Source organism: Protomyctophum parallelum (assembly GCF_964188405.1).
Source record: "Protomyctophum parallelum genome assembly, chromosome: 19".
Taxonomy (NCBI): Eukaryota; Metazoa; Chordata; class Actinopteri; order Myctophiformes; family Myctophidae; genus Protomyctophum; species Protomyctophum parallelum.
The window spans coordinates 32,772,948-32,844,320 of record NC_139717.1 but is presented as its reverse complement, the minus strand read 5'-3'; the positions used below and the strand labels follow the sequence as shown (position 1 = coordinate 32,844,320).

At 41.3% G+C, this 71,373-nt stretch overlaps 6 protein-coding genes across 9 annotated transcripts; 4 read left to right on the top strand and 2 right to left on the bottom strand.

The window, feature by feature from the left end:
- The first annotated feature begins 21,058 nt into the window (after positions 1-21,058).
- cnr1 (cannabinoid receptor 1) lies at positions 21,059-26,267 on the top strand. Of its 4 annotated transcripts, none has more exons than XM_083790671.1 (3): positions 21,059-21,293; positions 21,714-21,740; positions 22,730-26,267. In XM_083790671.1, the coding sequence occupies exon 3, from the start codon at positions 22,772-22,774 to the stop codon at positions 24,182-24,184; it is 1,413 nt and encodes a 470-aa protein (XP_083646797.1). In that variant the 5' UTR covers positions 21,059-21,293; positions 21,714-21,740; positions 22,730-22,771; the 3' UTR covers positions 24,185-26,267. The 4 variants fall into 4 exon arrangements, with proteins under 4 accessions (XP_083646797.1, XP_083646796.1, XP_083646799.1 ...); XM_083790670.1 differs by having other exon boundaries at positions 21,059-21,298; XM_083790673.1 differs by lacking the exon at positions 21,714-21,740.
- A 1,354-nt stretch (positions 26,268-27,621) lies between these two features.
- On the top strand, positions 27,622-34,763 carry LOC310877292 (serine/threonine-protein phosphatase PP1-beta catalytic subunit-like; the record flags this gene model as incomplete). Its single annotated transcript, XM_083791104.1, has 8 exons — positions 27,622-27,673; positions 28,531-28,662; positions 30,539-30,769; positions 31,256-31,360; positions 31,444-31,515; positions 31,882-32,033; positions 32,965-33,099; positions 33,986-34,763. The coding sequence occupies 8 exons, from the start codon at positions 27,622-27,624 to the stop codon at positions 34,088-34,090; spliced, it is 984 nt and encodes a 327-aa protein (XP_083647230.1). The 3' UTR covers positions 34,091-34,763.
- A 2,100-nt stretch (positions 34,764-36,863) lies between these two features.
- On the top strand, positions 36,864-43,830 carry bpnt1 (bisphosphate nucleotidase 1). Its single transcript, XM_083790049.1, has 9 exons — positions 36,864-36,958; positions 37,650-37,771; positions 38,358-38,462; positions 39,042-39,149; positions 40,501-40,549; positions 41,416-41,507; positions 41,891-42,088; positions 42,259-42,364; positions 42,724-43,830. The coding sequence occupies exons 2-9, from the start codon at positions 37,652-37,654 to the stop codon at positions 42,873-42,875; spliced, it is 930 nt and encodes a 309-aa protein (XP_083646175.1). The 5' UTR covers positions 36,864-36,958; positions 37,650-37,651; the 3' UTR covers positions 42,876-43,830.
- Positions 43,831-43,966: 136 nt separating this feature from the next.
- On the bottom strand, positions 43,967-47,106 carry saysd1 (SAYSVFN motif domain containing 1). The gene is made up of 2 exons (XM_083790050.1): positions 46,655-47,106; positions 43,967-45,425 (listed from the first exon to the last, which is right to left on the bottom strand). The coding sequence occupies exons 1-2, from the start codon at positions 46,871-46,873 to the stop codon at positions 45,102-45,104; spliced, it is 543 nt and encodes a 180-aa protein (XP_083646176.1). The 5' UTR covers positions 46,874-47,106; the 3' UTR covers positions 43,967-45,101.
- A 93-nt stretch (positions 47,107-47,199) lies between these two features.
- Positions 47,200-51,069, top strand: grcc10 (gene rich cluster, C10 gene). The gene is made up of 4 exons (XM_083790894.1): positions 47,200-47,230; positions 47,642-47,695; positions 48,078-48,254; positions 50,528-51,069. Exons 2-4 carry the CDS (start codon positions 47,644-47,646, stop codon positions 50,665-50,667), a joined length of 369 nt encoding a protein of 122 aa, XP_083647020.1. The 5' UTR covers positions 47,200-47,230; positions 47,642-47,643; the 3' UTR covers positions 50,668-51,069.
- Positions 51,070-51,136: 67 nt separating this feature from the next.
- LOC310876920 (uncharacterized protein) lies at positions 51,137-64,443 on the bottom strand. Its single transcript, XM_083790569.1, has 12 exons — positions 63,939-64,443; positions 62,778-62,916; positions 60,659-61,090; positions 59,973-60,067; positions 56,567-57,222; positions 55,307-55,388; positions 55,090-55,162; positions 54,955-54,988; positions 54,586-54,682; positions 53,026-53,142; positions 52,821-52,880; positions 51,137-52,224 (listed from the first exon to the last, which is right to left on the bottom strand). Exons 2-12 carry the CDS (start codon positions 62,815-62,817, stop codon positions 52,135-52,137), a joined length of 1,776 nt encoding a protein of 591 aa, XP_083646695.1. The 5' UTR covers positions 62,818-62,916; positions 63,939-64,443; the 3' UTR covers positions 51,137-52,134.
- Between the last annotated feature and the right edge of the window lie 6,930 nt (positions 64,444-71,373).

Here is a 71,373-nt window from a genome sequence, read left to right as displayed (position 1 = left end):
GTGCAGAGGCTCCATGAAGTGATGCCGAGCTGAATTATGGCTTCATTCTTTAGTAGGGTTTATTTGATGATGTTGGACCCCTCGGCCACATCAAAGAGATGCCCTCGAATTCAATTGAGCCCCCCAAAAAACAAGCTTGCTGCTGTTTCAGTTATCCGTGGCGGATTAATATTGGAAAGCGATGTTGAATATGTCTCCTTGGTTTGATGGCGTCCTGGTATGGCTCATTAAAATAGCACGCTTCTGTTGAAGAACCGTGGAAGACTGACAGTCTCAGTTCTCAGAATTTACTGTGTCCAATCTCATTATAACGGTCTATCTACAGACTGTAAGCATCCCTGTTTAAAGACGGTATCCGTAGGCTTTCTGTGCAGTGATACATTGCATAACATTTACATTGTAACAACATGAACCCCAGGGTCGCTATTCTGGTGGTCGAACATTAGACGGAAATAGCTGACCTATAAGCTCACAATGTTGTGAGCTTGTAGATCGGCAAAGAGATTTACTGTAGACGGGAAAAAGGAGCGGACCACGACAAGTGCAGAGTCACTCCTGGGAGACTCCAGTTATCGAATCATATAGGAGTTAAATGGTTAACTGGATTGACCATGCAATTTTAGGCTATTAAAAGAAAAGACTACTTGGATTCTAATTTAAGGCTTTAATGTTTCTTTGTCTGAAGGCTTTAGCTGAGTGGAAGGAGCAGTGGTAGACCATTAGAGACCTTTCTTCTCTTCGAGGGCAAGGCGCTGTAATCCAGGAGAAGATTCACACAATGAAGGTAAAAATCCATCTTTGAGGACAGCATATCAATGCTGATATTATATTGGATTGGATAAGATGGAAAACATTTCAGAGCTGCTAAAAGCCTCAACCCTTTCTTCAGTCAAGTCATAACTGGAATATGTTGAAATAGTTTTGCCCCGCTGACTAATATAATAATATATATATTTAATATGTATATATATATATTATTATTACCCATTCTCACAGTGATTTACTGCGCAGAAGCAATGAGAAGATAAGAGCTATTAACATGAATAAAATACTTTGTGGTTCCCAAACTTTTCCATGCCAAGGGAATATAGCCATAACCCTGGCTAGTTATTATTAGCTATTATTATTAGTATTATGAGAGGTGGCAAGTACATGTTTCCATTCTAGTGTGTATTTCTAATATTTAATACAAGTCTAAATAATGTTCAGGTTGGGGTTTTGATCTGAGTATGTTTGGAAACTTTGTGATTGTCACAGGGATGAGGAAATGCAGTAGCATTATGTTCTGGTGCCTTTCAGAGTAATATGTTTTAGTGTGTGCTTACCCATTGCAGGAAAGGGCATAGACGTGTGGTTTTATGCTCCAATTTAGACTATGAAGCGCTCCCTTAAGCCACATTTCTGAGGGTACAAAATCTACAAATAAAGTAATCTGCTTAATGGCAAGAAGAAACACAAGCTGTTACTCGCATTGAAATTATTCCAAAATGGGCTTCTCCCACTATTACAGACATCCATTTACTGTGCTGTAGTCCATCCACAGAATAAATGTCAGAACACTGTCCTGGCTTTGTCCTCACCAATGCCACTCTGAACTAATCAATTTAATTGATTATTATTTTGGTGCATGTCATTATAGGTGAAATATAACAAAAATGCACTATGCAAATAATTGTGCAATGAAGTATAAAATACCCCATAAGTGTTCACTCAGTTTGTAGATGAATAATAATAATAATGAATGGATAGTTGCTCGCTGCCCCATCCATCTCAACCAATCAAGGTTCCACTGTAGGGGTGCTCACTGAGCTTGCACGGGGGTACCATTCCTGCCCACGGAGACTAGGCCGGGGCTTGAATCCCCTGTGGTGCGTCTGGCTTGGCCAAGCGCTACAACAAAGTAAACCCGTTTAATGGAGGGAGGCTGGATGGAGAGGGGGGTGATCTTCACAGCGTTCACAGGTTGGTCAAGGGCGCCTGTCAGCAGGGGAGTTGAACTGTGAGGAATACGGTGTTCCTGTCCACACGCTGCCTACATCCTCCTGCCGAAGCTACCCACTGGCAGGCGTAAAGTAGCAGCAGGCAGCCGATGGTGTGATATGGTTTTCAATTCCATCCCTAGGAGCGACCAGTGTAGAGCAAACCGTATGATTTTCAAAATAATAGTCCTCTTCCTGTAGGGGCTAAAGAATCCTATTTGAGCTTAAAAAATGATGGTCATCTCTGGAATAATCTGAAGGGAAAACCAGGGTGTCCACTGTCTGTACACCTATAGTATCAATTATTTCACATTCATCCACATTTACACACCAATGGTGGAGGACACCATGCAACCTGCTCATCGGGAGCAGTATTTAAGAGTCTTCCTCCAGGACACTTGAAACCGTGAACCTTCGGATTACAAGACCTCTATACTTTTAATTCAAATTAACATTTTAGCATTGGCTATTCAGAAATAGCAGATATACAACCTCACAGCATGTCACTTTGTGCACGCTGCTAGCTTGTACATCTGCTATTTTTCTTCTTTTTTTTAGTCTTTTTTTTATCTTGAAGGACTGAGAACTATAGTGATTCAGGAGGCCTTTGTAGAATGGGCCTCAGAGTAGTTGTATTGGCACCACTGCTGATATGCTAATGTGCCAGAGAGAGTGTGGGCTGGTAGCCGGCCAGTAGCAGGGCCAGTGTGATGAGTGAGTTGTCACCAGTGAGCACGCTTCCAGCTGGGACCTGCGTTCCATGTCTGTCCAGAAGTCTGCCATACTAGTGTGATGGAGCAACACCAACACCTCATTTAGATGGATGCAGTTGCCATGACACCAGAGCTCAGCCCTGCTCATGTAGCAGGTGGTTTAAAAAAAAAAGAATATTTCTTCTTTCTCTTCTCGGTCCACCTCCCCATTTTATAGGCCTGTCACAATAACATAATCCCTTCATCGCAAATTATTTTGCGTGATTGTAAGAATCATTTTCCATTATTTCTGCTATTATTGTATAGTATATTGTTGTATGGCCTGTTTTAGTAGGCCTACATTATTTATTTTGACTATTGGAACCGGTCACTGTCAGTGATTTCTGCAAATATTTCAGTCCATTCATTTATCATATCTGACCCTGTGCAATCTTTGTTTGTTTACAAAAGCCTAAAAGGCTTTGTAGAAATGTAATTTCTGTCACCACTTAAATCAGCAATTTCAACTATTTGTACGAGAAATGAATCGTCAACCAAAGTTCCATGAACGGTAGCCCTACTTCCCAGAAAAGCTGAAAAGCAGCAGTTGACCTTTTTACCTTCTTGGTCAACTCTTCACTGTAATAAATGGTCTCTATGAGGTCGCATGTTTTCACCAATGTGATGTTCCTGAGCTAATTGCCACAGAATGTCTTGTTACTGACTTATTTCATCTATTTATTTATCTGGTTCACTGGTCACGAGTGTGAATACTTTGCTTGGGGAATAAAGTGCCAAATAGAATATTATGTTCCCATTCATTGTGTGTTTGCACTCAACCTTGGCTGTGTCATGTGACATAGCCATCTCAATCCTTGGTGGTTGTCATGCCAACAGCAAATCCAAGGCGTTCATGTTAGCTGAGTGGAGGGTTGGTATGTTCACACAATCATATTGGACACACTGAGTTGGGCTGGCTGTTACTACGCTGAAAGATGCTTTGAGTGCAACTGTAACTAAAGGGTGCGTTTAAAGACCTTTTTTTCCAGAATATCGGTGATATATAAAAGGTTTTTACTAATTATAAAAAAAAACATGCTTCAAGATTATTTGATTAATCAACAAAGTAATCGATAGAGTTTTTTATCCCACTATTTTGCAACCAGTTTTTTCCCCCCAGTGTCAATTATCTAATGTAATCCTGGACTTCCTCTGCCACCGGGGGGGGGGGGGAGCGGACTGACCTCATGCTTCCTTCTATGCATGAGGAGTCCAAGCTGCTTCTTTTCACCTGACAGGGGAGAGTTTCCACGGCCGGACGTAGTACGTGGAAGGAACACGTTATTCCGACCAGTTCCTTTCCCCTCCATCAGGTGCCCCGGCTGGCCAGGAGGAGGTAGTTTAGAGACCAGGATTACTGCATGTTTTTGTGAGGGTACCTACCTACCCTAGGGGACACGGGGAGAACATGCAAACTCCACACTTCTAGCTGTGAGGCGACAACACTACCGACTGTGCCACTGTGCCCCCCGCTAGAGTAATTGCTAAATAATTCATAGTTGCGGTCATAATTGTAACAGAGCAAAACATATTTGCTTAATATGTTTTGTAATATAATTTCTATAGAGCACCGAAGTCCTGACGTAACTCGCTCATCCCGACGATTCCCCTGGTTCGCGGAAGTAATTTCTCTATGGAGAATAACATGGGGTGATCTTAATATCGTCTACTATAAGCGTTGTGGTCCAAAAATAAACAAGCTGTCTCGGCGTTATTGTCAGGGAGGTGTCTTTGTATCGTTTGCAACAGTCAGTCACTCATATATGATACAGTCTGCTTCTAGCGAAAATCTAACTAATTCAGCAGCAGTAACATTAGCGTTTTCTCTCAGTCAGTTCATTCTTCATATCCATATGAGTGAAGCGGCCGGGGTGACATGTTTATTTTTCAAACACAGTTATATGAGGCGATCTCAAATCACCTCAATGGGGATTTCAATGCAACGAAACAAATACATGAACCTGGGGACTGACGCCCTCTACTGAAAGTGACGTCAGACTTCGGTGCTCTATTGTTCTCATTCATTTATTTATAGCTGACCTATAAGTATCTCCTTTATTATTCCCTGAACAAGATGGTTTTAGAATATTTGTCATATGATAATCAATATTTTCCAGTTGTTAAAGGAACTACAACATGAATTTTAAAACAGTTTAATTTATTTAATATCATATTGTTTATGTCCCTCAAATATATTTCTAATGGTTTGAGCCTAAATCACCACTCTGATATAACCAGTCCATATCATTTCTGTCTGACGTCTAAAGCAGTTTTAATCACAATGTCCTGATGTGGTGGGGGTGTTGTTTATGCAGATTATTTTCTCCGCCACATCCTCATCCCAACTACTCCCCTCCCACATCTTTGACTTATTATAATAAGGAACCCCCTTATTATATATATATAATATAATAATATTATTATTATCTCTTTATCAGGGTCTATCTGGGGGTAAGGGGGGAGGGTAAACGGGGATATTATCTATTGTGTACACTCGTAGTTACAATATGTATACATTAATTTGACTATCACTGCATGGTTCCCCGGGCATTAATGTGATGTCTGTCCTCCCTTATGCCAATTTTAATATAGCATACAAAACTCAGAGACAATCTTTCCTGGTGCACGAGAAGGAAATTCACTGTGGTTTGAGTACTTCCTGTTTATATATTATAACATTGGCAGGGCAAACAAATGGAAAGGGACCCCATTTCATGTGTATGTGATGTACGTCCTTCTGATGTGCGTGTTCACGTGTATGTGAGAAAAATAATGTGTGAGTGTACTGTGCGTGTAAATGATGTATGTTGTACATAGGATAATGTGTGTGTGCTGGAGAAGAGAATCGATGGATCTATCTGAAACATGAGTAGTGTGATGTGCATGTGTGATGTGTGAAGTGCATGTGGGTGTACAGTATGTGAGTGAAAACGCCTGTGTGTCTGAACTGGAGATCAGAGAGAGAGAGAGAGAGAGAGAGGGCGCGCACTTGAACTGCCACTTATGTTTACACTAACATGTCTGATATATGCTGGCAATTGCTAAATTATGTCTCACCTGCATGTTAAACTTAAGGGACTACTTTATCTGTAGCTCTTTTATTGCTGCAACATATACTGTACTACTGTCTGCTGCTATTTGAACTGCCTCTTTTCCCAAATCCATTTCTTCTAACCGTGTACCATATATCTGACACTCTGATATTATGTGCAGGTGCATGCATGATTGATGTGTATCATACACGTCTTAACTGTCTCTTAATTTCACTGTATTGTCTATTTATTCTTTGTCATTTGAAAGTGTCGCACACTGGAAAAGCAGATTTACAAGCTCACGATGCATGATCGGTGTGACACCCTCATACAATGAAGGGTTAGAAAATCTGGGAAATCAGGGTTATTAAAAGGGAGGACTTGGATATAAAAGTACATCGTTAAACTTTAATAACCTCACACACCACCACCAGTAAGCAGACAATAAGGTTCGGCAGCTTATGGAATGCGTCTGCATTAGTCCACTAACGTAACATCCACTTTTTAGATTGTAAAACTAATGGACCGCTGCAAATGTGATGCGATGCATCCTGTAGAACTATCAGGCACTGTGGAGCCTCGCCTTGCAGCCGTTTGAATATATAGGCAACAAGAATAAAAAACATCTCCCAATATATCGCTGTTGGGAGTATTTTTATTTATTTATTTTAGTTCTTGTTGAATAAGTTGAATTACTTGAATTTTTTGGCATTCATGTCCAAGCCGGTTTTTGAGGGGGTTTGTTTTGGGAATTTTTTTATTTTCTATTTGGGGTATGTCATTTTTTATTCAGATAGTACAGTGAACAAAGAGACGGGTATAGGAGAGAGAAGGGAAATGCTTGACGGCGTGCCGCAGGTTAACTCAACCGTCTGGGCACTAAGCTGCTGAGCCAGCCTGACGGCGTGCCGTCAACCTATCAATAAAAGGCAGAAAAATATATTTTCATGACAATGTTTGCACCGTGTGAACTGAGTGGTGCACCCCCCCCCCCCCCCCTCTCTCTCTCTCTCTCTCATTAGCAGGCAACAGTGCAGCACTATCACTCGATCTCTGTTTCTGGCACAGCAGCACCGCTACTGGTACTAATAGTCATACTGGTGCTCATTAACCAACACATAGGCACCTAGGTGAACACGGACATTGCTGTTCCTTGGAGTGGTTGCACAACTTACAAAACATCATTACACATTCACTCGGGGTGTGGGCCTCATTCATCTTTGAAACCCTGTCCCTGACTTTATTGCACAGCATATGAATTTACAAGGACCTGAGATAAACAAGTGCTGCTGATCTGCAGTTTTCTGGCTTGCAGCACATTTATCTTTGTTTTGTGTTTCTCAGGGGCAGCTGAAAGGTTTTCCACTCATTCCAGTGAGTTTATACACTCACAAAAAATATTGTTTTGTCAGCGGTTTCTTCTGTGGTTCTTTGTGACCTTTCAATATATGCTTTAAGTATAATGCACCAAAAGAGGTTTGTTCCATGTGAGACCATTTTGGTACTATTTAGCTACTATTTAGTACCTGGTACTGTGGTACCGCAGTTCATCACATATTTACTTAAAAAGCAATCTTCTAAGCTAAGGAGTTTATGTTGAGTGATAAGATCAGAGTAAATGGCATGAGTCCTAGAGGGACTGAGGGACAGACAGGCAGGTAGTAATAATAATAATAGAATCATTAGAAGGGCATCAGAGAATGGCAACTACAAGGTAGCAATGAATGCGCAGCACCACTTTGGTCAGTCATCTTATTCAGTAAAAGGGATACACGTGTGGAATGCCCTACCAACTGAAATGAAAAAAACAAACGGTTAGGTTAAATACTGGTTGAAATCAAACCAAAGGTGCGAACACTACTATGTTGTTTAGATTAGAGCTTCAGTGCTTGATCATTTTTTACTAGGTAGATATTTGTATAGAAAGGCCTAAAGGACTCGGGTCGCAAATTAGCCTTGGCTATGAACAATGGTTTCATGTTTATATAACTTGATAAATTGTTTTTTTTTTCGTATTGTCCCTGTCTAATAAACTCACACTTGTGTGAAGTGAGTTGTGATTTTATCATCAGCAAACTTTCTTGTGACCACCGCACTCTGACTAAAGGCTCATACATAATCTGGATTTTCGGTGGTGGGGTGACCACCGAACTACAACATGACGTCACGAGCCGCGGTGAAGAGCAAACCACCGCCACCGCTCCAGCCCTTCTCTCTGTTTTTACTCACCACCGCTCAACGTTATTTCAGCTCCGGTGGTCAGCTCACCACCGGAGCGGTGGTCACCTTACCAACGAAAATCCAGACTATGAATAGGCCTTTATGGTGCGTTACCAGCTAAAATTATCATAGAATAGGTAGAAGAAGGCTGTTAGCCGAAACGTTTGTCCTGATGTAGAGAAATAAACCTGCTGAAATTGGATTATTGGTGTGTGCGACCTTTCAGACACACAAAACTGGGCATAGGAGGGGCTAGTGCCCCTCAAAGAAATGTCAGAAAACAACAGGGTAAATGATCACATAATACAAAGAATAGCAATTTGGTGCTTCAAAGAAACTAGGATACGAAGTAAACAGGACCTGAATAGAAGCACTTTTTTCGGTGATATCCTTTTGGACCAATGTTTGACTGTACTCTGTACTATTTACATTTCTGCCAATAAAGTATTGAATCAATAAAGTATTGAATCAATCAATCAAACATCAATGTGTCTATCTAAAACAGATGGGATCTAAACTTCTTCCAATTAATTGTATGTGTATCTAAACAACAAAGTAAACAAAATAGATCTGCTGCATAAAACTTGCATCTATCCAAAAACATGCAACAGGAAAGCATATAAGCAATGATAGGGGGTAAGGTAGACTCAGACTGCGGCAGGAAATGGGGGAGGGGGTTATTACACAGCTTGGGAAACAGCAGGGAGAAGAGTCTAGGTCAGGAGGACACTTGAAGCATTGACCAGGGTGAAATTTCAAAAGAGTCATCTAAAATGTACAGTCCGACACCTGCACAATTGCACATGTTTGGACGTGTAGCCTTTGCATAGGCCCTTATATTTATTTTTTCCTGTTTTAAAATGTACACTGTGTGTGTATATACTCATTGTCAGTGTATCATTGTTGGGGATTTGTTGTATACTTTGTATAGGTTTACAATTTACAATTTAGGCATTTAGCAGACGCTCTTAATCCAGAGCGACTTACATTTAAGCAAGAACAAAAGCATGGGAATACATCACATAAAAGCATTTATCATGAAACATGCGTAAGCTAAGAAGGTAACAGTGGAATATCTATATGATGAAACTATACATACACTATACATAATAAACTATACATATTCACTACTATGCTATACATATGTACTATGGCGTGCTATGACTATATACAATACAATTATAGTGCTGTCTACATAACATGCTATAAGTCTGTGTCAAATGCTATCTAAGCCAACAGAAATGCTATCTAAGGGGTTAGGGTAAGTGCTATGGGCCATGATGGAGTCTGAAAAGGTGGGTTTTCAGGCTACGGCGGAAGATTGGGAGTGATGCTGCAGTTCTGACTGCAATGGGAAGTGCATTCCACAGTTTTGGAGCCAGAAGGGAGAAGAGTTTGGGACGTGTGGAGCGTTGTCCCGGCGTTTTTAGTGAGGGTACTTCCAGTTTCCCTGCGTTGGCTGATCTGAGTGCGCGGGAGGGTTTGTAGGGTTCAATCATACTTGTAAGATATGGGGGAGCCATACCTTTGGTTGCTTTGAATGCCAGCATCAGAGTTTTGTATTCTGTGCGGGCAGCGACCGGGAGCCAGTGGAGGGAGCGGAGCAGGGGGGAGACATGTGAGAATTTTGGCTGGTTGAAGACCAAGCGAGCTGCTGCATTTTGGATCAGCTGGAGAGGCTTAAGTGCACATGCTGGTAGGCCAGTAAGGAGGGAGTTACAATAGTCGAGTTTTGACAAGACTGTTGTCTGGATTAGGAGCTGGGCTGATTCCTGGGTGAGGAACGGTCTAATACGTCATATGTTATAGAGTGTGAACCTACATGATCGAGTGACAGCTGTGATGTGAGCTTTGAACGAGAGCTGACTGTCCAGGACAACACCAAGATTCCTGGCTGTTGGGACAGACGTTACCAGGGCGTTGTCTACGGTTTCTTGAGGTATGTCATGGATGTATTATTTGGCTGTTGTACATTTGACATGTACTATGTAGCATTGAAGTGTAATTTTGTTTCTGCCTCTTGGCCAGTTCCCACTTGTAAAAGAGACTCCGTCTCAATGTGTTTTTACTGGTTAAATAAAATAATAAAAGATGATGAAAAAGGTGTGTGTGTGTGTGTGTGTGTGTGTGTGTGTGTGTGTGTGTGTGTGTGTGTGTGTGTGTGTGTGTGTGTGTGTGTGTGTGTGTGTGTGTGTGTGTGTGTGTGTGTGTGTGTGTGTGTGTGTGTGTGTGTGTGTGTGTGTGTGTGTGTGTGTGTGTGTGTGTGTGTGTGTGTTCTGTAGGGCACCCATGATAGCCTTCACCAGTGAATGCAATCAAAGTCCATCACAAGTCCATCACCAGTGATTTGAATAACATGAGGACAGCAATCGGAAGGGAACGTAAAGGGGCTGATGTGAAGACTGAAGGAGGTTGAATACCAGCATGCCGCAGCATTCTGTTTGGATTGAAGAAGGCGATTGAGCATGCCAGTGAGGAGGGAGCCTGGGGCTTATCACTTTTAGGTATACACTCTATACTCCTACTATTCTCTTAAAGGTAGTGTTAATTCACATTTTTTTTAATCATGTCGTGGGCCGCATTGGACCTCTCCGCGGGCCACAAAGTGCCCACAGATCACCAGTTTGACACCACTATAGATGGTATGCATTACATAAAGTGAGTGGCAAGTCAACATGGCAAAGTGAGTTTAACGTTGTTTAATGCAATCGGATAGGACTTTTCTGTTTGGATGTATGGGCTGTCAAGGACAAAGTATTTTTTTCCACTCAGTACTAGGCGTTACCTTACCACTTCCAGGTATGAGGACAATGTCACGCACATATCCTCTTTCCACTAAAATAGTTTTTAAATTATGCACAGAAAACAAAAAACTGTTTTAGAACTAGACACTAACAGACATAATTCAATTCTTCTGCATAATTGCATTAAATTTGTGACGGTTTATGTTAATAGATAGTAAAGGTTTGCCAATTTGACTAATTTGTTATGCACTACTAATGGTGCATTTGGAGTCGTATAACCTTCACACTGCATTCTGTCTCATTACAGATGCAACAGACATAAGCTCATTTGTCTGCATGGCCTCGTGGGGCCTAGGCCAGGGGTCTGCAACCCAAGATGTTGAAAGAGCCATTTTCGACCAAAAATAAATTCAAAATCTATCTGGAGCCGCAAAGAAAATTACACATTATAATGCAGCTTGCCAAGCTTTATTATCTCCCGGGTTGCAACGAAACTAGCAGAATTTAGCATGCTTTCCCTGGAAATGTCTTTCAACGTTACTTTTTTTGTTGTTTGATAGCTTCTCACTGCAGATTAAACATACAGGCAGTCAATCTGCATTGGCTGTGAAGGCAAAAGCCTCTGTCCACGAACTGTTAAATCCTCTGTTTTTCGTCGGCTATCTTTATTTCTCTCCCTGTAGAAGCCATAGCGTAGCAGGCAGCAGCCTCACACACCCACCGGTTTGTTTATAATAGACACCTGGCTGGCACGGCACTGAGTGTGCTATGACGCAAAATTTGTTTAGTTACGTTTTCCAATTTTGTAAAAATGTGTAGATAAATAAATATTAAGAATGCTTGTCACGTTTGGCCTGTTGGCCTGTTGCAGACCCCTGGCCTAGGCTATGTTTGATTCATGCTATGTGATAACCTTCATCTCTTGCCCAAACATGCAATGGACCTCTGAAGTTTCGGGAGAACGACAACTTGTAAGTCTCAAATCAAGGCAATATTAGTAATGAAAAATAAATTATTATGAATCTCGAGAACCTGAAAGAGGTATTTGCTTTTTTGTTGTTATTTTTTCCCAAACATTTTAATCCCACGATTTTGTAACTCGTTTTTCGTCTGTAATCCTGGGAGCTTTTCTCCCTCGGCCAACCTGGGGAGACCCCCGAACTGGAGGACTGAGCTCATGCTTCCTTCAATCACCTGACAGGGGGAGTTACCCCGGTAGGACGGACCACATGGAATAATAATAATAATAATAATAATAATAATCTTTATTGTCCCTGGATATTTGTCTTCACAATCTGTTCAACACCCACATCAAAAACAATATGGAGCACATAACACCAAGACAATACAAAAAAAAAAAAAAAAAAACATGAGGTCCCCACTGTGTACAGAACCATCCTATCAGCGGGGCAGTTTGTTTAATGCCGCGATGGCTGAGGGGACAAAACTCCTACTAAAACGGACCTTTTTCCATGGCAAGGTTCTGTATCTTTGTCCAGATGGCATGAGGTTAAAGAAGCGATACAGAGGATGGTCAGTGTCATTTGATATCGAGAGTGCTAGTCGTGTGATGGCCTTATTGTTCATATCAGAAAGTGTGGGTGTAGGAAGTCTGATGATTTTGGAAGCAATACGGGTGATACTGAAAAGTTTGTTCCTGTTAGGCATGGACAGTATGGTGTAGAAACATGCAGAACAGTACAACAGAACATGTTGAATAATGCTTTTGTACAATAATAGCAGAAGATGAGGAGCAACAGATAATGATCTGTTGCTCCTCATCTTCTGCCATTATTGTACATGGAAGGAACATGGTACATGGAAGGATCATGTTATTCCAACCAGTTCCTTTACCATCCATCAGGTGCCCCAGCTGACCAGGGGGAGGGTGGCAGTATAGAGACCAGTATTAGCCTACTGCATGTTTTGTGTGAGGTTTGTAGGGGCCACGGGGAGAACATGCAAAATTCACACAGAAAGGCTCTTTCACCAACTCCACCTATAGGTTATGGTATAACCTGAGACCAGCTCAGTGTCCTTGTGGTTAGTGTCCGCCCTGGGACTGGGAGTCATACCAAAGACTGGGACCCAGTGCCTCCCTGCTTGGCACTCAGCATCAAGGGTTGGATTGGGGGTAAGTCCCTACGACATACTAGTGTACTTACTTATATAACCCGAGAGAGGTCTTGACTGCCAAAGCATTCGTTATGCTGGGTTGTTGTTTCCAACCTTTTTGAGTGGTGCAACCACTCCTATAGACAGCTATGTGTGTTGGCTGGGTCCCTGGCTATGTTCCTGGGTCTGTCCGAGCACGAAAATAGTGTTTTGTTGGTTTTAACCACCAAGTGTCACTGTTGCGCAGCCTAACACATGTACATTAACAGTATGATGATTTTGTGAGTGAAGGTACAGTACAGTGACAGTACAGTAGAGGGACCCCCTGGGGACCCCCACACCGTAACTCTGTCCTTTCTCAACCATTTCGGATGAGAGGTGGCTCGCCGGAACCGGGCCGCCCCCCTGGGAGTTTGGATGTTCCGGGGACCCCCACACGGAGTTGCACCACTCACTTCACACAGGTGTGATTTTTCCTTTGAGCCCTCATTCGGACAAAATCTAGGACTGTGTGTGTGTGTGTGTGTGTGTGTGTGTGTGTGTGTGTGTGTGTGTGTGTGTGTGTGTGTGTGTGTGTGTGTGTGTGTGTGTGTGTGTGTGTGTGTGTGTGTGTGTGTGTGTGTGTGAAAGACTGTATGCTTTGCAATGAGTGGGACAAGTTGGACTGAGAATGTGCAAGCAGTGGATGAAAGAAAGTTCTTATTTTGTACATTTAACTATGACTCAATTTTCATGGAACTAAGCAACGTCCTAAAAAACGCTATGAATCTGGTGACGCATTGCAGTAGTGTGGATGAGAGAACATTAAGCCGGTGCAAAAATGCATTACCACGCCTGGGTGAATACCTATCTGCCTCCTGTCTAGCAGTAACATAACTATGCAATTGCTCTTTCAATACTGCACTTAGTACATAATGGGCTTAAATGTCGGAATGGTGCATATCTTATATGACATGCCGGCAATGTCATGTTTACCGGTATATGAACTCAAATTTGTTTTTTAGGCATGCTGATATTTAACCTTGACTATACCAATATTTCTGTATTGTTAATTTGCACTATATCAACATCCCATAATCAGATCTCATTGTTCTAGTTATTTAGTTTGAACTGTGGACTCATTGTGGGACTAAATTAGTCTAGTGAGAAGAGGTTTTATTTTTCACCCCTGTGTCAATTATCTAATGTGATCCTGGGCTTTACACACCCTCCGCCAACCTAGTCCCCATAGGGGGACATGGGGAGAGCAACGGACTTGAACTCATGCTTCCTTCATGCCTGAGTGTTCAAGTTGCTCCTTTACACCTGACAGGGGGGAGTTTCCCTGGTTGGACGTAGCGCGTGGAAGGAACACGTTATTCCAACCAGTTCCTTTCCCCTCCATCAGGCTGGCCAGGGGGAGGCAGTTTAGAGACCAGGATTACTTCATGTTTTTTGTGAGGGTACCTACCCTAGGGGACACGGGGAGAACATGCAAACTCCACACAAACTCGCCAATCCCGCCTTGGGTATGGGCACTGATGACGCGGAGGAGGAAACAAGCCGCCAGCACCCACAGCGTCCCGAGCGGGAATCAAACCCAGGACCTTCTAGCTGTGAGGCGACAGCACTACCAACTGTGCCACCGTGCCTCCGAGAAGAGGTTTTCATGCACCCCATGGAAATATACTTCTAATCAGTGTTTTCTGATTAGAAGTGTCTATTATACAACTACCTGTTGTATATTATAATTATCTATCTATACCAGTAAGACGCCTGAGGGCGAGAAGCGACCGAGGTCACGTGCACGCAGCCCCCTCGTTGACGGCAGACTGCTGGCCGAGCGCTGGCGCTTTGGCATGAAGGGGGTCAGATCAACATGGAATTAATTCTGTACTGGCCATATAAGGAGCATGTCTTGAGTGTACAGGGTTTAATGAGGTCAGATCAACAATGGGATGTCAGAACAGGTAGGCTCCATACAGTATATGGAGATCTAAGGGTGGTAGCGGGGACATTCTCTTGGTACAGGGTTTGATGAGGGCCGAGGTAGGGCCTTGCCTTCATTTTCGGGCCTGATGAGAACTCTAGTTTTCGCCGGCTGCCGGGCGTGGCTGCACTAATAACTTTGGGTTAGGCCCAAATTTGAATAGACATGGGTATAATAATAGTATAATATAAGTCAAAAGGGAGACATCGAGGAGGAAGGGGGAATGGGGAAGGATCAATATATGGACAGAACAGGTTCTGACATATATCCATATATGGAGATCTAAGGGTTTGAGGTCATATGTAGAGTTGCTGGCCAATATTGATGACATCAGGGATCTCCATGGGCTTAACTGCGACAGCAGGTCGCATTTACTATGACATTTGGGTCTCCACATCTCCATCTGATTATGTCACATGATGTCACGACTCACGAGACCCTAGGAAAGATAAAGAGGAAGGTGCACGGAGGTGTGGCCCGGTCTCCTGCAGGAGGTTTGCACATGCTCAGTGTAAACAGGAACTGTGATGTGTTCCAGCAGAGGTGCTAGATAGAAAGCTATATGATAGAAAAGATAGAAAGCTATGATGTAAATAATGAGATCTAGAACAGTTGAGAATTAAACAGCAGTCACCCTTCCCTTTTCAAATGTTTTATATCATCCACAGCACTTGAATGAACAGTATCCATGTTCCTTTGTCATTTCACAAAAATAAAAGTTTAACACAATTGTTTAACTACAATCAAAGCGAGCATCAAAAGAACATGGAAAATCCACAAAAACATTTAGTAAATGTACTTGTCCTTTGTCTTTCAGTCTGTTATACACAACATTTTTTCCACACGGTTATGAAATTGATATACTTTTTCAAATAAAATCAACATTGTACTATTCTCTTTTTTTTATATCCTTTTTATTATTTCAGTTCAGGGTCAACAACTCTCATGCACCTCTGCTGGAACACTCCATCATCGCAGTTCCTGTTTACACTGAGCATGTGCAAACCTCCCACAGGAAACCGGGCCACACCTCCGTGCACCTAGATGAGACCTGGGCACCATACTGTATATGGTGCTCGACCAACACACTGGTGCCTGACCAACCAACACACTGGCGAGAAATGCACGATTCCATAGTTAACTGTGACCTTTGGTTGCAATAAACGTCTGTCTGTGTGTACGGCTGTAATGCACGTAACTCGAGAACCGTTCGCCCCACCGACCAATTCAACACACGTGTTCAACACCCCCACAGGGAGTGCAGTGCCCGGTGTCGAGTCGGTCGGACCCGCGGTTGTCCAGAACCGCCACAAAAGGCCTCTGGACAGGGCCCCTGCCCATGGTCCATGTATGGAGCTGGCTAGTTCACAACACTCCATATTTGGCCACAGAACTCCATATATAGGAATTAAGGGCCACAGAGAAACAGATACAGATATCTCCATATATGGGCATAAAATAACTTGGTGGGGCATGCATTTCCGGTTGTCCAGAACCCGCATCTGCATAGACTCCATATTTGGGCGTGCCTGACAAAGAACACCATATATGGGCATCACAATGATGGCAACCTCGCCCTTTATTAGCCAATTGATCACACCTGATCACCCCCCAAAGGGCACTGTTCTAGTATCTATGAATGCATCTGTCTCTGTGTGTACGTATGTCTGTAATCCACGTAAGAACCGTTCGCCCCAGCGACTTCAAATTCGACACACGCGTTCCACACCACCACGGAGTGCTGTGCCCGGGGTCGAGTCGGTCGGATACACCGTTGTCCAGAACCGCAGCACAAAAGCCTCTATACTCCATATATAGGAATAAAGGGACACAGAGAGACAGATACAGAAATCTCTATATATGGGCATAAAATGGACACAGACAGATGGGTGGAACGGGTATTGCATAGCCGAGTGGGGCATGGATCTCCAACTTCCATCGTTACTGACTCGACTCGGTGCTCTACAGCCGGGCACCGGTCTAGTAATAATAATAATAACTGGAATTGATATAGTGCCTTTCAAGAAACCCAGGGACGCTTCAATACAGAAAAAAACAACAAACAAACTAATTGCCAAAAGCCTGAGTAAACAAGTGTCTCTTCAGTGCAGACTTGAAAGAGTCCAATGTTGGCGTCTGGCTAATGTCCATGGGGAGAGAGTTCCAAAGGGCAGGGGCTGCCACATAGAAAGCTCTATCGCTGAGGGTCCGCTTTTTGCCGTGACACCCGTAACCCTTCCTCTTCCTACCTGTAGCAGTCAATAAGGTGCTTTTGTCAATTAATCAAGGGCGCTCGGGTGGTGCAGTGGTAAAGTCCCTGCCCACCACCACAGAGGCTTTGGGTTAGAAACTTCTAATCCACCATGGTGCATCTGGCTTTGTCGTGTGTCTACACTAACACAATTTGCACATGTTCGGAGCAGGGTAGCCAGTGGGGAGGGTGTTAAAACAACAGCAACAACAACAACAAAGGATCTGGCCAAATAATGCATAATGAGAAGAAAGCTGCAGGTGCATAAGGTGCATTTTTTTTTAGTATTGCCAGCCATGCTCCATTCCGAACTGAAGTGAACTCACTTCAAAGCTACTGAAGTGTAGAACATTATGTTCATCCCTGACAGAGTCCTGTTCCGGTATTATGAACAATTACATGTGTGAAAATAGTAGAGATAGCGCCTCATTTCAGCACTGGAGTGGCACAGGGTTTTCGTGCTCCGCATGCTGAGGAGGACATATCTGGACACAAAATGGAAATGGAACTCTGACAACTGATGCAACTGGCGTTTTTCATGCATGCCAAATTGCCAATGCAGGTTGATGGGTTGATTCCTGCAGGAACACAGTATTGTTGTGATGATGCCTAATGAGACCATTCATAATCAGAGACTCAAAACATATTTGAATACAGTTATTGTGATTCATACAAAAAGGTAACTCTTCAATCTCGTGGTGAGTAACCTAACCATATCTACATATCCCTTTGTATTTAGGGTTTCTTCCTGAAGACTGAAACCTTGACAGTCAAACGTGCCAATGAAATAAACAGTGATATAATGACATCACAATATCATCCCCTCCGCTAACCCCTCCCCCATTATCATACAGCAACAGCTGTGGGTGCGGCTTCAGTTCAGGTGGATCACCACCCATCACCACCCACCAGGCAAACATATGGTGGTCCACATAAAAACTTTCTGTACACTTTTTTTGAAAATATTCTTCCACCTTATATAATAATACCGGATGATAATGCTTTAAGTTGCCTATTTTGACTAGTATTACTCTTAAATATATGAACGGTGGTGGTTGAGTGGTTCTCAATCTCATTTAATTTGATATGGGCAGAAAAGGAGATTAGATGTCCCATTAAATGACAAACAATATAACTTTGCCTTTAAAGAGACATATTTCTGTGATATCTGAATGCATATTTCTACACAATGCTGCAGAGAGAGAGATAGATAGAGAGATAATTTAAGTAAATTCAAGGTCGAGATTTAATTCCACTATTTGAATTCGTAAGATGATGCTAATTACACTATGGCTGAAAGTCACAGTGGACCGACATTCTAATTAGTGTCTCTAATTAGTGTATTTTGTTCCAGTGAATAGAATGCTACAGCTACAAGGCCATTCTCTGCACAATAATTGCGTGCCTCCAAATTTGTGCCAACAGTTTGCTGAAAGGCTGTTTCAGAATGAGTAACCCCAAGAACACCCCCCCCCCCACACACACACACACAGTCACACACACACACACACACACACACACACACACACATGCACACACACACACACACACGCACACATGCACACGCACACGCACACACACACACACACACACACACACACACACACACCCACACCCTGACCTTACCTGACACATGACAGTATATCCACGCTAACCAACCTCATCCGTAAACTGACAAGGCTGACAATGGAGCATAGCAGTGTGCGTGGTTTTCTGGATCCACTGAAAAATCGGCCATTCATTTTTCCTTTAGAGATTTACAAAAATATTTATATCAATTATTTTAAGACTAGAATCCAGATCCTGGTGAATCATGATCATACAATTTTTGATTCTGTGAAAAAAAAAGTTTGAATAATTAATTATATGATAATATACTACATTTAATTACTATGAAAACCTGCAAAACCTGTCCGTCAGTCCCTCCGTCATGCCTCCATATATGGTTGTCAGTCTGTCGTGCCTCGTGACACGTCACGCCACCATATATGGCCATCAGTCCGTCACGCCTCACGATACCTGTCCATTCAAACTCTAGACGGGGCCGCCCCAAAGTTATTAGCACATACGCACAAATATTTCGCCCTACCCGGCCTGTAAACATAATAATAAAAAAGGTCCATATTTGGGCATTCCCAGACCTTTATAGTTTCAGTGCGACCTTGCCCCCAGCATGACCTGCTTCTCATCCTTAGGGCGTCTTACTGGTAAATACCCTTTGTTTAGCGGTTTTCATTTTTCTTTCTTCACAGACTCAAAGGTGTTATGGTCATGATTCACCATGCAGGATCATGCATGGCTTGATTCTATAGGCTTAAAATAATTTGTATAAATCCACGCCCACTGCTACGCTCTATCACTCTGAGCTTCTTTGCCATGCCATTCCACTTTTAGGCCTCTTATAGATCTTCTGACCAACTAGTCCTGTTGGTTGTTCCTCAGTCCTGGATGAAAGCTATAAGGTGACTGTGCCTGTGACTATACTATAGCAAACGGTCAAATGATGGGAAAAACTGAATAGTGTACCACTTTTTATTAACTTTTTGACACTTTGACAGTTTTAAATCCTGTGTTAAGACACACCTTTTTACATTGGCGAATAAGTCTATTTTTATGCATTTCATTATTCTTTTTTTATTCTCTTTGAAAGTGGTTTTGAAACGTGCTTTTTAAATAGACATGACAGTTTAGAAGCTGCTTGATTCAATATCACCCCCCGACACACACGCACACACACACACGCACACACACACACACACACACACACACACACACACACACACACACACACACACACACACACACACACACACACACACACACACACACACATACTCAACTCCATTGGGAGCTATTTTCAATTCATTATTTCATTATGTTAATATTTTCTGGCATGTCATATTGCTTCAAGTCCATGAAATTCATGCACGAAGTGGGCAAATTAATTGAAAAACGATTGTCTCCTGCATTACAATTAGCCTATAAATATGATATCTATTCTGTCACCAGAACCAGGGGGTTGTTTCTTCAATGACTGGTTATAACGTGGAGTTTGATGGGCTTATAAGGGCATCTGATCAAATATGAAATTTGGAATTAAGCAACTGACAGGAAACATGAAAATGACCCTGAAGTGTTTTAAAGTGAAATACCCTATAGTTTTAACCATATCAAACACTAGTAATTGGAATGTGCATGGGCTCAAGCTGATATGGTGTTTACACCTTCAAATTTGCCTAGGCCTACTATTTCTTTCTTCAAATATATTTTACTAATACAGACAGATAGACAGTATAGGCTATAGGAGAAGGATGGGTAGAATCATGTGGTCTATATGTGAGACTCATATAGTTGACGGCGATAAAGATTAACCCTTCTGTGTGTTCTGACTACATTTATCCGCCTTGCATAACTCGCACGTACGCACACGCGCGCGCGCGCGCGCGCACGCACACACACACACACACACACACACACACACACACACACACACACACACACACACACACAGTACCTAGGCTACATAATAGTCCGGGATAGATGATAGCTCCGTCCAAACCATAGGTCCAAACGGAGCTTTAGAACCGCATGTAAGAACCCATGTGGGCATTTCTCTGGGCGTATCCTGAAATAGGAGGTGTGCTATATTTTAGTTACTAATTGAGTTTATCTCAATTATTTCACGAACCATGCTCTTCTCCTTTGTGCGTCTCTGTGCTTTTGTGCATCTGTCTGTGTGCAGTCAGCCTTCTTGTAGCCTATAGTTTGTGATGCTGCAGTCCTTTGTTCGTCCCATATACAATATCTTTGTGCTTTGCAGCTTTGGGGGAATCAAATACAGACAGTGTTCTTTGTGGAACGGCAGTTCAGTTACATCATGGGCAGGGCGCATCAAGCTGTGGAGAACGCGTTTCGGAGCACGTGACCCGGCTTTCTAACACGACCCTTCATAAGTATGAACGCAGACAGAAAGAGCGTCAGTGTGCCACGCTCATCAATGAGAAAAGAGAGAGCAAAGAAAACATTCTTCACAATTGCAATTAGCACAATTAGCAGATGAACTGAGATGATTACTGTGTTCTACCGCCCACATCATATCATAATGTGCATGCATCAGGTTTTCCGTCTCTTTTATGTGACATTTTTGTTTCAATGTTGCGAGTTGGATTAACGCACTGGGGATAGTCTATCATCGGTGTTGGGGAGATTCTGCACATCTGGAACAAAATATGTAAGGTAAAACTAAACTTTTCTATTCATTCATAAACGGCAACAGACAAAACTAATTAATTTAAGCGTCCATATGTGCTGTATGGACTGTGTATGTAGGCTACTGGTTTCTTATTTTGCGGTAGACTATGTGAATGAGTATAGGCTACTTTAGGCTATATATACTTTAAAATACATTTGTTTTCCAAAAAGTAATTTGGAATAGACTATGACATTTTATTCTTATAGCCAAGCCCTGCCAAGGGCATTTATTATCCTTGAATATATTTGTCTTATTACTGAAATTAAGCCATACACAAAACAGATCTGATATAAGTATATTTTTATTATCTGCTATTACATATATTACAATTTGTGATTGTCTCGCTCCACTGTAGCTACTGTTTTATACTGAATTTTCTACTGAATTATGCCCCTATAGCTGGAGCATGACATCTTTCAGATAGAGGTTAGTGCAATTTTCAAAATGAACTTCTGGAATCAGGAATACTAGATAGCCTATTGCATGCCCATGTGTTCCAATTAAGTGACCTCTATTCCTTAAGCAATTGTCGGTCGCGACGCTTGGGGGGGGGGGGGGGGGGGGGGGGGGTCGCCAGATTATTATTATTTCCCCCCCAACGCTACAGTTATATTACAGCCATGTTATATATAGTTATATATACTCAACCTTATTCATAGAAGCACAAGTTTTTTTTTGTTTTTTTTTAGAATAATACCTGTAGTGCGCGAGTGCGACTTTTCTATGCGAGTAGAAGAGCGTATTCATTGTCAAAAGCAAATATACAGACGAGGGTGTTGCTGTTTGTGTGTTCCAATCAAACCGAGATTGATTCCACCTGTTGTGTTCCAAAACAATCATCTTATTGAGTAAGCTCAGCTGTAATATTACTAAGTAATAAATGTAATTATTTTTGCAAGCAATGGCTGGAAATTAACAGTTTACATATACCTATGTGCATGCATCAACTATAATAATGAAACCATAATCCATAACCTTATGATATTTTCTAATATTTGCATATTTTTTAGATGAGTCATGCATTCATCAGTGAATTATATTTCAAATAGTCATTTCAATCAGAGGATAAAGTCAATATAGCAGAAAAATGCAGCAGCAATACTCTCTGTGCCAACCTCATCATCCATCAGATGATGGACTTTCTCCCCAGCCCACATACTCATTTCTCTATGGAAAATGTAAGAAAGATATTAGGGAAATATATAGTTTAGCTAATCTTTTCAAATATTTGCAATATAGGGCTTTCTTTTCAGTGTTTGGGTTAGGTTAATAACCTCTTAATCCCTATTCAAAGATTTTGAAAAATAGCTGATCTACAAGTTCACCTAGGTTGGTTGGCTAAGGCTTTATAAAAAATATATCATGGCATGTTGGTTGCAAGTGTTTAAAAACATATGTCTTTCATCCATTTTCAGGTTGAACAGACTTAGACTGCAGTATTACCCTCAGACACAGCCATGAAGTCCGTACTGGATGGTGTGGCGGACACCACTTTCCGGACTATTACCTCTGGTTTACAGTATCTGGGCTCCAATGACGCGAACTATGATGATGCCACCATGGACGCAGATTTCACAAAGGGCGGCTTCGCCTTCCAGAAGCCCCTGTCTGCTTTCCGAAGCAACTCTTTCCCTGACAAACTGCCTCCGGACGAGGAGATGATCCTCAAAGGCATCCCGTTCTTTCCGACCAACGCCACAGACACTTTTGGCAACCAGAGCTCGTTTGGAGATGAGGGGAATGGTATCCAGTGTGGTGAGAACTTCATGGACATGGAGTGTTTCATGATCCTGACTCCCAGCCAGCAGCTGGCTGTGGCTGTGATGTCACTGACCTTGGGCACGTTCACCGTGCTGGAGAACCTGGTAGTGCTGTGTGTCATCCTGCAGGCCCGCAATCTCCGCTGCCGGCCGTCATATCACTTCATAGGCAGCCTGGCTGTGGCCGACCTGCTGGGCAGTGTCATCTTTGTCTACAGCTTCCTGGACTTCCATGTTTTCCACCGGAAGGACAGTCCCAACGTTTTCCTCTTCAAGCTGGGAGGAGTCATCGCGTCCTTTACCGCGTCTGTCGGGAGCCTCTTCCTGACGGCCATTGACCGATACATCTCCATACACCGGCCTCTGGCCTACAGGCGCATAGTGACACGGACCAAAGCCGTCATTGCCTTCTGCATGATGTGGACCATCTCCATCGTCATTGCAGTGCTCCCTATGCTGGGCTGGAACTGCAAGGTGCTTCAGTCTGTCTGCTCTGATCTCTTCCCTCTGATTGATAAGAGCTATCTGATGTTCTGGATCGGAGTGACTAGCGCGCTTGTCCTCTTCATCATCTACGCCTACATGTATATCCTGTGGAAGGCACATCACCATGCCGTGCGAATGCTGAGCCGCACCTCCCAGAAGAGCTTGGTGGTGTATTCAGCAGATGGGACTAAGGTGCAGACAACCCGCCCTGAGCAGACACGAATGGACATCCGCTTGGCCAAGACCCTGGTGCTTATCCTCGTTGTTCTGGTCATCTGCTGGGGCCCGGTGCTCGCCATCATGGTCTACGACCTGTTCTGGAGAATGGACGACGACATCAAGACAGTGTTTGCATTCTGCAGCATGCTCTGCCTGCTCAACTCCACCGTCAATCCCATCATTTATGCCCTGAGAAGCAAGGACCTGAGGCATGCCTTCCTCAGCTCGTGCAGTGCGTGCAGGGGCAGTGCCCAGCAGCTGGATAATAGCCTTGAGTCGGACTGCCAGAATAGACATGCCACCATTGCTGCCAACAGGGCTGCAGAGAGTTGCGTGAAGAGCACTGTGAAAATAGCCAAAGTGACAATGTCTGTATCAACTGAGACGTCTGCAGAAGCGGTCTAGTCAGTTGCGTCATGGGGGAAACTTTGTAAATGTAATCCTTTCCAAACAATGCCATTAAACATTAAAAAGCTGAACTATGCTTTGCAAGTGAGATGTACCTCATCATCTGAAAGTATTGAATTACACTCACATAAAAATGATTCAGTGGTGAACTACTCCATTATTTTATGTTACGAGTGCCAGTATACAGTATGTGTTCCTGTGCCAAAGTGCCAAATAGGAATTAAAGATACGAGGGAGTTGAATTCTTTGAGAATTATTATAGATTATCATGAGTCTGTTGTTTGCCATGGACTTCATGATATCCAACTAGTGAAGGAATATTATATTTTTGTACTGTGAATTCAGGTTCTGAAAACAATATATTGTCATTTATGGGATAAGGGGCTACTGACATTCTTAATTAGAAATGTTCTAATATTTTATTGAGATGTCATGTCTGTTGCACCAAAAGGAAGGACAACAAATCTTTGCATCTCGACCTTCAATAGTCATTGTGTATAAGTTGTGTATAACATTTCTCATGGGTAGAGAGCTGAAGAAACTTTGAGCGTACCCTACCCCTCAAACATTGACATTATTTGTCATCTTTGTATTGCTCAAAGAGTTCACCTGTGTGAAGTGAGTTTTTCAAATTGTGAAGTGATTCAATCTTAGGCTACTCCATCGCATGACTGCATCGCTTGCCAAAAATAACTTGTCACGGCACGTAACGATTCAACATGAAAATCATTTATTGTTGGCAAGTAACAACCATTGTACTACAAAGCATACATTTGGCTCAGAATCAACTTCACAGATGAGAATTCATTTTCATCGCTAACTAAAATCTAAATGGAAAAGTTTGTTAAAAAAAAGAAGGAAAAAAAAGATTCACAACTTTCAAGTATGTGGAAAATCTCTTATGACAGAGGGACTGTCCCTCTCGTCCATTTCTTTAGTCTCTTGCTGTTAGACATTTATAGTAACGTGTCTTTGTTCAAATGTATACCTAACAACTGTACAGCGTCTCTTGTAAAAAAAGTGTTCAAATCGAACAGTTCAGCTATTAGGCAACACATTTTGGCCAAAGCTTTAGCTTAACACATTAAATGAAACTGAATTTGGATATATACAGCGTGCTGGCCACTACTGTGAAGATTTTGAATTGGTTTAACGGTCTGAATATAGCTGCTTTCACCAGGTTAATGGATTACATTAGACTCAGCCTTGTACGTTTGTGATATCTTGTGAATATTCCAATCTAAGCCTTTCATCATTGCAGTGAGGTGTTTTAGTGCTATACTGTAAAATGGGGAGGGGTCAATTGATGACAATGCAACCTGTGCACAGGCCTTGTGAAGTGCTTTTTGCGTAAATCTAAATAAAATATGTCTGCTGTAAGCTTTACTTATCTAAAGGAAGGAACAAGGTATTTTCATTATTTGGTAAGTTGAATTGAAGTTACTGTGTCTGCATTGTATGAATAACTGACGATCCAATCGAAAGCATTGGGGACAATGTAATTTCCTGTTTGTACTAAGCTAGAAATCTCAAAGCACAATTGTTATGTAGACATTTATCTTGGTGTAAAGCTATCCAGACAGCTGTTTGATCACTATGCTTTGCTGCCTCTTGTATTGTTGAGTGTTGGAGATGTCAAATGTCACCTGTCAAGTGGCTTCTGTACAGTGGTGGCATAATGATAATTCTGACTTTAATAAAAAGAAAAAAGAACAATCAGTCAAGTGTGCTGTTTTCAACTTTTGAATAAAGACACAGCTGGCTGTTTTTTTGCTTGCAATTATTTGATTCTTATTCTGTGTTGAATAATGAATGAAGATTAACATTAGCCTGAAGACTAAACATGTTAATTTCACCAGAAGATCAGGCTAGGCCTCATCAATTTCTAACAGAAAGGTGGTGAATAAATGAAGCACTGGGCTGACTCGAAAGGTTTTCAGAGAGGCTTTATCCACCCCTAGTGGATGTTCCATCAACAGCCTCAACATCAGGTGTCTTACAAGTTACAACTGGTATTTCAAAGATTGTCAATGAAGACAAAAGTAGGCTACCATATGTTGTGGGCAGTGAAATTGGCCACAAATAGAATTTCAGTGGCTGTAATGTTGCTACAGCTGTACATGCATGGGATAATAAATGGCTTAGAAATAGAAAACCATTGTGTGGTATTTTATTCCTCAACAAAATGTCCTCCAATGGAAATATCAGCTATGATTTGCTGCCATCTTTTGGGTCATAGGCCTACATGCAACATGTATTAGGGATTCTAATAATAGCATGTAGGCTATGGGGGGATAAAATAAAATAAATTCCATCTAAAGTATAAACAGTAAAAACAAGAGGTGGGGGTTATCTGGGGAAAGCCAGATTGAAACGGATGGTTTTGTGGGCCGTTTTGAAGGATGGGAGGGTGGGCAAGTGATGTGGTTAGCAGTGTGTTCAACAGGGAGGTAGAGGTAGGGGCCCGCCCCGGGACCAGGTTGATGAGGGCCAATGGATGTGGTAAGGAATATGTTAAAGTTAATTCTCTTTAAGGGGTCAGTGAATATTTTTGGTGGAGTCAGGTGGACTGACTCATGTGATGTGATGTGACGTGGAATCTGGAGCACAGCATTGGTAAGCAAGCAACTCTGAACATATAAGTTTATACTGAGGATTTTTTAGAGGTGATGCCATGAAGGATGCTATTGCAGTAGTGTTGGATAAACAAAATCAGTAAATATGGTACTGTGGTACAGGTAAACATTCTTAATTTAACCTGACAAGGAGGGCTAGACCCTATACAATTAACAAATTGTTATGCAGGACATAGAGGAACGTTCGTGATATATAGTTAGCATGAAAATGTTTTTGATTGTGTCGCTGTCATTACCCTAACACTGCAACACAAGCTGCAAGCTTAATGCAGTAAGTGACCCTGTGGAAGGACAGGACACTGTACAGGACACTTTTGAGTTTTGACTATAGCCTACATTGTTTTATTTTCTCAATTGGAAATGCACATATCTGTAACACCTTTAAAACATTTTAAGACATTCTAACAAGATGTTTACTGTACCATATTTACTGAATCTGATTTTGTAACGCATCCCATCTGACCCTGAACAGTAGCCTACTCAGTCAGTAGCCTACTCATCATGCACAAAAAAGGTGTAACAACCCCACCTGGTGTCTAAATGAATTAACGCACTACTAACGTAGATTAAACTCCCCTGATTAAACTGAGCTCAGGGGAAACAGAAAAAACCCGTGACATTCTTTATTTTTACGATTTTGAAATAGCCTTTCAATTTTTTTTTTGCAAACTCCACCTTTATTTAATTTTTTTCGTTAATTTAATTTAATTTTATTTTATTTTTCTGGCATCTAAACGTCGACGTGCATGCCTTGGCTACTACAGGACGTCACGTGCCCCGCCCACAGATGTCAAAAACATGGCGGAAAGCGAACTAAACGTTGACAGCATCATCTCTCGACTACTTGAAGGTAAAACGTAACCTTTTTCATGACGATTTTCCCGTCTGTTTTGTCTGTTCGTCTAGTATAACGTGTGTTTATTGCACGCTTTGCAGTTTTGGATGGTTAAAAACAAAGATTCAAAATGCATCCTCTTTCGTAACGTTGTCGCATTTGGATTTGTTCAGCAACCAAATGGACCCTTGTCCCTTTATACCCATTTGTGAGACTGAGAGAGTTGAGTGTACTACAAACACATTTATATACTCAGATCGTTAAAGACGAGGGATTTGGGTGTGGTTGCCAAGTAGGTTTGAACAATATCATCTAACAATAATAAGATTCACAATATACTATACTATACTATACTATAGCCTACTTCCCTACTATATACTATACTATAGTTAATACAATCTTAATACAATCAAAGTTTGATTATTATTATTATTATTATTATTATTATTATTATTATTATTATTGTTATTGTTATTGTTATTATTATTATTTTGCATGTTTAGCTATTCGATACTATAAGCATCTAGCCTAGCCTTGGATCAGGACTATCATATTGTATTTTATCAAGTCTGATTTTTACTTTCGTATCTACATAGATAATATGCAAAATGTCAATATCGATAATAAACTACAATCTATAATAGCCTTGATCCAAGGCTAATATGCATAACTAAACTGGCACAGTTGAAACTCTCATATCATGAGCTTGCCTTGAGCTACAATGTATATACAGTACGTATTATACAGTACGTATAATAACCATGATGTTATACTAGCTGATCATGCTATGAAACCATAATGTGATCTTTACCCGGTTGAATTGCTTTCCTGGTCATTTCTTATCACACTCATTGGACTTTTGCCTTTTATAGTGCGAGGATGTCGCCCTGGGAAAGTAGTGCAGATGACAGAGGCGGAGGTACGAGGACTTTGCATAAAGTCACGGGAGATCTTCCTCAGCCAACCCATCCTGCTGGAACTGGAGGCTCCACTCAAAATCTGTGGTGAGTACATGTCGCTACTGCTTGGTGAACAATATGGGTGCGTTCGGAAATTCGCACTGAGCGCACTGGTGTGCCCTCTTGTCGTTTGTTTATTCAGTGCACAGTGTGTTTAAAAGTCTAGAGCGCTGCACCCTGGGTGTGCTGAGTGCCCGCACTGACTGACCCTACTCAGAAGTTGGGGTTGTTCAGTGTGAGTGCGTCACTGTGGTGTCTTGAGCACTCCCCGGGGGCGAAAGCTAAGCTAGCTAAGGCAAGCATTTAGTACATCACCATACAACTGTTCATCATTTACCTTGGCCCATGTTTTAATTGGTTAAAGTAACAAGTTTTAACTGGTCATTCCGACTCATTCGTAGATACTGTGCGCTCTGTGACGTGACACAGAACTGAGCACATTCCTTGTGTGCATATCTGGACGCACCCAATATGACTTAAAAGAGGGCTCACAATGCATCATATTTTATGGACCAAACTAACTTCAGTAACGTCTCCAAATGTTTATGTTAGCGGTAACGCTGAACTTCTCTAGTCAACATAACTGCCAACGATACAGTATACAGGCACTGTCAGGCAGTAAATGAGACATATACAGTATACTGTACAATGTCTCTTATTCACTGAAATAACCATTCTCTGAATAACACACGGTACTGAGATTAACCACAAGGCCACTGAGTTTCCCTTTATGTTCTTGAAAAACATAAACACCAGGAGATGTCTTAAAATGTTATGAATGTTATTCAAACTAAAAGTGTACTGATGTATTTAATTGAGGAATTAATTTGTTAAACCACTTTTGTTGACTGGTGTGCTCCAGAGGTCTATTACTTGGTCCTCTCTTTTCTCTTAGCCGAAAAAGATTGGGTCCACCCGAGAAAATGCGTGAGGATAAAAATATCCCAAAGGATTGTGATATTTGGCATTTTGGGGCCTAAATTATTATTATCTGTTTTATTAAATCTATTAAAACTGGGTATCTGTGCCATTTTAGATTTTAGCGTTGGCTATTCAAAAATAGCAGATATATAAGCTCACAGCACATCACTTCGTTCTGGGTTAAAGTCTATTGACGAGGAAAACTTCCCAAACTATAATGCCAATTTAAATTGGTTCGGAGTTCATCTCTAGTGTTGTCATGACCAGTGATTCCAACATCATGTATTACATTGATTGAATGAAATATTTATTACAGTTTGCAGAATTACAGTACATTTCAAGCAAAACTCAATACAAAGACCGTTAACTGTGAGTGGACGGCCCAATAAAGCATTACACTTGTTTACAAGAGGGTCCACTTTGTTCAATTCATCAAAACATTTAGAGACGTACAAATAGACACTTCTATATAGCCAAAGAACAGAACAGGAATTCATCATAAAGGAGGTAAAAAGGGAAAAGAAACATATACAGTGAGGGGAAAAAGTGGTGGGGGATTCCGATTTTATGGGGGCAAGTTTCGAATTGCAGCTGTCCGTAGGTGCCCTTTGAAAGCGGTTTTGAAGGAGTCAAGGGACTCTCATGTCTTATTGACTGTTGGTAGGGCGTTCCACATTTTGGTGACAAAATGTGGAGACAGCGTGACAGCGAAAATAATTTAAACCCCTTGTTTGTGCCGAATCTGGGTTGTACATGGTTTGTTGCACTCCCTCTGATGTTATGGGTCTGGACTTTACATTAAGGAAGTATTTGGTGGTGTATCGAATCTTGTAGACAAGACCCATTGCAAGAATTGCCATTCCAGCCTGTCAAAGTGGGCAGGGGTGAGGTGGGTTCGGGGGGTGAGGCCAAGTAGGAGCCTGACCAGTTTGTTTTGGGAGGTCTGGATACATTAGGTTGTGACCCGAGTGTGGATAACTGTACTATGGCTCTTTTCCAGGTGACATCCATGGCCAGTACACAGACCTGCTGCGGCTGTTTGAGTACGGGGGTTTCCCTCCAGAGGCCAACTACCTGTTTTTAGGAGATTATGTGGACAGAGGCAAACAGTCCCTGGAGACCATCTGCCTGCTGCTGGCCTACAAGATCAAATACCCAGAGAACTTCTTCCTGCTCAGGGGGAACCATGAGTGTGCGTCCATCAACAGGATCTATGGCTTCTATGACGAGTGTAAGACGGGAAAACACAATACGATGATTTAATTGCTATTAAGGTTTTAAAAATACATCTGTTCATTTTTATTTGGTGCTGATATTGATGTTCTAGGCTAGTCCAATCTAGCAATCCAGTTAATTATGTACCATCCTAAGAACCATTCGCTAATGGACAATTTGTGGGAAATGTTATTTTACTCAAGAATAAGCTTTGGTTAGTGGATTAATTGTGCAAAATAAGCAACTACATGCCCTAAAAGATCATGGATCGATCTCGTCCCCAGTGTGAGACTGTAAAATAATTTTGAGTTATCTTTTTGAATATTTTCATATAATTATTTTCATGATATCGATAAATTGCTTTCCTGTAAAAAAATAAATCATACATTATCACATTCTGTGCTCAGCCAATCAAATCACCACATTCCATGGTACAAACACACAAAGCTGTGCACCCCTCAAAAGTCCACAATTATCACCAACTGTGCTTCACTTCTTCCAGGCAAGCGCAGATTCAACATTAAGCTGTGGAAGACTTTCACAGACTGTTTTAACTGTCTGCCCATTGCTGCCATCATAGATGAAAAGATCTTCTGCTGCCATGGAGGTTTGTCAGTATGGTCTCTTATTGACATTTCATCATGGTGGTGTGATTTGAGTAGCTTTAACGCTGTCTTCTGTACTCTTCAGGACTGTCTCCTGACCTACAGTCCATGGAGCAAATCAGACGCATCATGAGACCCACTGATGTCCCTGATACAGGTTGGACATCTTCCCTTGCTGTTTTTACACTACACTAAATATCTTTACAACAACACTGTGATGCTCTGTCAGCTTGTATCTGCTAATTAGCTTTTGCACCAGATAGGCTATTTTTTTCTTTTGCCGCTTTCTTATATTATTTAACCAATGTTTGACCAGTTATTATAGTATTGTTTGTTGATTACTTTTGATACAGTAAATTATATTTTATCATTTAATTAAAAAAAATTAGGTATTAAAAAGGTCCTTAAATTGTCTGTTACTGTCATCTGCTGACCCCCCCTAAAATCATGTGGAGACCCACAGGTTGAGAACCACAGATCTAGTTTGTGTTCATGACTGCCATCTACCTGCCTGTTGCTCCAGGTCTGCTGTGTGACCTGCTGTGGTCTGACCCAGACAAAGACGTCCAGGGCTGGGGCGAGAATGACCGGGGAGTCTCCTTCACCTTTGGAGCTGACGTGGTCAGCAAGTTCCTGAACCGACACGACCTGGACCTCATCTGCAGAGCTCATCAGGTAGAAAACACCTGAGACTGGATGCCATGAGTGTGATGTCTGTTTGACAAAATATCGTTTTGTAAAAGAAACCATCCGGATAGGTTTAATTAAAAATCACACTTGTATGAAGTGAGGGGTGCTCACATCATCATACATCATCATATTCCATGCTCAGTCAATCAAATCATCACATTACGTGGTACACACACACACACACACACACACACACACACACACACAAAGCTGGGCATAGGAAGGGAGAGCGCCAAAGTAATGGGGCGGAAAAAAGTGCTGATCCGATTTACTAAATCAAACACTGTCTTGTAGGTTTGTATTAACTATTTTACCGTCATCACCGCCATCTCTGTGGGCAGTGGTGGCTGAATTGATACTCGTAGAACACCACCGTTAACTTTAATGTTAACTGTCTTATTTTGAAAGCCGTTTCTCTCGGAAACGGGGAAACCGGAAGTGAATAATCGCTATGTAACAGGTCCCGTGAATGTTATTTAATTCACCCAAAACATACGTAACTGGTGATCTCATCGTTTATAGAAATGAGCCACAAATCAATCTTGTTTTGATCAAGAAAGCAGCCTGGAAGAAGAATCTGTTAGGATTCTAAAAACTCTGTTCCCATAAAGTGAAATATCCACTGGCTTATGCTGTCTATGGCATAGACTGCATAAGCCAGCGGATATTTCACTTTCCCCGGTGTTACAGGTGTTACAGTGTTACAGGCGCTAGCAGAACAGAGTTGTGAACCGTAATCAATATTATATATTTAAAAAAGCGGCAAAAGACGATCTCTGTGATGAGAGTCCAAATAGGTAAACGGGTCAAAAGGCGATCTCTGTGGTATTTGAGTAAATAAACTCCTTCATAAATGTACAATATACATATTGTTGTACTTGGACAACCGTTATGATCATGCATTGTGGCCCCACAGGTTGTTGAAGATGGTTACGAGTTCTTTGCCAAACGACAGCTGGTGACACTGTTCTCCGCCCCAAACTACTGTGGGGAGTTTGACAACGCAGGTGGAATGATGAGTGTGGACGAGTCTCTCATGTGCTCCTTTCAGGTAAAGTTAGATTTATACTTGCAGTAAGGAGTGTGATGAATAATCAAATTGGTGAAGCCTCATTCATGCAGGTTGAGGATTTTATTTGCGGTATTTGCGTAACTTTTTCATCACTAAATAATCGCACAATCAGCATTGTGACGCCAAAACATCAGTACTCACAGCACTCACAGTTCCGTGAGTGCTGGCAGCTGGTATTTGCCTCTACATTAGAGGCAAATAGACTTTTACTTCACTACAATTATTTGAAAACTTTTGTTACTAGATTTTGATTATTATTACAAAATACATTACCCACTTCAGCCCTTTTGGCCATTTGAAAAATGGCACAGATCTACAAGCTCCCAGTGCGTTGCAGCCTAGTATAGAGCCCTGGCAAGTGCAATATAGGTCATGGGCAAGTGCAATAGTATATATATACTACTGATGATGAATTTGCACATGAACTTTGGACTCTGTTCCATCTATTTATCATGTGATTGTGTGGTCCCCCTTATTTGATCTACCGGTATTTATCATTTTATTTGTTTATTTTACTATTTTTAATAGTGCTCTTATTAATGGATTGAGATGACTTGACTGGACTGGACTATGACGGACTAACAGTTTATGCCATGAAGTTGCCCTCTCTGTTGATACTACTGTGGGTTATGGTTGCACTAAACGAAATTTCATTGTATGTCTCATACAGTGACAATAAAGATCTTATCTTATCTGAGGGATTATATGTTTTATATATATATATATATATATATATATATATATATATATATATATATATATATATATATTTTTTTTTTTCAGTCTTTCATGTATATGGATGAAATTAAGCATCCTTTGAGTTTGAATGGTGATGTAATTCATTAACCATCACCATGTCTTTCAGATCCTAAAGCCATCAGAGAAAAAAGCAAAGTACCAGTACGGAGGCGTTAATTCCGGGCGTCCTGTCACCCCGCCTCGTACTGCTCAAGCCCCCAAGAAGAGGTGAAGCAACTTCCCACAAATCTTCCTCCTTCCTTCCTTCTCTCCCGGGCAATATTCTGCCTTTCCTGGCTGTTTCTAACGCTCCAGCCCTCTCTTTCTCAGCTTCGTGTATAGACATTTACTGTATTTATTTACTGAGTGGTTGTTGTTTTTTCTTTGCTTGTTGGTATTTTTATGAATATGTAACAGTGTTTCTTTTCTTTTTTTAATGTCATAAAAATAATGTGTTGCTCGGTCCTCATGGTTGCATACAGTAGTTCAGCAATACTAAACCAACCTTTCGGAATGAGCAACATGTTTGGAAAGGACAGGACGTGACGCTTCTATCTGCCTTGAGATAATAATCATTACCATAGTGACTTTGTGAATGTGTGTTTGCATGTGTGATTGAGATGGGTTTCTCACCCGAGCCAATGTAAAAAAAATACATTCTTCCAGACCACTGGGTCAGATGTTCCCTGGCTTAACTTTATTCTGCCAATGAGCGTCATTACTGACATTGTCCTTTCACATATTTTCTGTAATTTAGTACAGTTGTTGCAGTATTGCTGGTTTGACCATGGTGTTATGTTGTTGGCCTCAAGAATGTTTCTTCTCCATGGTAATAATGAGACTGTATGATTTTCTAAGTTTGAGTGCAATAAATATTGCTTATAAATGTGTGTTTGTGTAAACATATCTGTAGAGGCCAATAAGTTATTATATACAAAGTGTAATAAAAAGCTTATAATTGCCATGGACTGTCTCAAAAGGGTCTTCCCATAGGTGTTCCATATTAGACTGCTGGATTATGAAACGCTGGTGGATCCATACTAGCTACTATTACTAGCCGTCTGTAAGGGGACAGAAATTTGTATTTTAACCTTGTGTGACACAGGTGCAATCTTTTCATTGTTAGATTAACAAGCAATGGCTGAACAGAACCGCTACACTGGGTTAAAAATAGCATTTCCTGTAAGTGTGAAACGGTCCTGCTGAGTGTGCAGAAAGTGAGGGGAGAAAAAAAGTGTTAAGTAGATTAACTGAGGAGATTCAAGGCAACCTGACAACTAGTTCAATAAAATAGACAAAGCTGCCAGTGCACCACAAGCACCTACGTCAATGTACTGACAATGTCACCAGAGAAGCCAAGTGAAGTTCAGAGCACGCTTGTCGTGACAAGCTGTGACTACATTGTGCCACCGCTTTACATTATTTTACAGACTCCCACCTAGTGGTATAAAGTACATTTTCATCCCACAAATGAATTTTTGAATGGTGCAACCACTCCCTTACGGAGCTACCGGTATGGGTGGGTGGGTATGAGCACGAAAATAGCATCAAAACACTAAGGGCTGTATTTTGCGTGTCTTAAGTACCAGGTCTTATTCCCTAACTTGAGTCGACTAAAGACCTGGAGGCGTGATCAATGCTCTTTGGCCACTCAGAATAGCCAAATGGCATTGATCACGCCTCCAGGTCTTTAGTTTACTCAAGTTAGGGAATAAGACCTGGTACTTAAGACACGCAAAATACAGCCCTAAAAGTCCATCTAAACTCTAAAAGGTTACATATTTGGATCTCGCATGCATCTTTCATGCCTTTGTGGCACACATGATGACAGGTTTAGGGTTCAGAAATGCCAACATTTTCACATTCCATCTAAACTAAAAGGTCATCTGTACTATAAAGGTTGAGTATTCTGTTCTCACATACCTTCTGCACTATAAAAGGTTAAGTATTCTGTTCTCGCATAACTCGTATGCCTTTGTGGCACAGCCAATATGATGGGTTTATAAACTGAAGGTTTAGGGTTGGAAACTGCTATGGAACTTTTTCACACTCCAACTAAACTCTAAAAGGTTAAGTAATTCGTTCTCACTTGCATCTTCCATGCCAGCGTGGCTCAAGAAATAAAGTCAGGGGGTTATGATGGCACGAACGTTCTAGGTTCAAATCTCAGAAACATCTCAATAAACTAAAACAAAATGACAAAATCAAACTGGTGACTAAAGAAAATCTGATTCAAAATAATGCCTTGATAAAAGCTAAAATGGCCAACAGAATTGATCAGATCAAACTGATTAAAGAATCTAATCAAACTAATAATATGGAACGGGATAAAAAAATAAAATGCACAAGAACACCACTTTGTTTAATAATATGTAAAAGTATTATTGGAGCTCCCTCTGGAGGTGGGTTCCCTCCCTCCTACCCGAGCCAAAAGAGATTACCAGGCCTTTCACATTGATGAAATGTTTGAGGTTATATTATATTTAAGGTTGAAGGGAGAGGTGGCAGGTCAAAGGTGAACATCCACACACAGCAAACACATCTCCCCCTGACAGAATAACTGAACCTACAGAGATATACACCCACTGAGGAATACCGTAGGAACGTATACACTTCACCAATATAACCAATACTGAATCATTATGGGAAAACCACTCATTTTTAACATTGAACTATGTCATTAATATACCTTAGAGTTGTTGTGTAGAAGTAATATATTAGGCCTACAAACAATTCAGGTAGAAAAACACAGCAAAAACACAGCCAAAAACAGGAAATGATCATAAAGGAGGTAAAAAAGAGGTGTCACATGAGCCCAAATTCTAGACCTCAAGTTCTAGGCTAAACAGCTATAAGGGGTGTGTGTGTGTGTGTGTGTGTGTGTGTGTGTGTGTGTGTGTGTGTGATGGGGGAGATAATTCACCCTCAGTGGTCTAACTATAACTCTAACACATCGGGCACTAAGACCATGTAACCACTAACCACCAAAACTAGTGTGGGGGCTACTTCCGGGTTGGGTACAGTCAAGTGAAGTCCACGGCACGCCAGCAGTCATCAAACTGTACTTGTTGTACAGTACTGTAACATACACTGAGCACAGGCAAGTCACAATCTATCTATTATTTTATTTACCAACGATTACTAACTAAACCATCACTGCACTGCCACATGTAATGCAATGAGAGAGACTGCCAATGCCATACAACGTCATTATAATATAGTGTGACTGAATTAAATGAATCATGTACAATAATGCCTCAATGAGTGTGTAATACTTATCTCTGGCTCTTGCGAAATTATTTCTGTCCTGACAGTGACCATTTATTATAACCTCCCAGGTGAGCTGTTATTCATTCATTCATTCACGATATTACAGTTTGTCACAGTGTCCTTTGTCCCAACCCAGGGGTGTGTGAGTGCGAGTGTGCAGCATGCATATCTTTTGTTTTATGGACTTTCTGTAGGCCAAATTTGCCAATTATTTGGTTCTTAGAGGTTTTTCTTGTCAAGGAACCCCCGGGCCCGTCTCAAAGTGTGTTGTGTCAAGGAAGGACCCCCAGTAAACCTCTCCCCCATACTAGATATACGTAGTGGTACCATTTGGAGAGATAACAACAGGCAAACACCGATCAAAATAACAATTCTACATTCTCTAATTGTGTAGACTTATTGTAAATTAAGTGATGCAGATGATTAACAATAATTTAACTCTTGAGAGCATAAAATGAAGTCAAATGGACCCGTAAGACATGCTGCTGTCTGTCTCCTCCTGACTCTCCTCTATCCATCAGCAATGTCTGGAAACCCTGCAGTGGTGATGCGAGTGGTGGCCTCTGCCTATGCTGTGGCTGAAAAGGCTGGCTCCATTGTGAGGAGCGTCCTCCGCAGTGGAGAGCTTGGTATTGTGCAGAAGGTGGGAGCAGATTCCAAATACTTTCTAGTATTTTAGAATCTATGTCAATAAAGGAGGCAACTACGGTATAGGGCTCTGCAACTGTCAATTATTTTCTTTCGTGATTATAATATTGTATTGATGACTTTTTTTGATATGTTTCATAGTTTATCAAATCGATTTGATGTTGTTTGATTAATAACTGTTGCACCTCTGGAGGCAAGAATGCTGTGCATAGAAATGGCACCAAGTCATGAGAATCACTCAATGAATGGATGTAAGATTTTGAAATTCTTTTTGCCCTTTTGATTTTAAACAATAAGGTAGGAAATAGGAATCATACCTCAGTTACACTCATTTGGTGTATTTAGAAACATCTGTCTTTCGGGGACACAGTGGCACATTCGTTTGTGCTGTCGCCTCACAGCTAGAAGGTCCTGGGTTCGATTCCTGCTGGGGACCTTGTGGGCTGGTTGGAATATAATAATAATAATATTAAATAATAGAATAAATGTTTTTACTGGAACTTAAAAGCCAGGTATTAGAAAACAACAAAAAATGAAATTTCTCTGCCAAACAAAGTTTTTCTTTGTATTTCCATGCACAGACTGGGGTTAATGATCTGCAGACCCTGGCTGACAGACTGGCCCAGCAAAGCATCTGTGCCTCACTATCTAGACGCTTCCCTAAACTCACCATCATTGGGGAGGAGGTGAGTCTGTAAATTAGGGATGGCACTATCCATTATTTTCTTTGCAATGATTCTATTGATTACTTTTCTTTATTAATCCAATGATTTAGAAGCATACTTCTTATTTATATTTTGTTATTTTTTTTTAATACAAATTGGACCAATGAATGAATTATATGATCTGTCCACTTATTTATGTCCAAAAAGTGACATCAAAGATTTTTGTAGCCTGGTTAACCGCTCACCCTTGAAATCGCATTTCTATTTATTTGTGTGGAGTCTCGACCCTGCTAATGCATGGTTGGCTGTGGGAGTACAGCGTTGACAGACAACCCCTTCTGCATAACAAAAACGTGGCGTCATCTCCAGTCTCCAACCAGCTATTTAAAGAGGAGACGCTGTGAAGAGAGGGGCTTTTATGGCTTGACCTCGTCTTATCACTGCTTGCATTTATAAAAATAAATGTATAATCGATCATAAATCCTTCCTTCTGGAAGTATGTGCGCCACGATGTTGTAGGTTGTGCTCTATATAATTATTATTATAGAGCACTTTTTGGGGTGTTTTTTGTGTGTAGTTTTAAACTTTCATATGCTGTAGGACCTTCCAGACGAGGAAGCAAAGGAAGACCTTCTAGAAGATGGCCAGGCTGAAGACATCCTCCAGAAGACCTGCCCTGTGCAGTACAGTGATGTCAAAGAGGAGGAGGTACTGTAACAGTAAAGAGCATTAGCGATAGAGCCAGGCTGATATATCGGTCAGGTTGATATAACTGCCATTGACTTCTTTGATGACAATTATGCAGCTATTTTTGAGCAATTTTCAACAATATTCAGATGTTTTTAAAGGCTGATTTACAAGCTCACAACGTGACACGTGAGGTTGTAGAAAGTTTTGGAATAGGGTTTAAATAAAATGTTTTTTGTTTATTTTAATTTTGAGGGGCACTAGCATGCCCAGCTTTGTGTGTCTGTGTGTACCACGGAAATTATTTGATTGGCTGAGCATCAAGTCAAGATTCTAATATCAGGAGGGGCATCGAACCCAAAACTCTGTCAGATAAAGAGAGTGAGCCTATTTCATGTACTGTACATGGGCAGTTTACAAAGTATAGTTTTATAAATAAAAATGTACCAGTGTTGCATCCTACACATTGCAAAGGATGGCTAGTCATTTTGTCACAAATGATTTATGTACAAATTGTACATTGTACATTTGTCAGTGTTGTCAACAGCAGGTTGATGTAGTCACTTGGGAAATAGTTTCTCGAGACAGACTTTCATCAAATTAAAAGGAAAAGAGGGCGCTGTTTTTCCTTTAGTTTTTGACGATGGGTTCTCAGATTGCTTGGGAAGTGACAGCTTGCTAGTTGCTACTGGCTCTTTAAACACTACACAAGCAACACACTCCGTATGTAATGTTCTGTGCACTTGCTGTGACCAGGAGGGGATTGGGAGTCCTTAAATAAGTTAAATCAGTAGGTCAATGTGGATTTACCACAATAAGAATATTACTGTTGGTCAACAGCCTCAGGTGATACATAGGGCGCGTTCGGAAATGCGCCCTGAACGCACTGGTGTGCTCTCTTGTCGTTCGAAAATCCAGTGCGCAGCGCACCGGGTGTGCCGTGTGCCCGCACTGAGCGACGCTACCCTGAAGCTGGGGTTGTCCGGTGTGATTTATGTGAATGCGTCACAGCTGTGGTCGTTCGTAAATTAGGCACACTGAACGCACTCTGTGACGTCACCGCCCACCACACTCAACAAACTGACCACATTCCACATGGGCGGCGGTGGCTCAGGGGTAGAGTGCCTGGATGGTAACCGCAAGGTTGCCAGTTCGAACCTGGGCTCCCCCTGCAGAGTTACTGTCGAAGTGTCCTTGAGCAAGACACTGAACCCCTAATTGCTCCCGATGTGCTAGTTGGTGCCTTGCATGGTTTCCGCTGCCATCGGTGTATGAATGTGTGTGTGAATGGGTGAATGTAATGCACAATCTCTGTAAAGCGCCTTGGATAAAGGCGGAAATTAATACGGTTTCTGAATGTGTCTTCTCTTAGCTGGTTGTGTGGGTTGATCCCCTTGATGGCACAAAAGAATATACAGAAGGTAAGCACTTCACCTGTTCATTACATCTGTGCATGCACGTGTGTGGTGTGCATGCATATTTTCGGCCCGGTGAGCTGAGACTGTTTAGTGAATCATGAAGCTCGTGGTCTTGATGCTTAATGGGCATTTTCTGTCTGTTTACCATTGCATTGGCTCTCATATCGTGTTACATTACTGGTAGCTATTGGTCGAGTGCACCAAGCTGCCAACTTACCGGCAGCAAACTAGAAGCCTGTATGTTTTATCGACACATGTGTTAAAGTAATTTCTTCCCTTTACATTAGATCTTTTCTCTCCCTCTACGTTTTAACTGAAAATCTTTTCTGGGGACTGGGGAGTAATTTGGGGTTTTTCAGTCTGCATTTTTGCACTTAGATTCAGGACTGATGATGAAGATTTTTCCCTCTCTAGCTTCCTGTCTATTCCTGCATTATCTTTCTCTTCTGTTCCTCTCTTTTCATTTCATTCTTGTTGCCCAGCTGCAAAGCGTCTGCATCTCCCAGATGACCCCCAGATGCCCCTGAGAGGGTCGGACAGCTCTCAGCTTCGCAGTACTGCTCTGTGTATGGCAACAGAAGGCACTGGGACTGTCTGTCGACTCTAGATAATAGGCTCATACTGGGCAGGGGAAAAGGGCATCTTCAATGAAAGGCCTCCAGGGAAGACTAGCTAAAATATGTCATTTTATAGTATACCCTTTTAAGTGTATCTTCTTTATGTCCTCCAGCTGCAAGCTGTCATAATACTTGCATACTCAAAGTAGGAAGACAATTCTACAAAAGTATATTTACAACGGTGTCAACTGTTTAGTGTTTAACATATTTTGTTGAAGTCCCTCTACTGAATGTCTTGTCTTTTAAATGCAGGGCTCCTGGATAATGTGACTGTACTCATTGGCATTGCATATAAAGGCAAAGCCATCGCTGGTGTCATTAACCAGCCATTCTACAACTACCAGGTACAGTTGCACTGGAGTAGGGTCTATTGGGCCACCCGGGCCATGGCCCAATCAGTTTAGAGTTGGCCCAGTCTAACTTCAAAAAGAGGGGGGTGAAAAAAACCCAAGAAATTGCATTGGCAGCCCTTCACCCCTGTGTGTGCACATTTCTGTTAGTAGCAAACCACAGCAAGCTGCCTTTGTTTTAAATGGTCCACCATTACCATTGCGCTGACCCCCCCCCCCCCCCCCCCACACACACACACACGCTCCCGATTTTAATTTGCCCAGTCAATAATTTAATCCACACTACGCCCTTGTACAGTAGTAGTAACATAAATGGAATGATACTGCAAGCGTGTCTTGAAAGCATTCCCTCAGACCTTCCACACTTGTGTCCTTAGCTTGGAGCAGAGGCAGACTTAGGGAGAACTCTGTGGGGAATACCGGGACTTGGAGCGTTTGGATTTCAGCTTCAGGAGGTCCCAGGTGAAAGACGCATCATCACTACCACACGTTCCCATAGCAACAAGATAGTGACAGACTGTGTGGATGCCATGGAACCTCATGAGGTCATTAGAGTGGGTGGAGCAGGAAATAAGGTCAGAAGATGAATTTTAAGTTGATGTGCATGAATTGCAATAGTCAATCCTTAAAATAGTCATCAAAATAATGATATTCATCAGTGGTCATTGAGTTTGAGTACAGTTAATTTCATGACTGTGAACTGAAGCACATGCTTGCTTGCATATTCCTCATCTGATCTGCACAGATTGTTCAGCTGATTGAGGGGAAGGCCTCTGCCTATGTCTTTGCCAGCCCAGGATGCAAGAAATGGGACACATGTGGTCCTGAAGCAATCCTGCGAGCCGTGGGAGGTAGGAAAGAAATAAAACCTTCCCACATATTAACACCTGCAGTTCTGTCATAGTACCAACTTGCCAAATGTGTATTATTGCTTATTATAAAAAGTATCCCAATACATAGTCCACATAAAACAGTAAATTGTATTGGTGCCAACAATGTGTAAAAAATAAATCTCACAAAAATATATTATTTAGAAATACGTTTTGACAAACAAGCTGCATGTATGATGTTGCTTCTTCTACATACAATACATGGGAATTCAGATTATTTTCTGTTCTTGATATTGTGACAAGGCTTGCACAAAATTAACCAAGTGATTTATCTTTTGTACGTAAATATTTATTTGGTTCCTCATTCTTTCCCCCTGCAGGAGAACTAACAGACATGCATGGCAATGCATACAGCTACCATGCTAACGTTAAGCACATGAACTCTGCCGGGGTCCTTGCTACACTACACAACCACCAGTACTATGCCAGCAGAGTGCCACAGTCAGTGCTGCAAGCGCTCACGTCAGACTGAGGTCAAATTCACTCAGAAAATGAGACTTTGTGTTGCTGCAGGGACTCAAAACAGAGATCTCCAAATTACTTTATTTTTTATAAAATCAATTGTGTTTTTTGTCTATTGCGAGACTAATATGAGATTTTGTGGAAGAATGGAATATTGGTGGTTGAAAGTAAGGACAAATCACCATACTGTGAGCTTTGACTTCTGAAGAGCATGAATTTTCACATTCCATAGAACAAAATTAATAACCCCTTCATTGTACATCATTGCAATTCTCAGGATACTGACCAGGACCAAGAAAATAATTATGTATAACTTAAATCCTATAATTGATCGATTTAATATGCTGCATGCCATGAGTATACAGACTTGGTATTCTTTATTCTGCTAATCAAAGAGAAATTGGTCATAATACCACACTGTTTTACAAACTAGATGAAAACCTTATAGCCACCAATTATTACTTCAACCTCAAATATGACCTGGCTAAAACCATAGTTGAATAAAATGCATCAGCAGTAGTAGAAAGAGGAAAAACAATTGAGGCTTCAGAGGTTGAATGAAGCAAATGTAATTAGGTTGATTGAGAACATGTGGCAAGAGTTCATAATTCAGAAATACTATGGTCCTTTGTCTCCTGTTGTGCTATCATCAGTAAGTAAATATCTTTGTTAAACACCTTTATTAATGATTCATTTATTGGTGTATATAAATTATGTTCCTAAAGATGGTTTTCAACAAGAACCTAAATGTGTCTTAATGAACCCTGATCATCAGTGGGTGTATTTGTAGATTGTTATTCTGTTGACACTTTGCTTGCTTTTAGAAACTTGACATTTTACATTTATTTCACCCCTTTATTTATTCCCAAACATCTTGAAAAAAGAAACAATGTGTCGGTAAGGTGTGTCTTAAAGGAAACTATTTTAGTATAGTTGGGCAAAGAAATAAAAACAAATCAGATTTTTATTGCCAACACCAAAATTATCTTTTCCCATCTAGAGCATTTTATTCTGCTAATCAGGTCAGACATGATAAACAGTCTTGTAGAAACACAGGCCACTATTACCAGTTGATGCCTTGCCCCTTTAAAACATTGTAACGTTATCAATTGTTACCACTTCGCAGTACCTTGCCAGACAGACGGTCAAATGTGAAAAAGTTGGCATCACGTACATTACCACACAGAAGGGAAAACAATACAAAATTGTTATTCAAATTAGTTCCCCTCCCCCAACAATCTAAATCTAATTGTGGTTTTGATTCACACATATATATATATATGTCACAAATGTCCTGGTTCAGCAATAATGCTTCTAAAAAGACAACGTTGGTATGACTGCACTCACCGTCGGGCAGAAACCTTGTTATCTCTATATGTCAACCTTTTCCCCACAGATTAATGCCGTCCATCGTACAAGCGTGTCAAACAAAAGGAGTGAAAATAGCTGATCTACGACTGGTAGATAATCTCAATAGATTACTGGTAGGTGTTTTATGACATACAATGCCTTACTTCATCATACAAGTGTCACGCAAAAGTAGTAAATACTACATATCTACAAGCTCCCAACACGTCTGGTCGGCTATTTTCACCATTTTAAAATATCTTTTCAAATAAAGGAACAGCTTTGTACAAGGTTTCCACCCGACAGAAATAATTTACTTTCTTGCCTGGCATCCCCTCCTTTTTCCCTCTTCACCTCACCACCTACTCAAGTGTCACAATGCAATGCATTATGAGCAAGTAGAGTTTCACAGAATGTTCAGTTATTTTCACTGAATGTGTGCCTATGACATGCCCAGAATAGGGATAGGGTTAGGGTTAATCAGATGAATCCATGACAAATCATTAATTATTTCACAAAAAAATACTAAATGAAGGGGTAGATGAAACATCTAGTTAAGCCTAACTGAAGCATGAATTGTGTGATAGGGAATCCAACTACCGGTAAATATTTGTCATCCATGTCTTACACACTGGTGTAGTGCCTTTCCTGTCATCTTGGTCCTTGACATCACCTGGTTGGCTGTTGTGTCATGAGTCATGACGTGTCTATTTTTTTGTTGTTTGTGTATGAAATTGCTTCAAGAAATAGACAGACATTTAATGTCAATTTACCATTAGTTACATTATTGTGTGAAACCAATTTCACTGGTCTGTTTGATCTGTATGGATTTATAGTATGGTCATCAATCACTGAAAATATATATCCCAATCGTTAAAGATGTGTGATTTCAGTGAGCAGCCAGTAGACTGTATCCCATTTCTCCTTCCAATTGCTCTGCAGTAATTGTGCCCAGGATCGGCTGGCAGTCTGGGTTGAAGACAGAATAAGCGCTCATCTCTCCAGGTTTGCGTTCAGCCGGGCTCCGGAGTCCTTCATAGAGCCAGTAGAACAGGGAGATGATGAAGAAGGCCATGCCAAAACCCAGTTCAGCAAACAAGCCAAGAAGAACCAGCCACAGTAAGACCTTTAACAGAGTCAGATTTGTGAATGCAAACTGTCTTGATTTCAGCCACCGGCCCAGGGCACTGTCCAGCAGCCAATCTGGACCATCCTAGTGAGGACATAACAGCATGTCATGTCAAATACAGCACATCTGTAGTTTAGATCAAAATGAGCAAAATACTTACACGTTTAACTGTGGTATTGGGGCCGACAAATGGGACACATGCCCAGCTCAGTTGAACCACTAGCCCTACAAGCAGAACCCAATGGTACTGAAGTTTCTGACATTTTTGAGACCCAGTTACCATGGGGTCCTATTCCACCTCTACACAGGGACCCTACGGGTCAGCCCGGTTCGGTTCGGATTGGGCTGACCCAGGGGGTTCCGAGAGGGGCTATTGAACCACAAGAGCACTATGTTTTGATGCACATTTTTTTAAATAATCTTTGACTTATATCAGGGGTAGCCCCTTTCGGGACCCTACGTAAAACTTTTTTGATATTTTGTTGAGTTTTACGTTGGGTCCCTGCTCGCTACTGTATTTTCGTATGGAAATTCCTAAATGCGGATGTGGAGATTCTCTCTAAAATAGGCCCCGCGGCATGTGACGCCATTATTTTCCTTGAGTTATTCTGAATTCGGTAACTTTAAGTAGCTATACATCCCGGTGCGAATATCTCCTGTGACCGATTTGGTCGCTTTATTTCTTCTTGTTTGTTTACCGTTTATTGTACCGCCTCCCGGTGTGCGGTTGGCTTGTGAGGCTACGTCCCTGCCTCTGATCTGCTGTGTCATAGCTATAGCGCCACTAGCTAGCCAGATAGGCGGTACAATGAGGTGTCAATAAACAAGAAGAATCCAAGCTTCCAAATCGGGCAAACATATATTAAAAATACTTAACGGCTTCCGCGCCACAGGAGATATTCGCAAAGGTATGTATGTGTACTTATACTTTACATATTCAGAAAGCCTCATACTGAAGAATATCGTCAAAGAGCGCGGGGAGGCGTTTTAACATGTAAACATGAGCCAGTAAATGTTTTAATCAGGTGGCATGGACGACGAGGAACAGGACCCAATGCACTGGGTCGAACAAATGTCAGAAACTTCAGTAGCATTTGGGTTCTGCTTGGAGGGCTATATCAGGGGCACCATAAGGGGTCATGGATCCTGGAACAGGCCCGATTCTTAAAGAAATAACACAAAAGTCTAATAGTATGGTGGGTGTGACTACTGACTACACGGTGGTTATCAAAACGTCGTGTGGATCACAGTGGAAATGGAATTCCATCAATCCATCTACTGTGCCAGCCCCTATGTATCACCATTTAACTTACCTTGACTTGATTCTTCTCTCCGGAAATGAGAGGCCTAGTGTCTTCTTCCAGTTCATGTTCTTGCTCGACAGCTTTAAGTTCACTTATTGCACTGGCGGATGCAGCAGGTGTGTTCTCTTCCTTCATTTCTGTTTCTGGTTGTTGAACAGTACAGTCACTACTTGTCACAGCATTGGAAACCCTCCTCCGAGCTCTGAATTCTGCAAGCTTCTGCTCCATAACATAAGCTAACAGCTGGGTGTAAAACCGCTCTGTTTACGTGGCGGTGGGAAGACAGCTGCTGCTAACACACATTCAAGCTCCGTTAATCAACAGTAATAACTTAATGTTTCATAGCATTTTTTGAATGAAATACGGTTGGTTATCCTCGATGCAGAATGCAGATCCAATATATCAGACAATGATTGTACACGCGGACATATCCTCCACTGCTGGAGGTTGTTTACCTTTCATTCCAGTTTGCACCTGAAAGCAGAACGTTAGTGTCGTAAATAATCACATTTTGCCGCAAACATAGCGTTTTACGACAGATTTTTTATTTACCTTCCTGGGCTAGGTCGTTTTCATCTCGTTGTGGTGAGTTGTCTACTTCATTACTTATAAAATATAATGTAACACATTTCATGATTAACGGGTTTACCGTATCTAAACAGCTCATTTGACAGCACATAACCTCATATAGGTTGCTTAGCTCGATAGAGGAAGCTCAGCTGACCCTGATAACTGCATGTATGGAAGAAAATGTAGTTCATATATTTTAGCTTAAAGGCTAACCGTAAAAAAATTAAATAAAAACGTTTGTGAATCTGTTGTACTAGCCGTCAATCATATCGTCAATCTAGCCGTCAATCATGGTGGTGTTGTGATGTTCCCAAAGGGATTGTCAATTATCCAACAACAAACCTAGATTGCAAATTGCGGCTACAGTAAGACTGTGTTTACTGTTTATACCTTAAAACACAATCATGTGTCATTCTTTTCCCACAGACATGGCCTCAGCCCCAGCACAACAGCCCACCCTTACTGTTGAGCAGGCAAGAGGTCAGAATGAAGTGCTTGGTTTGTTTCTATTTTCCAACACCATTGCCAACACAAGGATTTGTGTTTTAATCAGACAAATGAAAAACAATTCATGTGTCTGCTGTGATGGTGCTAAAAATAATACTACATAACACCTTTGCTACTACTGTAATTATATATAATTATAAATGAAACCCTAATCATTGTACACAGTTATTGTTTTTTTTTAAATATACAATTGTGTTCAAATATTATTTTTAATTAATTTTCAAAATTAAGCAATGAAAAAAAGACATCACAAAAGGCACAATTTCAGAGCATAAAACAGAAAAAGAAAAGTAAAATGTATTTTTCTCTTTATCATAATTTTGAAGCTGAGGAATTGTCGATGTTTGTGTTGCAGTGGTGCTTAGTGAGGTCATCCAGGCATTCTCTGTCCCAGAGAACGTGGCACGGATGGAGGAGGCGCGAGAGAGTGCCTGTAACGACATGGGCAAGATGCTGCAGCTTGTGCTCCCTGTGGCCACTCTGATTCAACAGGAGGTCATCAAGGCCTATGGCTTCAACAATGAAGGAGAGGGTGAGTCAACACCCCACACCCCTTGGCTATGACACGACAAAGATGTAACTGAAACATCGAAACGTTGTCGCTTTTTACCTGCACCCTGTTAATAAAGTAAGGGCCTAAATTGTCTGAGCTGCTCCAGTGCCTCCTTCTCTCATGATACCTGTCCTGCTTCTGAGATACACTAGACTGGCCTGCCATAGGCTAGAGTCGCGGTTGGAACTCCCTTCTGCATACCCCACAGCCTGTCTCAGGACTTTACTTACAATTTATATGGGGAGAAAGTATAAAAACCAGCACACTCGTATGCTGCAGTGTAATTTATTGACATTTCAACTTTCAAGCCAAGGCTCTTCGTCAGGTCAAACAACTATAAGTTATATGGGTGCTTGACATTATCATTACATTGTACCATATACTGTATAATGTGTATGGACTGGACAAGAACCCCTTTCAGGGGCATCCAGAGATTTGACTCCTGCACGGTGCATTCAGCTTGGCTGGGCACTACAACAAACGGTGTGCCTGTTCAGTGTGGAGCAGAACTGAGAAGGACAGTGTTTACCTGCACACGTTATGTGCCCTCTCTCAGTGCAGGCACACCTTAGCGCACAGCCGAGGACAGAGGAAGCTGACGACCGACGTCATTCTGGCTTTTTAGACAGCTGGTGGATGGAAAAGAAGCTCCACCTCCGCGGCTGACTGACGCGACGGACAGATTCCCGGAAACGCTCTACTCCGCGTCAGTCAGCCGCGGAGGTGGAGCTTCTTTTCCATCCACCAGCTGTCTAAAAAGCCGGAATGACGTCGGGCGTCAGCTTCCTCTGTCCGTGGCTGTGCTCGAAGATGTGCCTGCGCTGATAGTGACACCATTTGTCAGCCTTCTGATTGGTCCCTGACTGACTAAACAGCACTCTTTCTGCTTTGTTCCGCCCTGGTTCCGCCTTGTTTATCTTGAATTTGCTAAAACATAATTTTTGGGAAAAAACTAAAAACAAACATATGCCCAGTCACCATGCTGCACCTGTGATGTTCCTTTTTACTGACACCAAGTTTAAAATAAATATATAAATATAAATATAAAAAAATATATAAATCCGAAGCAACTGAAAAGCACGTTATTTTATGGTAGTGAATGGAGGGAAAGGTTTTTTGTCCAACCACAAAATGGCAACCAATGGGTGTGAGAGGGGCACAACCACGGGCGGGACTTGACAAAGGGTGAACCTGTGTCCGGTGACTATACGTGTATCAGAAGAGACACATGTCTAGTTGTCTACATCTTCCCCAAGACCAACCAGTGAGATAACCTTTCCACTAGTACTGCTAGTGATTTTGTTCATTCATTCACACATCATGCTCTGACAATGTTTGTGTGAAATTGTAGACTTCTTACATGTGCGATATATTTCAATTCATGCATTTCCCTACTTTGTGTCACCAGTCATCCAAAAACGTACTTAATGTTGTGATATATAATGTAACCATGCTTGTTTTTTTTTACGTTCTCCATAATGTTTTTGCAATTGAACATTTACATTATGCTGGTATGATGAAAGCCAACGAGGAGAGAGCACAGTATGTCGTACCTTTAGAAAGAAACGACCACGGGTGTGCATTTACAGTAACGGTACAACACAGCTATTCAATTAGTTTATTAATTTTACTTGTAGAAAGGGAAATATTGAGGCACAAGTTACACTATACTAAAATTGGTACTGACATTAGGGCTTCTTGAATAACAGTTTTCAGTTTAGAAAACAATGAGGTGGATCCAATTTAGATTTGTCCTTGATTTAACCACTTGAACCCTTGCATGCTATTCTGGGGAAACATTTGCAGAAAATAGCCAAATTACTGGCTTCAGATATTGTCAGCACAGATTTGGTGTAGAGGGGAAAAGCACGGACCAAGTGTATAGATCTGACCTGTTCAACTATTCATACTCCAGTTTTGGGTGATAAGGTGACCACCGAAAACTACAACATGACGTCACACCGTGGTGGTAAGCGACTCACCGCTCACCCAAACACATGTTTTTACTGTTGTCACCTTATCACCTAAAACTGGAGTATGAATAGGACTTAAGTAAATACGTTTTAAGTGGAATATATTGTCATCTTTTCAAGAATTCAGTGCTCAGTTAAACCTAAGAAAAGTAAAGTAATTCATTTCAAGTACTGTATGGTTACCTTTCAATATAGCATGAAGAAAAATAATCAAAAGCATGTGGAATGGGAAGATTCAAAGTCCCATGTTGAAAATGTACTGTTTTGCTTCCTTTTCAGGTGTCTTGAAATTTGCCAGATTGGTGAAAATGTATGAGACCCAGGACCCTGAGATTGCAGCCATGTCGGCCAAACTAAAGTCTCTCCTTTTGCCACCGCTCTCCACACCACCTATAGGAGGAGCCATAACAGCATCGTAAAATGTGTACCAATACTAGTGTTGCTGAATGGATGCAAGACTTTGACAATGGGCAAATCTGAACATCACTTTCATCTAGTGCTTTTGACCTTTTGGCACTGCCCTCTAGCCATCATTAATTACTAATTGTATAAAGATTTGTTGTTTGAGGCTTGGATGTCTGGCTATTCAGATGCAGTAAATACATTATTCAAAACTCAACCACAATCCTGATTTCCATTCAGTTCAACCAGGCAAAAGGTATACTACTGTAAATTGCTTTTTTAATGTTTCAGTATTTATTCGTTACCATTGTGCTCATGTCACTGAACCTTAAAACATTTTCTTTATTCATCTTTTATACCATTTTGTATGCTGTTTAACGTTGCCTGTCAATATGTAATAAAGTACTTTGAAAATGTCATCCATGGAACTCATTTTTACTGTAAATGAGCAACAACTTCCGAAAGAACTTTATTATTGATATAGCCTAGTATATCTTAAATTGAACACACACACAGATTCTCAAAGGCAGTTTGACCTAAATGTCGGCTCATGTATATTAACTCCCTCTGTTGTGCCTTGAGTTTGGATGTATACAGACATTACATTTGGCAAGAAAAGTAAGATGGCTGGAAAGATTCAGGAAATAACGGCAACTGAAGGTCAACATTTTATTATTAATTATGCTAAAAATCTAATACATTTAAAACCCAACTGAAGATGTTCAAAGTGCTCATGTTCAAAACAAATATTTAAAAAGAAAAACACTAAAAGGTCCTTGCAGACTGTCTGCATTCTCCAGTGTTTTCCCAGCTCCCATGCCAGTGCACATGGATGGAATAGTCATTGAGTTGTCCAGGTCTATATTGTAAAACCAGACCGTATTTGTCCCCTGTGCATCATCATCTAATGACTTGTTGACATGCTTAGAGCAAAATAAAAGGTATTCCCAGGTACAAATGCTCTCAGCTCTGCATCTTCTGGGCTTCACTTAAGTACATGTTTATTCCTGCAGTTGAGCAACGAATAGTACCGCATTAGGCTTAAGTGACATCTCAAATCTTGACTGAACTCTACGTTAAACTCCATTTTGTCGTCTCAGCAAGTGACTGCAGTCAGGGAATATAATCAGAAAAATGGCCAAACCTGGAATAAAATCCTTACCAAGAAATGTCTTCATAAATGTGTTTGTAAAGGTTAACACAATCTAAATTCAACTTAACAGAAGAACTGCCACACCCACTTTTCCCCACAAACCAATTATTTGACTGAAAATATATTGCTGCGTGCATGTAAATTAAAAGGTGTCTATTAGTATAACTCCATTTCTCAAATACTGTGAAATACTGCTCTACAATATAAATTGCCAAGGTCACCTCGCGGGTGCTACATTTGTGAAGAAACATCTTGGTAATTTATTCCAGGTTTTTTGTAATATAATCTGACTAAAAGGAAATCTGAGAGTTTGATGACAGTTTTAGAGACCTTACATCTCAAAGTGCCGAAAGATACTGTCAACATAACCCAGTACCCTCTGCCAGTCAGGACCTCCAGCTTTCAGCATATCCTCCACAGTCTGTAAAAAATAACATTAAAAGATTCATATTTTAAGCACTAGTATCTATAAAAGCCGTTTACGACTGATAAAGATTTTTAAATCTTGTGAAATGTCATCATAGAAAACTCATCGCAGACATCACTGATCTGATGAAACAAAACGGACAAGACAAACTCACCTTGACATCGAAATACATACCATTGAAATGGTAATATTAAACAGGTTGAAAAAATCTTGATTTCTGGAACTTTCTTAACCCATTGTTATGCAAATGATGACTCAGTCAGGACAACTGTCTTCTCAATGACAGAAGAATCACGTCACAGGCTGAAAATAACTTAAGCTACTCTCCAACTGTGGCCAGAATTCCACCCCAACTGAACTTGCATTTATAACTTCCAAAATATCTACTCTTTCCTTTTGTCTTTCACTACACCTGTAGGCTTTATCAAAGTTACACACCGAATAATTCCGTTCTTTTTCACCATTGTGGTATTGTCATTAGTTGTTACTGTAGGACAGTGTAGGTGCATGGCAATCATAATTATGTTCCTGCCCGTACAACTTGATTTGAATATTTGTATTTCATGTGAATAATGCTATTTATGACCTACCAACATGGCTGTGATTCCCATGCACTCTCCAGTCTGAAAAGCCAAACCCAGGTTTCCCTCCTGACAAAAGAAAACAGGTTAGTCCAGTGTCTTACTGTACTTAGGTGACAGAGCTTCTAATATGCCAAATGGCAAAACAGATTTACAATCTGCTTTTAAGATATATATTAAGTCTTATTTTATCTGATCTGAACAATATTTGTACCTTGTCTGCCGGGCTGAGACTGTCGTATGGAATATGAGATGGCAAATAGGTGTGATACACAGCACAGAAGGCCAGGCCATCCTCCCAGCTGCTGCTGAAGTTGGTGATATCAATGTTCTGTCACAAAAACACATTTGAAATATAATTTATAAAGAAATACCACTAGAATGCATTACATTTCGGTTACAAGGCATGACTTAATTTGTCACCAGGATAGCTTTCATATGTCCCCGTCTGTCTGTCTGTCAATTAGTAATTTATAATGTACACAGCAGGCCAAGGGCATAAATTGTAATTCGACAAATTTCTAATTCAGAATTTGGTTCCAATATTTTTTTAATGATTGCAACCTTGGTCAGATTATCGTTCAGGAAAATGAAAATCACACTAGTTTTTTGGTGTGCACAGTGCACACTATATAATTTTATTAAAGAGCACAGAAAATGTTTCTGAATGGGCAGTATGACAGACTTGCGATAACAGCCCTTGGTTACTGCAGTCAGAAACCTTTTCCATGCTCTTTAGATACCTCAAACATTTCTTTATTTTCCTGAACCGATTATTTTACAATGTTCGCAATCGTTCACAAATATAGTTTAATCATAAGCTTGTCCAGTCGGCTCTCATTAACTTCAGTCAATTCCATTGAACGTTTCCCTCCAGTTTGCATCCGTTTGCGACCAATCTGCCAGCAGGAATGGGCTATATGCATCCAACCCTTCAGCGTTCACCGTGGGCCGCCACTGCACTTCAGGTCGCCAGCCGACTCATTGATAGTGGATGTACAAAGTGTTTCTGATATTTTAGAACCATGTATTTTGTTTGGCCTACATCATGAGTGTGCGTTTGTGTGTGAGTGAGAGAGTGAGAGAGCAGTGTAACAACTGGAAGAGCTGCCGTTTAACCCATTCTGGGCAGGAACCCCTTTTGGTGTTGTAACCCTTCTGTTCTGGACAGGAACCCCTCTTGGGGTTCTGTACAGTATGTACAGTATGCAAAAAGTATTATTGTTTTGATGCCGCTATATAAATATTTGAAGTTTTCAGAAAACTAAGATCAGTATTTAGAAGGTGTTTGTATCTCAATATCGCCACACAAATAATACAAACCACGACATCAAATAATGAAATGAAATTGTGTGGTTTAAAGAACTTTTGTTTCCTACAAAACCACAAGCGCATGTCCACTATCAATGAGTCGGCCCAAACTGAACGCGGAAGGGTTGGAGGCATTGCTGCACCAAGAAGGTGACCATAATGTCCTTTCCTTCTTTACATGGCCTTCGTGGAAAACCTGTGTAGGCCGTATATCTACAAAACAAAAAACACTAATCATGTTTGATTATGTTTTACAATTCGTCTGAGAGACAAAGAGATGCAGTTTAACATTTCTGCGCCAGACAGTACATTATTGGGGCATGCCTTCTGGTGGAGATTTGTGCTCTACTGTGTGTACTGTACCTTTCTATTTTAATTTGCGTTTCAGGGTTAACAACTCTATGAATATATGGGTAATACAATTAGCATTGCCTCCTTCATGGTGAGATTCTCCTGTGCTAACCTTGTAACCCTGAGTGCGAGTTTGACACCAACGCAGTAGGGAGTTTCTCCTGGAGCCACCGTGACGCCGCAGCAGAACACTGAACCCGTCCTGAGGCCTGGGGAGGAGTGGAGAAAAGTCTTTGAGTCCCTCTCACACAGATCATTTAGGTTACAGGCTCATTCACACCATCGGAAGCCTCCAAAATTCACAGAGAGCAATTTCAATAAGCTATATTTGAATTTAAGAACATGGCTTGACATTTTTCTAAATCCTGGTCAGACCCTCGATGACAACATACACTATAAGACAACACCAAGCAGACTCCTGCTGTGTCCTCTAATTTTTTAACAAGTTGCTTAAAAATCTCTTAACTTTAACATAACTTACTTCAAGTCAAAGTTCGGGTCCTGTTCCTGCTTTTCTGTTAGACACAAACAGCAGTAAGAAACAAACAATTGAGCTTGATGCAATACGATTAAGTCACCAAAAACAGTGATGTGTAGTGGCAAAGTAAGAGCTCACTAGAATTAAAGCTTGCAAAGCTCTCCTGTCTTTGGAAAATGTGGTCACTTCTCCCTTTGTTCGGCTCTTCTTTCTGGAATGGTTGAAAAAGTAGACAAAGCCAAACTTATACTTGGTCGTTGCTCACCAAAAACTTGGTTATTTGGCCTGAAAATGTTCATATCATATGTTAATGATGAATATGTTAAAAATGTTCATATGTTAATCATGGTTTTACCTTGCATAATGGCAATGTTGAACTTAGGGAGGTACCATTTTGACTGAAGAAGCCAGAAGGAAGTGAAAGTCGTGACATGCTCCTTAAAGGACAGAGAACAAACTAGTTGGATGGTTTTCAAGTCTTTCTTGTGGTCGCTGAAAATAGAGATTCTCCAGGTGGGGGCACCCTATAAAATACACATTATTCTTCAGTATAGAGATTTAACTTGGCAGCAATTCAATCTGTTTTTTTTTTTTTAAATCACACCCGTGTGAACTGAGTGGTGCAACATTGGAGCACATTAATCAATTGCTTAAGGAAAAAAAAACACAGCAGTGTACAGAGTATTCTGTCTGTCAGTCTGTGCATAAACATGGAGGGCTGTCACTGTGTGCGGGGATCCAAGTTTTGGAGCCTTTCTTCATCTTGTTTAAATATAAATACTGCAAAATTAAACACATGCACGATCTACACATGCATGATCTATAAACTGTATAGCTAACATGGCATATGCATAGTAGCATACTCATTTTATATGATTATCTTATAGATTATATGATGATCTATAAGAGGATCTAATTAACACCCCAATCGCCCAGGACGAAGTTCACCGTCCTATTAGGCCAGCGCCCTTTTTCCAAAAGACGAAGTTTATTGATATGAAAACCGTTCCACAGCCTAGGAGCGCAATCCTCGATGTTGCGCAACAGTGGGACGTCATGCCCCCCCACTGTCAAGTCGCTAGTCGCGTTATATTTAATCATGCCTCCCGTAAGTCCCGTTGTCGATCGCTGTTAGTGTTTTGGCTACATTTAGCTGCTCCAGCCACATCCGGTATAACTTCCAGTCCGTTGGTAAAAGTGCTCCGTTGCTATAAATCGCTTGGGCGCTATGATTTAATCATTTTGTGCTCCCGTCTTACGCACACGCACATACACACACACGTCCTAACTATTATTAGAAGCATAATTTTAACACCATAGATTTCACTGTGTAGTTGATGAATTGAACACATTGATAAAGTTCTCTGCTGCGTTTCCAATTTCTGCGGATGACAGCGCAGTGTGAAGGTAAATGCAGCAAATTAAATATGCAAGAATCCCAACTTCTCCGCCCAATCACATAGAGTCTACCGAAGTATTAGGTGTGAATGCGACATTATTTTATTATGAGTGAGATGACGAGACAGTGGTGGAGAGCTGACACTAATTAACTAAACAACACGAAGCACACATATTACGCATGTTGGAGAACGCACTTGGAGATGCACAGACTCACCGGGATCTTTCAGACAGCATCACTATCTTCCTGCGGTCTCTCAGACTGCCACCATTCTCCGTCTTTCTCTCCAGGACAGCCAGACTGCGCAGGTATGTCTCTGCGACACCTTTGCCCGTTAGCTGCATCTTATCGGTTTGATTTGCACCATTAGCATCCTGTCCACCATCTTTACTGTGCGCTTCCTGAGCGCTTTCCTTTTCTTTGAACTCATTGTGCTTTTCGTTACTTTTGGCCTCTCCCCCTGTGTGAGCAACGATGGTTTCATCCTCAGAATCTTCCTCTTTAGGCACACCCCGGCTCCCCCCTCCCCGCTTGTCCTCCATCGTTTGGACCTCATTGCTCGAGTCTTTTCTCTCAGCATCTTTATCAGAGCCTGTTGTGCCTGTCTTCATGTGTGCAGCCCTCAAGGCCTTGAGTTTGCTGCGCTCCAGAGCCAGTTGGTGGCAGGCGTCCCTGTGCTGGGATCTGAGGCCATCTAGCTCTCTGTCTGTGTCCTGCTGTGTGCCGAGTGTCTGGGCCAGCTGGTCCTCCAGGGCCCTGTGTCTGCGTTGGAACTCCGCCAGGGCCTGCTCGGCCTCCATGCGCATCCGGTCGGCCACAGCCACTGCCACCTGCAGGTCACACTGGAACTGGTGCCACTCCTCCCTCTCCGCCTGGGTGTGGAGTTCAGAAGACAGGGAAGCTCAGCGGTTAAAATCCCAACAGGCAATTGAATTAGCAGGTTGTTCAATTTGGAGCGAGACATTTTCTTAACCACCCATCTATAAGCTCACAACCCACTGACATGCGAAACATTGTGAAAGGTTATGAGCTTGTAGTGGGCTACTTTGTTTTTGTGTTTTAAAACACACAAATTGTGACCGAGTGTGGCCAAAATAGGAACGCCAGGTTTACATACTGTACTTCTTTTTAATGCAATTGTTGATTGCCTGTTATCGAACATAATGTAAGTATTTAATTCAGTCTGACTAGAAGCAGGGATAAAACATATCCCCATCAACAATACAAATTAATGACCAGGGCTATATCAAAAGCAGTGGCATGGAATCTCCTCACCCCCCAGCAAATGTGAACAGACTTTTATATTATTATACAATTTATATTGTTGATAAAGAATGAGTTGTACTAAACAGTGGTGGGTAACAGCTGTTTCAACATTCAGCTCACAAAGAGCATACCATGACAATCAATAATGTGCTACAGCCCTCTGTAAACATATCCAGCAAATAGGGACTTTGCATCGGCCAAAAAGCAAAAACACTAAACTTCATTCATAGCCTAAGACAACCGCAGCATAGTACCCGAAGTTATCAAAAGTACTGTAGTGACTAGTAATAGTCCACAAATGAAAAATAACAAGCCATATCCTGTGTGTGTGATATTAAGTATTAACCTGATTACTTCAAGGGATAATTTCACTTTAAAACATGTTCTAGGGTCATTTTATCGTCTACTCAGGCTTTTGTGACCACCCCAGACAGCTTTTAAGTTACTTGATTCAGTATTTAGATATTTGACTACCGGTAATTTCATCCTAATTTAAATCGGTAATTTCATTTCATATTCGGCAATATGATGATTTCGGGTGTGCCAGTACAGGACAGGCCAGTACAGTACAGTAGAGGGAACCCCACACGGTAATTGTCATTTCACAACCGTTTGACGTGGGGCGGCTCGCCGGAATCGGCCCGGCCCCCTGGGCGAGTTCCTGTGGGTCTGGAACTCCCGGGGACCCCCACACGGAGTTGCACCACTCACTTCACACAGGTGTGATTTTTTTCAATTACTTTAAAGAACAAAGGTCAGCCGAGTGCTGCTGAGAATTCACAGGGTGAGGACTCCAGTTCGGGAGGTACTCGAAGTTAAAAACGGTTTATAATGAAGACAGGCTTCAAGCACACTCTTGAGCAAGGATACATTTAAAGTATACTTTAATATCTTTACAGGGCTATTACATATTTAAAACATTAAAATGCCACTCAACGCCTTTGAGTGGCGTTGAGTGGAATTGTTTTAAATAGCTTATTGTTTCAAATATGTATCGGTAATACATTTCTTGCGGTGTGCTCAATAATAAAGTAGATTAGTAGAATGTGTCAGTAACGGTAAGCGACCGATAGTTCCAAAGTTGAACCCTGCTTAATGGGTGTTTATGAAACATGTGGAATACATGTGATTGTGTCGTGCCAAGATCAAGAAGGTCTCGGTCTGGCCATATGTTTGCCTGTAGGCTGGACATGGGCTCCACAGATATACACTTAACACATCTTGATAAGATATTTTTTATCCTTTTAGCCCAAATGTACGTGCGGTTTGCATTTCTGTATTCAAGTATTCAATCAAATGTTATTTTAACTCTTGTTATTTATACTCTGTACATAGTTTTCTCACTGAAAACTATGTAGCCCTACCCTCAAGTTCAAATAGAGTCCTTGCATAACAGGTTGAACTGTGCACAGGTTTTCACACTGTATATAAAATGCAGTCAGGTGTCGGTTGTGTGTGTGTGTGTGTGTGTGCACGCACACACACACACACACACACACACACACACACACACACACACACACACACACACACACACACACACACACACACACACACACACACACACACACACACACACACACACTTCACACTGCACACTCGAGTCTCGACACGGACCCAATCCAACTTCAAGCCCAGCATCACTGACCATGTCAGTAAGGACTCTCCTGTATGAGAAATAGCCCACCATTAGCCAAAAAACTAATCATTTTGCACTTATCTGTTTGCTGTAATATATTATTATAATATTCATTGTATTAATTATATTATGACGTCCATTGATGGGTTGCTGTGTGTGTCCACATGAGCCAGCCCCATGGAATGCTTCATAGTTCGGACCACTTGGGGGTCCGCAGACCACCTCCCTAATAGTTTTGTGCCCATCCCAACTTCCCAAGCTCATCCGTTAACAACTCCCTCCATCAGCCTCAGATTGAGTAGCCTACCCCCTACCCACACACACTGTACATCATTTGGTGTTCATGTATTTCAAACGGGTAAGGACTAGTAATAGAAAATTCGGCAAAAAGCTCATAACTTAATGCAACATGTTGTGAGACTGTAGATCGGCTATTTTCAGCAAAGAGATTTCGTGTAGATGGGGGGGGGGGGGGGGGGGGAAGAGGGGGCCACGTACAGACCTGTAGTACTGTTGCACCCCAGTCAATGAAATATATAGGGTTCAAGGCGTTACATGGTTTGTTTATCATCTTATTCAAGAACATAAGTGCTACTGTAGAACACTTATTACTAGGTGTCTGTGACACAGCACATCATGCCTTTAATCATTTAGATTTGAGAGATATTCACATTTCACACATTCGGGTGAGTGTGGTAAATAAAACGTAGTTCTCACCTTCAGTTTGTCCTTCAAGCAGCGCACCTCCTCTCCCAGCTCATCTCTCTCAATGAGCAGCTCATCCCTCTCAACAAGAAAGCGCCTGAGCAACTCTGGACAGAGACAAGACAAACATTTTTGCGTTCAAGACTGGGGACGAAAGGAATACATCAAATTGCTGTAGTCTGATTATAATTGACCGATATAACATTTGTCTCAATAAGCACTTTCATGAGTACATGCACACAGACACGTGCTATATCAACGTTAAACAGGCAAAAGAACCCACAGGAAGCACTGACACCACGTCAAACCAAATGACCAGTATAAGCACAGAGTGGCTTTCGTAGGGGTGTAACGATACAGTGACTGCCAATATATACCAATATCGTATCGTCAACCATATGCTGCTAAAATGTATCGTTACATCCCTACGGTTTTGGCATGGACACTGTGCAACCTTAATGGGTTTCCATTTCAGTGGCCCCATTCGTTACATTTCTACGTTGTACTACCATGTACACCACAACAATTCAGAGTGTTCATATTACCACAGAGTATAGAAAACAAGAGTTAAAATAACACTTGATTGAATACTTTATTAGACAGAAATGCAAACAGCACGCACATTTGGGCTAATGGATAACACAAAAAGGTCCTCCTGAGCACTTATTTCCATGTGTGGTCCTATGTACTTCTCCTACCTACTGCTCCTGTGGCTGCATCCTGACCAGGGCTGAGGCCTAGCGAGGCTCGATAGTGTTCCATTAGACTGAGCAGCACCAGGGTCGTCTCCTCCCCAGGCATCTCTGCTCCCATCTGAGGACCCAGCCCACTGTCCTTCTCCTGCCAGTGCTGCTCAGAAGGGGAGCCCCTGCTCCCGTGCCCGGCTGCCTTTCCATGCCTCAACACTGCACCATTCCCGGTCTTCTCTTGGCTGATGACTGCCCACTCTGTAGAAGCAGACAGCCTCTGAGTCCAATCGGTGGCGGGTAAGATAGTGGAGGGGGTGGTTCCACCTGCAGTGCCTTTCTGCTCCACTTTTTTATTGAAAGCAGAGGAGGAAAAGGCCATGGCAGCTAGCTGTGCCTCCGAGGGTGTGGTGGGAGGCGTTCTGAAGAAATCAGAGGGGGATCCTGAATGAGAGATAAAAAAAACCCAAGACAAAGGCGTATGTATGAGAAAGGGATGCTGATTCAGCTTTAGCTTCCAAAAATGGATGGCAACACTTGGGTGCGGCTAATGCAAGGCCTTCCCTGCCTTGTTATAATGCAGAGCGAAGCAGACAGTGTCCTCTACTTTATCTATTATTATGTCAGGCTGATTGATGCAGCACAGAGCCTCTCCTGCCCACTTCTTGGCGAGCATACACGCACACACACTGATCCCCCATGTGGCCAGATTCACAGAGCTTACACTACTTCACAGACTACAATAAAGCAGCCCTCGTCATCGCAATGGTCACACCTCCACGGCGGCCTGGTTTTACATCAGCTGTTATTAGCAGTTCTAAAATGGGAGATCCAAAACTTCTGCACAATACTGATGGTGTGCTATTTTTATCCTGTATTGATTATTCACGTTTTTTCCTCCAAGCCCTTGTGTTGGGCCAGAGGATTATGCACACCGACATTTCACACGCAGTGCCATGCAGTCTTCTCTACCTGTGGAAGTGTGCACACACAGCCATCCTTGCCTCATCCTGAATGCACTTCCTGCATACTAAATTCTGCCATTTGTGTACAACAAAGTATATAGGGCTAAGTGGATAAACAGCTATACATGGGAATAGGTGAGTGAGAACATGTTGTCACGCAGGTTACCAGTTACCACTTAGTTCAATGAACAATGCAGACTTGCATATCATGTTTCCATTATGTGGCTTTATGGGGGTTAATTGCCATTGATTTCTGGAATCTATCATTAGCATTGTATGATACATTTTTACATTTCTCAGGGCAGCAATTTGTGCCAGTCTGAGATGGGCCGATGGCCACTGCTACATAGAAAATGTGTGAGAACTTAAAATTCCTCTACAATGATTATGGTTGGTGTTGCTAAATGTGAAGAGTTGTTGCTATGGTTACATTGCCACGTCACTGTAAAAACAGTTAAATGTACAGGAACAAACAGTTCTATCGCAGTGGACAAAGCATGTGGAAGCCAGGAATAACAGTGACAGTCAGTCTAAACCTAATAGCCTATTCTGTCATGAAAAGACAATCTCAGCATTCAAGCAGGACTAGCTTGATTTAGCTAGCTACACTTTTTCTATGTGATACTGATATACTAGTATTATATATATCATCAGCCAGCCATCTAAGCATAGCAATAGTAACATTTTTAATCTCTTTATAGATGATCCACATGTCCCATCAGGCTGCTGTTCCGAGCATCTTCTATGCTGTGGTGTGTTGATGCAAAGTCATCAAAGCAAGAACGCCAACAGACTGAACAAACTCATCAAGAACGATGGGTGTGTATAAGCAGCTAGCAGTGGTTCTCAACTTATTAAGTGTTTTTTAATTTCAAGGACACCCATAACCCTTACGAGTGAATTTGATCTTGCTGTTCCCACCATTTCAAGCCCTCTCAAGGAACACTGCAGGTCTCTGGAATCTTCACTTTGAGAACCTTGTTGATGTGCAAAGAAGTGATAATACAGGAGGCAATTCCTACTGGGTGCTACAATTCATCTGCCTTTGCCAGACCTGCTGACATTGATCTGCTTGCTTGTGGACTCTTTTTTTTTTTTTAATCAATTACATTTTTATTTCAGAGATTAATAAAGTCAACTATTTGATCTATTTCGTGGTGTGATACCTGCAGAGTTATGGCTGTCCTTGCTTGTGTTGTTGCCCATGGTCTAGGCAGTGCAGGGGAGGGAGTCTGGTCTTAAATCCCAGCGCCCTGCAGTCTGCCCTCTGCCTTCTCAGGCTCACTGCAGTGTGGATGGAGAGCACTGAAACATTTTGAAAATAAACAATAGTCAATGTTTGTCTTAAAAGGTCTGTGTAGGCTGATTAGGTTTGGACATGATGGTGCTGCCTTGGTGAGTCGGCCAAAACACATCTTCGGTGGTCACCTCACCACCGAAAATCCAGACTATGAATGAGCCTTAACTGGATAACACTCAAGTAAATCAAAGGCCCTCTGGCAAGTCAACTGTACGTATTGTTGCGAACGCAGTGTCTTACACTAAAAAACATCATCACAATATACATGTTACAGTCTCCTGTAGCCCCAACTATTGTTAGGATGGCAGTGATACTGTCTGGCAAACGTTTCAGGCACAATTGATCACTTTGCTGACAGTTTTCCCAGGCTGGCGAGATCACAACCATTGTTTTTGTATTCGATAGCTTGAATAATAAAAACCTGAATATGCTGCACTGCTATTCTGTACAACAAAATGTCTTAATTCATAAAACTATAATCCAAGCACGGTGGGCAAACTTTTCAGTCAATATTACAGTGTAGATCTTCAAGCCATGTTTGCATGATATGATATGCAAATTGTGCACATTGCCCACCTCTGTAATCTAAATGAATCAATGCAATGCAGAATGCACACCTCAGGTCCTCAGCAGCTATTCTCTCCACCCTGCCTGCATTTAAATTAATCACCAATTCAATCTAGAAATCATTGTAAGGTCCAATGTTGCATAATTGGCATGACGATGATGCTGCATTTCTAAGAAAAAAGGACTGCATATAAAAATAAAACGATGATTTTAGGAAACTTGCAAGATTACATTTCTAAATAGCAACCGATTTTTGGGGGAATGATGCCAGATATGTGCGACGTTCGCATGAATAGTCACTTGACCAAAAGTAGTTTTGATTTCGAATAATATGTGCCCTGTGTGGCTATAGGTATATCACACTGCACTGTCATGTGTCATCATGGTCATCATTGACTCTATATAGCCTACATACGTATAGTATACCAACGGGACACAAGTAACGTAAAAGGCATCCTACCTGGCTGACGGTCAGCTTTCCAGAATTAAAACTAATGAATAAGATAAAGGTCATCTACTGTCTGATGCTCACTCGAGGGGCTATAGCTGTCCCCCTGCAGCACACCGCGCGCCAGTCGCCATGCACGTACCTGGCTCCTCGCCACCTACTCGTCCTGTCACAAGTTTCACTCACAGCTGGTGGAAGGCAGCAAATTTGTCGTCAGTCAACTCATTTCAGTCAGAGCAGTTTAGTGTTCACTAGGTTAGGTTGTCAACACTGACTGGCACTGCGGTATATGGGGAGGATCGCAGCCGCAGCTGAGGTCCGTTCTGTTCTCAATCACAACTCTTCTCGTATCTTTTAACTCAATCCAATGCGACAAAATTGAAGAAAACCATCTGTTCGTGCAACCAGGAAGGTCCGTTCGATAATTGCAGCGTTTTTTCTTGTATGTAATATGATTATTGTCGGAAGGATGCTGTAATGCGTGGGGGGAAAAACATAAGGCTGCCGTAATTATCTTTGAATGCAGCAGGTGTGGTTGCGTTCAAGTGGCACGACTGTCGAATCGTTCACGTCATATGTGTCTTACTGTTTTCTGGGTCAGTGTGACTCAGTGCACTGGCGTTTTTGTCATATTTTTGGCAAACATATGACATTCTGTTTGATACATATTATTAGAAGACACCTCTTCAATCTGGTTCTTTCCCTAATCCCTGTTTCCAAATAGTGTTAGAATTATTTGTGGATCAAGATTTACCTACTACAAAATCTGAAAATAAAATGACTGGTATAAACTTTAAGTCCTTATAGCTATAGGGTGGCCTCTAGTGTTCATTTACTAGACAACCACCTAATAAACTACCATAGCTTCATTTAAATAAGACAGTAACTTAAATAAGACAGTGATTTGGCTAGTGGCCATGGTCTCCACCTGATAACAATTCGAAAATCAATCCTGTCTGTCATCATTTCATTCTAAAAGTGAAGGAAAAAACAAAGACTGGCAAATGGCAAAAGAGGGTATGCGCATGCTTTAAGTGAATGGCACATGAGTGGCAAAGCAACATGCAAAGTGAGTTTAACATTGTTTAATGTCGTTTAATGCAATCAGATAGGACTTTTCTGTGTGGATGTATATGGGCTGTCAAGGCCAGAAAGTAGTTTTTTGCCACTCAGTAGGCATTCCTGCATAACTTCCTGGTTTGGTGATGATGTCACGCGCATACCCTCTATAGGCTATAAGTTAGTGTTAGCTCTGGTCCATAGCCTTTACTGCTCTTGCACCGTATTAATAAATGGGATGAGAAATTGTAAGCTTTCAAATGCAGTCTCATTTGACTGAAATGTTCTCATTAAGCCACCTTCCCAAGACCCACATATATTACCCAGAAGGGATAGTTGGATGGGAACACACTCGACTTGCAAGGCATGTGTGAGTCAAAGTTTTTTTTCTTTTTGTCTCATTGAGACAAGGCCCATTTCAGTTGAAATTATTGATGCATAGCAAATGTAGCCCATGCCACCAACTAAAGGACCCAGCCACTCTGTATACAATACATACTTATTGGCCGGTAGATAACACCGGCATACTGTACATACCCAGCCGCAGTACTTGCGTGCTCTGCTTGCTCAAGTAATGAACAGCAAATGTATTCACAGGACCTATTCGTACAAAAAACTGCTTAATGTGAGAGTACAATAAGTGTCGTTGACTCTGGTGTGTAGGCCTACTGTACGCATATGGTATCTTGGGAACAGGAACAAACAGAGACTGTGTGAGACAGAGACAGTGTTTGTTTGTTTCAGTTTCTCCTGGGGTGGACAGGGGTCAACAGAAACAGATGGTTCTCAGACATTGTCACGTCTCAGTAGTTTATACTTTATGCATAATCATCTCATCAGCAGAGATACAACCCATGCTCTCCTCACCTCTCTTCCCACTCACTCACTCACATTACCATGAATGCTAAAGCACACGCTCCCTAGCACATCTGTGAAGTTTTTCTACAGTAATGTTTTATCCTGGAAATTCGTGCTGCTGACCACCATTCCCACTGATTTATAATTATAATATCAGCTTGCGTAGTCACACCTCGAACCTGGTACAATAGTATGCGCGTGATATCATCATCAAACCCGGAAGTCATGCAGGAATGCCTACCGAGTGGCAAAAAACTACTTTCTGGCCTTGATAGCCCATATATGCAAACAGAAAAGTCCTATCTGATTGCATTAAACAACATTAAACAATGTTAAACTCACTTGTACATGCTTTGCCACTCGCTTTGCCTACTTTGCCTCAAATTAGTGCAACCAATATGTCATTTATTTTGCAAATACTAAACGAATTAATTTAAAATAGGCATTATCTGTGGGGCTAAGACCAGGAAATTAAGCCTATTGTGCAAATGGACCACAGGTTCATTTGGTTCCATTTGTAAATTCTTATAATTCCTTATAATTCAACAGGTTTGAAAACTAGTGATTGAAATAATCGATGGATGCCCTCCATTTCCTACAGACGGGTCGGTATAATGACTAAGACTGCCCTGGAACAGGGCAATCTGTTAAAAGCATCATTTGCAATAATGTTTGATGTTTTATTTGAAAGTTTGGAATTGTCATTGGAAAGCCTACTTAATGCATTAATGCAATATGTATGGTGTCGCGCCACTATTCCACAGGCCTCCAGGCTCCAAATGCATGATAACCTCTTCCTTTTTGAAGGTCAATGGCTTGCAGTGTGGCTTAGGTTTCAATACAGAGGGTGTAATTGAGGGGTAGTTGCAGAATTTTCATCAGGCTATAGTCTCAATAGAGTTTTTTTTTACTTTGAGACCACAGTGGCCACCGCCACCCCATGAGCGCCCTGCTTGTTGGACAGTCTGCATTGATCATGTCAGCACTCAGGAGAGACCCAATGAAGCAAACATGAAAATGAAATATAATAATAATAGCCTACTACTACAAAAATATGAAATAAATAACACTTGAGCATTTCTTCATTACTGTTGTTTCTTTGATATTTAAAAACATTAAACATTTCTGTTATGTCATATTAGGCTAGATATATAATTAGACTTTATAAAAATGGCGTCTTATATATAGGCTGCCTTATGTGAAGAGCTGTGCTATCAGTGGGTAGAAGACTGTGGAAACAGCCCGCCGAGGATGCAGTGCTCACAAATATGCACTAATAAGTCATCTCCAGATATAAGTCAGCTGTTGTAGGACTTGCGTCGGACAAGATACAAAAGACTGTATGATGGAGAACTGCGAATGCTCTGCCGCAGAGATCTTAGACGAGCACAGAGCAGTGAAGATTTCAATTTTGGATGTCAGGGGGGTACATGAACAGTACACCTTCTATTTATTTACTGCCTGTTTAACCAGCGTTTGGCTCAGAAGTGACATTCTCAGAGGCGGAAGATGTCAGCGCTGAAAAAGGTAACGTTAGGTGGAGCACTACCGTGTGTGTGTTCATGGATTGCTATTGCACAATTTTCAAGTGCGTTTTGACTTATAATTACCGTTTTGAGGTAGCATATAGGCTACGTATTGCAAAAAATGCAAATAGTTATAGTGCATTGGTGGACTGACTGCTCTCAGAAACGGCTAGAAGTTTTTTATTTTCTTTCTTGCATGACGACGCTGAATAAGTCATTGAACAATTTAATTTTCCAGTTACTGTAATCAATCGTTGATGGCCTTGAACGATCCAGCTGTGTGTGTAGGTGTGTGAGTGGGGAGCACCGGGTCCGTGCACGTCAGTACCTATCGCGTTACGTTAGTAGCCTACTACATAACAGTTGGTGTGTGACTGTGTGTGTTCGAGCAGCTATCAATTGTACATTTCATTAAGCCATATTAACTGCAGGTGGGCTTTATAAGTGTAAAATAATGGGGACAGTATCACAGTAGTCCCTCTAAGCACACACACACACACACACACACACACACACACACACACACACACACACACACACACACACACACACACACACACACACACAGTGGAGGTGTGAATTTCATTCAGTTTGTCTGCATTGTGAAACTTCCCATTCAGCAAAACATGTGTGCCTGGAGTCTGGACTCTGACTCACTTTTATTGTACTAAATCCGTCATCTGTCTTTTTCATCTGTCACAGGTGTTGCCATGGCTACTACAGACTCACTGCTGTCTTTTCTTTGAGAAGGACTCAGGTAAGTGCTTATTTTCTTTCATTTATTGATGTATTTTATACAGATATAACACTCATACTCGTTAGGGCAGCCGCAGAGAGAGAGAGAGAAAGATACATTTTATACGGGATACATTATAGTGAGTTGGAGTGCTGCAATCTTGCAGTATATAGATATTTTCACACTTGACAACATAAGCAAATTTGTCCAAGTTTATTTCCTGTTGCAGTGTTTGTGAATATTAGTAGCTGACAGGAATTAAACTTGCACCCGAACTGTTCCCGAGAAAAGCAATTCCACTGACAAGGTCTATTTCGTATTTATAAAAATAATAACAGTCTGCACAGTGCACACTGTTATTTGTATATAGCAAAACCAAAGGATCTGCATCAGGATAAATCAGGAAATGGGAATGCACCAATTGGCAGAGAGAATAATAGGTCAAGTGTAATCAATTGACCCAATAATATTCAAGAGGTGGGATAAAACACACAATTTGTTATAGTGTTACTAATCGAAATTAGCTTCCGAGATCAATAGATGCAATAAACACAAAAATATACATGTAGAATCCCAAGATGCAAAGAAGAGTTATTCCATATTATATAAGGCTTGGTATGTTGGTGTGTCTTGGTGTCTGTTATGTTCCATTAAACAAAAGTAAGATGGGAGATGGACTTTATGACGTTTCTGCATATTCAGCCTATTACGTTTTGGTTGCTTGGTTGTTGCATTTTCATTCAGTTTCATCAAGCTTCATATAACCTCGATGCCATCACAGCTAGCGTTTTTTGACTTGATCATTCATGACAAGTTACTGCATAGTTCCTCAAAGTGTCTTTTGAAGCACTGTGAATGGGTTGATTGTTGCGTCATCTAGCCACATATGGGGGATTATCAGCTTGTTAATCGGTCCTAAATGTAAGTTTAATGGCTTTGTCAGCACAGTGTGTCCCATTGAAGAGAACACAGATGAGGGAATAGCTGTGCTTGTTTGATGTTCAGAAGTTGAAAAAACTTGAATTTGAAAGAAGAAAAAAAAATCCTTATCAGTGCTTCCCAGGCCTGCACTTGATCACACCTGACTCATCAGTTTTTCAAGGTTGAGGAAGAATGTTGATGAATGACAGTAGACTGGCTACATATATTCAGTACCTCCTGTGTGTTCCTCCATCATACTGTGGATTGTATGATGCTGTTTTCTTCTCCGCATACAAGAGCACAAGCTTGAACATTCCTCTCTGCATTTAGTTACTTCAAAGCAGTGTTAAAACATGACAGATTACCAAAGTACTCAAGGTCAGTTTTCCACCACTAGGTGGGACTGTCTCCTTTAATAATGTCCATATGCTAGTCTAATGTTGCACAAGGTACACTTTCATAACAATTATTTAAACGGGTGAACTTATAATTGTGAAAGATACATTATAATATATTACCAATAAGGCACTGTACTGCATTGTTATCAACTATCATCATGTTTATAATGATGTTCATAATGTCTGAGAGATTAAAAATGTATACATATATTTTATACAGTATATCACCCTCTTCCCTAGGTCATTAAGCAAAACTATGCTGCTGTTGTTTCTCAGGCTCTGTGCAAGTATGCAATCTAGTAAAATCTAAAAGCATTTGCTGTCAGATAACGCACTGAGGGATAGTCTGACAGACAGCTCTGTTTTCTGGCCATGGCTGATTGCTTTGTGTCACCTGCAGGTGCTTACACTACTGGACAACAACTTGCTAAATAATTGCGATATATGAATATATATTAATATGTTATTTCATATTACATTAAACTCCACAGTGTATGTAGCGAATAAGATGTAACTAATTATATTGGACAATATTATGTGAAATATTGTTTTGTTAGACCAAAGAGGACGAAGGGCAAGGATCGAGTGTGGTAGTAGTCCGGTAATAGTGGGGCATAGCGAGACCATCAGCTTGGACAAAGGAGCATCTCTGTTTTTGTGTACAGTGGTGACTGGACAGTTGATAAAAAGTGTGTGTCATACGTGTGAAAAACAACAATCTATTTTCATCTTCATAAAGTGCTTAGTTCTGCCAGGAAAGGGCACTCTAAGCCCTGGGGAACCTCAGTCAATGAAATAATTTATAATGGGGTTTAAGTGGTTTTCTTTTATTAAGTGTCAGTGTGGCATGATTTGGGATCGCACTGGAATGGTTGGCACACCACGCCCCCTGAGGTGCTGCTAGAGTGTAAACCGCTCCCAAACCGTCTCCAATTGGCTGGCTGTTTACAGAATGTATAATAAATAACATGCATCCGTTAAAACTGCTTTATAAATAAGAATTTATAAAGGTCGTCATTCCTTTTTTATGCAAATTTAGAGTCAGTGTGTTTGTACCCAATATCTTCTTAGATAGGCTGAGATGCTATGGAATTATGAAAATAAAATCCTGACAAATTTATTGCTTGGTGTTGTAGGGGGTTTGCGGCCTTCTGGAGGGGAGCCATTTGTCAAGAGAGGTCACCCCCTTCCTGCCTTACATTACACTAATTGGTATTTGGCTTGTTGAAAAGAGAGCTCAGCAGCATGAGTTTACCTCAAAGACATGGGAATTAGTTTTATTTCTGGTCTTGGCTTTGAATAAAGCTATTTCATATACTAGTATACTACAGTGTTATGTAACAGTAGGCATGGTCTGCCTTGAGACAATTTCAGGTCTGCCATGGGATTTTGTGACAAGAAATGCCAACAATCTTTCAAATCGGCCTCATGGTGGCGCTATAGAGCGTCACTGTCCCGCCCCCTACCAGGGCCCAGGAAATGATTCCCGTTCATTTTCCTCATAGACATTTCCAAAAGTATTTATTTAAAGACCTTTTAAGCCTCGTACAAAGCCAACTCTAGTTGTGAGAAATCAAGACAACAAACACAATTCTTCGGACCGAACAAATAATTAGAAAGAAGAAGAAAACGGCAGGTTACTCACTTTTTTTTTCTTGTTTTTCTTGTTTGTAATTATTTGTTTGGTCCAAAATATTGTGTTTATTGTTTATTTGTCACAACTCAAGTTGGCTTTGTACAACGCTTAAAAGGTATTTAAATTAATACTTTTTGAAATGTCTATGGGAAAAATGCATTGGGAATTATTTCCTGGGCCTGGCGTCGTCATGGAAGGGGGCGGGACTGCGACGCTCTATAACAGGCCGATTAACGTGTTGACCATACTGTAACTCTTGAACCATAGATGCAATCAAATTACTTGGATGCTTACGGAACTCCCCAAATAACCC

Bases quoted from the DNA above. Each gene is read 5' to 3' on its own strand.
- grcc10 (XM_083790894.1), top strand. From the start codon at position 47,644: ATGGCCTCAGCCCCAGCACAACAGCCCACCCTTACTGTTGAGCAGGCA. The intron at 47,696-48,077 runs GTCAGAATGAAG...TTTGTGTTGCAG, and splicing joins TACTGTTGAGCAGGCAAGAG to TGGTGCTTAGTGAGGTCATC. The intron at 48,255-50,527 runs GTGAGTCAACAC...CTTCCTTTTCAG, and splicing joins CTTCAACAATGAAGGAGAGG to GTGTCTTGAAATTTGCCAGA.
- bpnt1 (XM_083790049.1), top strand. From the start codon at position 37,652: ATGTCTGGAAACCCTGCAGTGGTGATGCGAGTGGTGGCCTCTGCCTAT. The intron at 39,150-40,500 runs GTACTGTAACAG...GTCTTCTCTTAG, and splicing joins GTGATGTCAAAGAGGAGGAG to CTGGTTGTGTGGGTTGATCC. The intron at 42,089-42,258 runs GTCAGAAGATGA...TGATCTGCACAG, and splicing joins TGGGTGGAGCAGGAAATAAG to ATTGTTCAGCTGATTGAGGG.
- saysd1 (XM_083790050.1), bottom strand. From the start codon at position 46,873: ATGGAGCAGAAGCTTGCAGAATTCAGAGCTCGGAGGAGGGTTTCCAAT. The intron at 45,426-46,654 runs GTAAGTTAAATG...TGTCCTCACTAG, and splicing joins GAGAGAAGAATCAAGTCAAG to GATGGTCCAGATTGGCTGCT.
- cnr1 (XM_083790673.1), top strand. From the start codon at position 22,772: ATGAAGTCCGTACTGGATGGTGTGGCGGACACCACTTTCCGGACTATT.
- LOC310876920 (XM_083790569.1), bottom strand. From the start codon at position 62,817: ATGGGCAACAACACAAGCAAGGACAGCCATAACTCTGCAG. The intron at 57,223-59,972 runs GTGAGAACTACG...CTCCACACCCAG, and splicing joins GCTTGAAGGACAAACTGAAG to GCGGAGAGGGAGGAGTGGCA. The intron at 53,143-54,585 runs GTTAGCACAGGA...TTTTTGTGACAG, and splicing joins CTCGCACTCAGGGTTACAAG to AACATTGATATCACCAACTT.